The following is a 72,089-nucleotide window of genomic DNA, read 5'->3' on the forward strand; positions in this document are numbered from 1 at the left end:
AAGAACAAGGACGATGTGAGACGCTTCATGGGCATGATCACCTACCTTGCAAAGTTCATACCTCAACTGTCAGCACAGTCCGCTCCACTCAGATGTCTTCTGGAACAGAAAAATGAATGGGAATGGTCCCATGAACAGGAAAACCTAAAGAAGACAATCACAGAAGAGCCAGTGCTCAGGTTCTATGATCCAGAGAAAAGCACAAGGATTTCTGCAGACGCGTCACAGTTTGGCCTGGGAGCAGTTCTTCTGCAAAAGCATGACGACACATGGCAACCCGTCGCTTATGCGTCCAGAGCCTTGACATGCGCAGAGACAAGGTATGCACAAATAGAGAAAGAACTACTGGCGAGCACATATGCTTGCGAAAGGTTTCACCAATAAGTCTACGGACGAGGCCGACCACAAACCATTGGTGTCAATCATGTCTAAGCCACTGAATGATTGTCCAATGAGAATTCAGAGAATGTTGATCAGACTGCAAAAGTATGATGTGAAGATGATCTATACCCCGGGGAAGTTCATGTTCGCCGCCGACACTCTTTCTCGAGCAGTTGACAAGAAGGGGAGCTTCGACACACAGAAAAACACAGAGATTCAGGCCTACGTCGACATGATCGTAGCATCACTTCCTGTGTCTTCTGAGAGAATGGAGCAAATCAAAAGAGAGACCACAGCTGACCAAACAATGACAGAGTTGAAAGAAACAACACTGATAGGATGGCCTGCACAGAAAAACAACTGTCCAAGGAGAATACAGGATTACTGGATGTGCAGAGCAGAGCTCACCGTTGTGGATGACATAGTGTTCAAAGGCAACAAGATTGTCATTCCCATTACACTACGCAAAGAAATGCTACAGAAAATACACAAGGGCCACTTGGGTGAGGAAAAATGCAAACGACGAGCACGAGAAGTAATGTACTGGCCAAGAATGAACCAGGAAATCAGCCAGACCACTGCTTCATGTGAACTGTGTTTGACCTATAGGCCAAAGCAGCAAGCAGAGCCGCTAATGCCTTATTCAGTACCCAACAGACCCTACTACAAAGTTGGAGTTGACCTTTTTGACTGCAATGGCAAAAGTCACATTGTTGTTACCGACTACTACTCAAACTACCCTGAAATAGCAACACTGCCAACTACCTCCAGCAAATCTGTAATCACCTACCTGAAATCAGTCTGTGCAAGACATGGGGTTGTGTCTGAACTGTACTCGGACAATGGCCCGCAGTTTTCAAGTTCTGAATTCCGATCGTTCGCTGACAACTGGGGATTCCGACACAACACCTCCAGCCCAACTACCCAAGGTCCAACGGCTTAGCAGAGAGTTCAATCAAAATTGTCAAAGGTCTGATGAAAAAGGCACACGATGGAAAGGAGGATTTCCTAAAAAATCTGATGATCTACCACAGCTCACCGCTGCAGAACGAACTTTCACCTGCACAAATGTTGATGGGACGTCGCTTCAGAACCAACCTACACATCCATGAGGACTTGCTAACACCCAGAGGTCCTCACAAAGTCAAACTCGCAAAAGAAAAACAGAAAGACAAACAAAAACAGCGACACGACAAAAGTGCAAGACACTTACCTGAACTGAAACCTGGAGATCGTGTACGAATCCGAGACATCACTACAGGAACCTGTGTGCAGAGAGAAGTTGCACCGCGATCCTATGAGATCCAAACGGAGCATGGACTACAACTGAGATGAAATAGAGGGGATCTAAGGCTGCAGCCATTCACTCAAGGGACTGAGGCCTTTAGAAATTGACAATTCAGTCAGAACACCCTGACTGACAATGAACGCTGTCCAACTGTTTCAGGAAGCACTTCAGCAGAACGACCAAAAAGGACTGTCAAAGCCCCTGAAAGGCTTATTGAGAATTGCACAAAAAAAAAAAGAAAAAAAGAAAGAAATAGAGAGAAATAGAAATAGAGCCACAATAGAGTATTGTTGGACAGACTATATTTAGTTGAAAAACTATTTTATTTTTAAGGGGAAACAAATTGGGGGAAAGAAATGTGTGTTATTGAAAATTGCATGTTATGCAGGTTGAGTAAACAAATGTAAACAAATGTGATGTGACATGTGTAGTAACATAGAAAAGTAGTTTCCTTTTAAAGGAAAGAAGATGTGTTGTTATGTGTTAATAACATTTAGACTACGTTACCCAGCAGGCTATGTGGGCGGGAAGTTGGTTAAAGAATGCCTTGCATGGCTAAACATGGAGTTTTCTAGCTGAAGTATATGTTCATTAAAAGTAGTTAAACCTAAGCCCCGGTTTGTCATTATATAAGGAACAAACATAACAGTAACTAGCCAGATTCAGTGGATCAACCAGTTAATTATTAGAATCAGGTGCGCTAAATTAGGGTTGGAGTGAAAACCTACAGGATGGCTGCTCTCCAGGAACAGGGTTGAAGAACCCTGTTGTAGAGGTTTCCTGTAGAGTTTATTAACTGTATTCGGGTCACGTGTGCAGTCCGGCAGTGCCAATTATGTGTGTACTTTGAATTGATGGTGACTTTGTGTGAGGTAAATAAGCTAGGCTAAAGGCTTCCATGCGACAACCTGTTTTGATAATGTTGCATAACATCTTTTTGCTAAATCTGCTGCTGCGCATGTTGTGTATTTTGTTAAATTGTATTAGTGCGACATTGGGGAAATGTTTAATAATTTCCCGGTTCTTGTCATTGTCTTTTTCCGGGAAATGTGAAGTGTTCCCGGAGAGTGAATCCCGGTTATGTTAATTCCTAATATGTATTTAATGAATGTAAGCAATAACGAATATTCACCAATTATTTGGTGTTTTCACACTGTGAATGAAGATGCCCTTCTATTTAAAAAGCACATGCATACAACATAATTAAATACACAAGTGTGTAGTACACTACCCTGACAATATACACAAATGCCTGATCTCAAGCATTTACACACACACACACACACACACACACACACACACACACACACACACACACACACACACACACACACACACACACACACACACACACACACACACACACACACACACACACACACACACACACACACACGCACACCTATCGGTAGCCTCAAAACCTTGACGTTATGCAGCCATGCAAACTGAAATTGAATAATGTGAGCTGTCTGCTTTTTAGCCTCTGATGTTTGGTTGTTGATGTGCGCTTCACTAGTCTGTCAGTTCATGGATTTATACTCTAAATGGCAGCTTTCACTTGAATTGCTTCATCACAAAAGCCCCTCATTTTGCAGAGATTGTACACAGGGCTGCAAAAATACCTTTTACTGTGTCTGCTGAATTTCTCCCTTACATGTTAAGGATTTGATACGGTCTCTGTTTTCTCCATAGGGATCCTATTAAATTACTAGAGGGGCTTTGTCAAAGTACCAAAATGGGGTGAAAATGGCAGACATCTTGGTCAGGGAGAAATCCAAAACCAGTCTAATTGGAATGGATGGCATAGATTATGAATTTTCTGCTCTTTACTTATGCAGAAAAATAGAAGTAATGCATGTGATGTATCAGAAAATGTGTAATGGAATTATAGTCAACCTAAAATATTGTCATATAGTTATGCAGACACTTTAGGTTTTATACCAATTTCCTGTATAAATGGCCTCTAAAATTTTATGTAAACAGACCATAGATTTCTCAGATTTGATTCTTGGAAAGCTGTGCGTGCTAGTATATGATACAATATCAGTACTTATACAACAGGTGGTTCTAATCCTGAATGCTGATTGGTTAAAATGGCTATTTACTTTGTCCCATCTGACTGTGCAATCCACTGGCTCATCGGCCCAGACAGGCAATTTATACATTTGATCTGCACTATAAAAAGCATCTAGACATTATCTCACATTTAATTTCTTTTAGAATAACATTTAGTTTTCAACATTGGAGATTTGTATAAACCTTGCCTTCTGTTTCTCCTACATTTGCAACATGGTTTCAATATTCAAATTCAGCATAAATTCATGGATATAGACAAAGAAATGTCAATTGAAAAAGGCCAAACGAAAGTGCATGATTTCCAGCTTCAGTTTGAAGTGATTGTGTTAGCTGTGTTGTTGGCTAGCTTCTCTGAACAACAGTGTCCTGACGAGAGAGACCATTTTCTATGCGAGGCGATGTCAGGCCTCATTACATCATTGTTATGGATGTATCCAAATACATGTAAACAGAAAACTAGAAAACAGCTTAAACAAATGCAAATGCAGCTACGTTGTTGTTATTCTGGCTGCACTGTTTGACGTGAATGTGCAGTAAGTTAGCAATAGTTGGCTAGCTAGCAAGCAAGGGATAGGAACGTTGCCAGCCAGTATGGATATGGAACATTTAGAACAAAAGACTTTGTTGTGTCTGTAGATGCAGAACAAAAACACTGATCGACTGTGTCGCGTCTCTGGCAATCAAATCGATAGAATGAACGACAAGCCGTCTTGAGTAGCAACCCTAAATTTGTGTCGGGACTATATCATGTGGAAGGATCGAATAACGTTTTTTATGAAAATATGTAAACCATTATTGGAATATGTTGGTAACCCGTAGTATAAAAGTGATAATGCCCTCGAAGATGGTGTTTGTAGGATATATTGACAAGGTTTGCCGCCCCTCGACTTTGTCTCCGGCCTAATAACACCCATGTCAATATATCCTACAAACACAGGCTTCTCTGGCATTATCACTTAATTGTTGCATTTACAACTTGTCAAAGTCCTATTATCAACTGATTTGAGCCAGTGAATGACTAGGGACTAGGGATTGACTGCACTGTTTGAATGGAATGTTGGCACAATTTTTATAATTAATATAATACTTTCTCTAAAACTGTCTGGCCAGCTCGCTAACACACATACAGTTCAGATTTTTTTTCTTCACATTCATTGTTTTAAACATTATCTTATCACAGCACTGGGAAACCCTGGTTGACCAACTCCCTGACCAACATGGCTGACCTTTTGACTGTCATAAGAAGGTTCATGTCCATTCTAGTCTCCTCCACCACATCCTCTGAACATTCTCTCAAAATCTCTCATTAGACAACACAACAAAATCCATCCCTTATGAGTGAAGATTCCCTAAGCCGGAAATGGCTCTCTTAAAAATCACACACAAAGCGTTCTTTAAAAAGCAACTGAAAACAACATTTTCTATCAACTAGAACATCTCAGAAGTGTTCCATCCTACCTGTTTCACTTTCAGTTAAATCTCAGGGCTCCATCTCAAAGCCACGTGGATCAGGTACAGAAACCACATGCAGAGGGGAATGCAATGCATACGCTCAATTCCGGATGGCGTAAAGAATGAACAACTCCAGATCCAGTCACCCACGAGACCTAGGGAAGTGCATTGTCCTCATTTCAGCACCGTCGAGAACAGCTCCAAGGAAAAAAATGTCCATTACAAGAAAAAAAATAGAGTAAAATCTGGGGGAAAGGAGAAAATGCCAGCACAATACCCTGCCAGTCTGCTCTCTATCCTCTATCTCTTTCTCAGTCCCCTTCTCTCCACTCTCTCTATCGCTCTATTTCTCTCTCTCTCTCTCTCTCTCTCTCTCTCTCTCTCTCTCTCTCTCTCTCTCTCTCTCTCTCTCTCTCTCTCTCTCTCTCTCTCTCTCTCTCACACACACACACACACACACACACACACACACACACACACACACTCTTCTGTGCTCTTGCACTCACAGTTGTGTAATCAATTGGGTCTGATAGAAAATAATGGCACTCGATTTCACAGGACAATCAATACGATGTATTGTATCCCCCTTACTCTACCCCAGGCTGCTGCTACTGTACCGAATGGATTACAACACACCAATTAGACATTTGGCAGAGTGCAACAGACACACTATTTTCCAAAAGAAAAATAAATACATCTGCAGCATTGTAACATGGGAACACTCAAATTGATGCAAAGTATGAGCTAATAGAATAATACATTTAAATCCAAAGGGTGACTGGCACCTTCCTCAGGGAATACTGTAGTACTCCTTGGGGTTTTCACTGTTTGATAGAAAACGTAATGGAACTCCCCTGTGTGTGTCTTCTGGTCAAGTAGAAATGCAGCTAAGTATAATAATAAACACAGACTAACATTGATGCACAGTACCCCTAGACCTTTTCCACATTTTGTTATGTTGCAGCCTTTTTCTAAAAATTGATTAAATAGCTTTTTCCCTCATCAATCTACACACAATACCCCATAATGACAAAGCAAAAACTGTTTTGGGGATATTTTTTTGCAAATGTATCAACAAAAAAACAACAACTGTATTATCTCATTTACATGAGTATTCAGAACCTTTACTCCGTACTTTGTTGATTACAGTCTCAAGTCTCCTTGGGTATGAAGCTACAAGCTTGGCACAAATGTATTTGGGGAGTTTCTCTCACTCTTCTCTGCAGATCCTCTCAAGCTCTATCAGGTTGGATGGGGAGCGTCGCTGCACAGATTTTTTTTGGTCTCTTCAGAGATGTTCGATGTGGTTCAAGTCCGGGCTCTGGCTGGGCCACTCAAGGACATTCAGAGACTCCTACATTGTCTTGGCTGTGTGCTTAGGGACGTTGTTCTGTTGGAAGGGGAACTTTAGCCTGAGTCTGAGGTCATGAGCGCTCTAAAGCAGGTTTTCATCAAGGATCTCTCTGTACTTTGCTCGGTTCATATCTCCCTCAATCCTGACTAGTCTCCCAGTCCCTGCCTTTAAAAACATCCCTACAGCATGATGCTGCCACCATCATGCTTCACCGTAAGGGTTTCTCCAGACGTGACTCTTGGTTTCATCAGACCAGAGAATCTTGTTTCTCATGGTCTGAGAGTCCTTTAGGTGCCTTTCGGCAAAGTCCAAGTGGGCTGTCATGTGCCTTTAACTGAGAAGTGGCTGCCTTCTGGCCACTACCATAAAGGCCTGATTGGTGGAGTGCTGCAGAGATTGTTGTCCTTCAGGAAGGTTCTCCCATCTCCACAGAGGAACTCTTGAGCTCTGTCAGAGTGGTCATCTCCCTTTCCAACGCCCTTCTCCCCCGATTACTCAGTTTGGCTTAGTGGCCAGCTCTGTGAAGAGTCTCCAAACTTCTTCCATTTAAGAAGGATGGAGGCCATTGTGTTCTTGGCGACCTTCAATGCTGCAGAAATGTTTTGGTACCCTTCCCCAGATCTGTCCCTCGACACAATCCTGTCTCGGAGCTCTACGGACAATTCCTTCAACCTCATTGCTTAGTTTTTGCTCTGACATGCACTGTCAACTGTGGGACCTTATAGAAACAGGTGTTTGCCTTTTCAAATCATGTCCAATTAATTGAATTTACCACAGCTCGACTCCAATCAAGTTGTAGAAACATCTCAAGGATGATCAATGGAAACAGGATGCACCTGAGCTCAATTTCGAGTTTCATAGCAAAGGGTCTGAATTTCTTGTATAAATAAAGTATTTCTGTTTTTATTTGTAATACATTTGCAACAATTTCTAAAAAACTGTTTTTGCTTTGTCATTATGGTGTATTGTGTGTAGATTGATGAGGGAAAAAAGCATTTTAATCAACTTTAGAATAAGGCTGTAACTTAACAAAATGTGGAAAAAGTCAAGGGGTCTGAATCCATTCCGAATGCACTGTACAGTAGCATAATGTACTGTGTATGTGTACTGTAGCATATGCACATCCAAAAGCACTCAATAAATGTCTTGTCTAGGTTATTATTTTTGTTCATTCTGAGGACAGGATTTGACCTGAATGTAATCATACTTCAAATCTCTGAAAATAACATTCAGTTTATAAATCAAAATAATCAAATTTGAGTATCTTAAAGAAAACCTCAGATGTAAAGTTTTATAATTGGCTCTATCATATTCAAAATTGCCATATGTTAGAGACAGAGAAAACAAATAGGTTCTTCTAGGAATTATCATGGACTACTGAAGCGTTCTTCAGTTTATAATGGACCACCATTAACAATTAGAAATCCTTACAGCACTAAGATATTACGCAACTGTTAATATAAGGCCACATTATTTAAGATACTTTATCAGATGGTGAATCATCCATGTGAAGATTAAAGTCGCACTCCAGTCTCCTTTTCACCTCATTTATCAGCTGATTTACTTAACAAAAGGCACATCTCAATAAATGGTTGAGGTATCCTCATGACATGGTGGGACTTTCCTCTTCTTTTCTCTATTGCTCCTCTATGGTTCCTGCAAGCAAGGCGGGAGGCTGATGACATCAGAGGGCACCATAAGACCTGCTCCTTATTATTTTGGCCTACTCCTTGAAGTTTGCAAAAAAATCTACTTTGCTCAAACATATTTTTGTTCCCCTTAAGTGTGTGTACAGTACTGTATTCATGCGTGGGATATTGTTTCTCAACAGGAAAAGTAAAAAAAATAGCTGGAGTGCGTCTTTAAAGAGAAATCTAAAAACATGTTTTACTTCATATTCATCATCTCCAGTACCACTTCAACATCAACATACATTAACATTCAAACGTTTGATGTCACTTAGACATTTCCTTGCTTTGGTGGTGGTAAAGTGGGAGATTTGTACAGGGTAAAAGTTATTTTTTTGTCCATGAAAATAACATAAAACTGATCAGAAACACAGTGTAGACGTTGTAAATGTTGTAAATTACTATTTTAGATGGAAACGGCATATTTTTTATGGAATACCTACACAGGCGTACAGAGGCCCATTATCAGCAACCATCACTCCTTTGTTCCAATGGCACGTTGTGTTAAGTAATCCAAGTTTATCATTTTAAAAGGCTAATTAATCATTAGAAAACCCTTTTGTAATTATGTTAGCACAGATAAAAACGGCTGTACTGATTTAAGAAGCAATAAAATTGGCCTTCTTCAGACTAGTTGGAGCATCGGCATTTGCGGGTTCGATTACAGGCTCAAAATGGCCAGAAACAAAGACCTTTCTTCGGAAACTCGTCAGTATATTCTTTTGTTCTGAGAAATGAAGGCTATTCCATCTAAGCCATATCTCAGACTGGCCAATAAAAATAAAAAATTCAGATGGGAAAAAGATCGCAGACACTGGACAGAAGAAGTTTGGAAAAAAGTGATATGGACAGACAAATCTAAGTTTGAGGTGTTTGGATCACACAGAAGAACATTCGTGAGACAAAGAAAACATTTAAAGATGCTGAAGGAGTGCTTGATGCCATCTGTCAAACATGGTGGAGGCAATGTGATGGTCTGCGGGTGCTTTGGTGGTGGTAAAGTGGGAGATTTGTACAGGGTAAATGGGATCGTGAAGAAGGAAGGCCATCACTCCATTTTGCAACACCATGCCACACCCTGTGGAAGGCACTTAATTGGAGTAAATAAAATAATAATAAATAAACATGATTTATAACCTTGTCAAGACTTTCCATGTTTTCCACAAAAAAAGATGGAGGAAGATAAGTGTATCCAATAACATCATTAACCAATTAGTAGGCAATGCCGACTCATAATTGGTTAAAATCATACAATGAACATCGATAATGTCATATCTTCCTCTATCATGTTTTTACTGCAAAACATAGAAATGGGCAATGTTCACATATGTTGATGTTGGGGTGGTGCTGAAGATAATGAATATGAAGTTGAACAATTTAGAAATTTCCCTTTAAAGCTGCAATATTTAACTTTTTGGGTGACCTGACGAAATTCATATAGAAATGTGAGTTATATATCGGTCATTCTCATTGAAAGCAAATCTGTTCCATGTGCGCTGTATCTATGCTTCCTGTTCTGAAGTTTAGATTTTGCGTCTTTTACTTTCAGTTTTGTACACCAGCCTCAAACAGCTGAAAATATAATATTTATGGAAAATATTTCACAGCGGTTTAGATGGTACAACGATTCTCTACACTATAGTTGCTTGTTTTGTCACAAAACTATTATAATTTTAGCAGCTTGACACCTTGATAAGCTAATTTCCTGACAATGGCTCACCGCTCATTGTACTGGGTGATGTCAACCTCCCAATGTCTGCCTTCAATTAATTTATTCCCACCTCTTTCTGTCCCCTCCTTGCCTCCTTTGATCTCACCCTTTTATAATCCCCTCCCACTCACAAGGCAGGCAATACGCTTAACCTAATCTTTACTAGATGCTGTTTGCCTATTAATCTCACATATAATTACTATTTGTACTCTATTACTATTTTCTCTTGGCATTTTAGTATTATGTATGTGTATATTTTAAATCAGTGTAGATTGTTATTCTGGGGTATGAATGTTTGTATGTGTATGTGTGCATATGGATGTATATACATATTCTTTAAATATATATTTTTATATATGCTTTTTTGTGTGGGTATGTATACATACATGTATATGTATGTATATGTGTGTGTGTGTGTGTATGTATATATATGTATATATATGTATATATGGGTATGTGTATGTGTGTGTATGTATATATATATATATATGTATGTGTGTATGTGTATGTATGTATGTATGTGTATATATATATAAGGTATATATTTTTATTTATTTTTTATTAAACATATTTTTTTTATGGGGGGAACGTTTAATTTAACAAATCCTTGTTCCGATCTCCTGACCCACAGTATGTAAAGGTACGGCTGACTATGTCGGTTGCGGATGGTTTATTTTTTGACCGGCAGTGCTTAGCAATATAATCTTAAGGCTATATCTTGCTTATCTCTGGGATTGACCCAGGATGACGCTTAAATGCGCAATATGTTTAAGTTGCAACTTCTTCGGTTTAGGTTTATTAGATGCTAACTGAACACTTAACGGGAGCCTCCTCAGTTCATATGTTAGTAGAAGTTCTAGAATAGTGAGAGGTGAACGTATAGTTGGGATTTTATTTTTGTTTTACCTCTTGTTCGAGGTCGCGCCATGCTTTTTTGGCATCGTCCAGACAATGTGTTTATTATTTTTATTTTTCCTTTTTTTTTCTCTCCTGTTTGTACATGCCTGTTAAATGTGGGTTGATGGGGGGGTAAGTGTTGGGGAAATTAGGGAACAGGGTGGGAAGTAAATGTGCTTGCAGGGGGAGGGGTGGGTTGGATACTGCTCGGGTGTAGGTGCTACATATGCTGATCGTGATGGTTTGGTGCGCTTTCTTACCTTTTTATCAAGTTACATGGTATGCAGGCCACCATAAGAAATACAAACGAGAGGAGGGCGGGGCTTACATTCCCTTCCTGGAATGTCAAGGGTTTAAACAAACCAATTAAGAGGGGCAAGGTCCTAGCCCACTTGAAAGCACTGTTGTCTGATATTATATTTTTGCAAGAAACCCATCTAAAGAATAACTCTCATAGCAGACTTAAGTGTAGGTGGGTGGGGCAAGTGTATCACTCTAACTTCTCTGCCAAAACGAGAGGCACAGCGATTCTGGTACGGAAAGGAATTCCCTTTCTACATAAAACCACTATTGCGGATAAAGAGGGTCGGTATGTGATCGCAATAGGAGAAATCCACTCTACCTCAGTAACTCTACTAAATATCTATGGGCCAAACATTGACAACCCCTCTTTTTTCAAAAGAGTCCTTGCCCTGATTCCAGATATCTCCCATACTAACCTGGTCATTGGAGGGGACCTTAACTGTGTGCTAGACCAATATTTGGATAGATCCTCTACCCGGTGAGCCCCTACCTCCTATTCAAGCGAATTCTTGAATACCTACATAAAAAATTCAAACTTATTTGATATATGGAGGATCGCTAACCCTACGGGAAGGGAATACTCCTTTTACTCTCATGTTCACAAGGTTTACACTCAAATTGACAACTTTTTGTTGGATGCTAGACTACTCCCCTATACCTGTAATGTGAGGTATCATGATATTATAATCTCGGACCACAGTCCACTCACCTTCTCCCTGAGATTGGGTGACATTGTACCAAACGAGAGGGTCTGGAGGTTGAATCCTCAGCTCCTCACAGAACCAACATTCTGTGAATATCTTAAAGACCAAATTAAATTTTTCTTTGATACCAACGACAACACAGAGACCTCCCCAGCATTATTGTGGGAAACACTGAAGGCTTATCTGAGAGGCTGTATCATCTCCTTTCAGGTTGCCAGGAGTAGGCAAAACAGAGGAAAACTGGAAGAACTAGAGGTACAAATTCACTTACTGGATAGGGAGAATGCTAGCCACCCATCTATGGAGAAACATAAAAAATTACCTCTTTAAAATATAATCAGATTCTCTCACCTAAAATTGCTAAATATTTTCTCTATGCCAAGCAAAAATATTTTGAGTTTGGTGACAAACCACACAAATTACTCGCCAGACAACTTCGAAAAAATGTGAGTGACCGAATGATTCACAGGGTTAAATCTGCATCTGGGGAATTACTCTCTTCCCCCAAAGACATCAATGACAGATTCCGGCAGTTTTATGAGACTCTATATATATCTAAAGCAGATCCTAACCCCTTCCTGCCCTGAACCAGGAAGATTCTAACTTCCTGAATAAGGAAATATCTCTTGATGAAATTCGAGAAACAATTAAATCTCTAAAGAGTGGCAAGACCCCGGGCCCAGATGGACACCCTGGTGAATTCTATAAAACATTCAGCAACATGCTCTCCCCCTATCTGCACAAAATGTTGATTCAGGCCAATGAGGATGGAGCTCTCCCTTCTACTTTGGACGAAGCGTTCATTACAGTTATACATAAGAAGGGTAAAGATCCAGAAGAGGTAGGGTCATACAGACCAATATCTCTCCTTAATACAGACCAAAAGATTTTAGCAAAAACTCTGGCTAACAGGCTTAGCACTTTAATTTGCAAATTGGTCCATTCGGATCAGACCGGCTTTATCCCTAACAGAAACTCATTCTTCAATCTCAGGCGCCTCTTCAAGATTATGTATTCTCAGAGGTTACCCAACGTGGACCTTGCCGTCATATCTCTTGACGCCGAAAAGGCCTTTGACCAAGTTGAGTGGCCCAATCTATTCAAGGTCCTACAGAAATTTTATATTGGAGATAGGTTCATAAATTGGATCCAGCTTTTATATAGGAACCCCTGTGACAGAATACTCACTAACCAATCATTGTCGCCCCGATTTAACCTCAACAGGGGGACAAGGCAGGGTTGTGCGCTGTCGCCTATGCTCTTCGCCCTAATTATCGAACCGCTCGCTCAGACGATTAGATCTCATGCAGCAATATACGGCTATAATACTAAAGATACTCTAAATAAGATCTCCCTATACGCAGATGACATCCTACTCTATGTAACAGAACCCCAGGCTAGTATCCCAGCTATTCTTGATGTGATCAATTTGTTTGGTACCTTCTCGGGATACAGAATAAATTGGAACAAGAGTGAATTAATGCCCATACGGTCGCAAAATACCTCCTGGCAAGAACATCTCCCATTTAAGTTATCTTCAGAAAAATGTACCTACCTAGGAATTGTAGTTACCAAACAATACTCCTTACTATTTAAAGAGAATTTCCCCTCTCTGATACAAAAACTCAAAGCAAACATACTATTTTGGAGAACTCTCCCAATTTCTCTGCTCGGAAGAATTAATGCCATTAAAATGGTCTTCCTCCCACAACTGCTCTACCTATATCAGAACATCCCAGTATTCATACCTAAATCCTTTCATAAACAACTGGACTCAATAATCAATCCTTTCATCTGGGATTATAAAACACACAGGATAGGTAAAAAACACCTCTGTAAATCCAAGATGGAAGGAGGATTGTCTCTCCCAAATGTTATATTTTATTACTGGGCCGTTAACCTCCGCATTGTTACTTTCTGCTGGATGACGTACTCCCGGCATCCAGCTGGCTTAGTATGGAGCGTGAGTAGTGTCACCCCTTCTCTATTGGCACTGTGATTTTGTCGCCTGTCAATCTGGAGATGTCACTTTATTGTAACAATCCTATTATACATAGCACAGTCCGAATCTGGAAGCAAATTAAAGTCCACTTTGAGCTTAGAACAATGTCATTCATGCTCCCTGTCTCCATATTCTTTCTATTTTTTAATGATGTATTTAATGATGCTCCGTGGGATGTTCAAAGTTCCAGATATTTTTTGTAACCCAACCCTGTTTGGAGAGCTCCTTGGTCTTCATAGTGCCGCTTGCTTGGTGGAGCCCCTTGCTTAGTGGTGTTGCAGACTCTTTCAGGCCTTTGCAGGCCTTTCAGAACAGGTGTATATATACTGAGATCATGTGACAGATCATGTGACACTTAGATTGCACACAGATGGACTTTATTTAACTAATTATGTGACTTCTGATGGTAATTGGTTGCACCAGATCTTATTTAGGGGCTTCATAGCAAAGGGGGTGAATACATAAGCACACACCACTTTTCCGTTTTTTTATTTGTCCTAATATTTTTAAACAAGTTATATTTTTACTTTCACTTCACCAATTTGGACTATTTTGTGTATGTCCATTACTGAAATCCAAATAAAAATACATTTAAATTACAGGTTGTAATGAAACAAAATATGAAAAATGCCAAGGGGGGTGAATACTTTCGCAAGCCACTGTAAATGAATGCAGCTGTTTATCATAGCACACAACACTTATTACAGGCGATAGGTTCAGTACACATCACTGCATTCTGTATTAGAAAGTAGACTGACCCTCTCTGAGGTCTCATTGATCAAGGCATTGCATTCTTTTTGTTTATAAAGCCCTCCTGCGTAAACCTCCACCGTACCTTACTTCATTGTTATCTTACAGATGTACGAGACACCACACTCAGTCTCAGGGATGGCTAAATTTGGAGATCCCTTCGAACTCCACTGAGAGGTAAATCTGCTTTTAGTTTATTTACACCTTACTTATGGAATAATCTCCAAGGCTCTCTAAAATTTGATGAATTGCTGCCTCTAGGGCAATTCAACAAGACTTATTGACCATTTACTGAAAAATGTGTTTGTTTTCTATGATTGTGTTTTGCTTTGATGTGTATTGACGTGTATAATGATGTGTATAATGGTGTGCATAATGTTTATTGATATGTATTGATGTGTATAATGATGTGTATAATGTATTTTGATATGTATTGATGTGATGCAGGGCTCATCTGTGACAGAAACCTTGGTCTCAGCATAATGGTTAAATAAGAGAGAAGGGAATTGCTCAGAATATGCCATTTCAAATGCATAAATAAAACAGGGTAATTCTAGAGCTCTGCTTGTAGTATAGTATTGGGGGAAAGGGAATTAATTAATATGTCTTTGCACTGAATTAGATTGGCCAATTTAGGCCCCAGCATGTGAGCAAGGAACATGATACTATGCAGTGGGATACCAGTAGCTTAGCAGCCTGATGAGGATGATGTCTTCATCCATGTTCTCACTTCCAGAGGTGCTTCTGGCCTGGGGGCTGTGGGTTACTGCTGTAGATGTGAATAACATAATATTGATTTAGTATGATGACATGTTTATTAGGGTCAACATGCAACGTTGTTCTCTGGGAGTAGAATAACACTATGTGTTGATATTGGATGTTTGATGAGCCTCACACTTAAAAATGATTTATGTTGCTTTTACATGCACAATAAAAATGGAATTATATATTCCCTCATCACCTTCAAGGTGCGACTTTTAGGTTCATAATCTATTTGCTTCCTTCGACAAATGACACACATGCTAATGCACGTGAGAAGAATAAATAACTGTTTATCACTTGCCTACTCAAGGAGTGTGTGTTAATGTATTATCGCAACATACAGTATATGAAGCAAAACTCAAAAGGATACAATGTTCTATGTTAATGTATGCTTTCAAGTAGATCAACATATATTGAAAAGGTTATGTGGATCAACATAGATGAACAAATCAAATAATCCTCTGAAACGGTCTGATCCTACCCTGTTTACTTTTCTGTAAAGTCAAAGTACGAAATGTAAACATCTAAGTGTTTAAACCATTTGGAGTATGGTGAACTAGAAAGCTTATAATTTTCAAGATAGTCGTCTAATCCTTACAGTCTTCAGCATAATTAATGCGAGAATCGCATTACAATAAAATATGCCACTGCAGTTGACATTTAAAAATCACTTGATATTTAATTTCACAAGAATGAAAGGGGATGAAAGCTTGTAGCTCCTTGTAGATGAACAAGACAAACAAGAGCATTGGTTGGATCTTGATTTCGACAGAAACAATTGGCCTATTGTGATTAGCACCACCTTCAATTCTGGCTAGCTCATCAGAATCCATGGACAAGGGTTTAAGTAAAGATTATTGTACAATACTGTAGTTCACAGCTGCATGCTTTTGAAAGGCTGTGATGATTATGGTCTAAAGCCCCGGTTTAGCTCAAGTGGGTGAGTGTATCTGGCCTATGTGAGCATGGATGAGGTGTCTCTTTTCAATAGATTATTACATTCTTACAATAAAGACATCTTGTAGATTCTGTAGTTAGATAAACATCAGAGCACTTCCCGAGGCACTTTGATAGCTTGTCAAGTTTATTTTAAAACCAAAAAACAAACAACAATAACAACCACCACAAAACTATGATAAAAACTTAAGTGAACGGCTTGTGTTTTATTCCCATTGTCTATAAAAGTACTATAAAAGTAAAACAACTTTTGCAAATCAAATAGTCTTTTCAAGTACTCTCAACTCTCCTCCACTTCCGCAGTGGGAGGATCTGCTTTGTCTTTCTCTAATATCCCCACCAGAGTTTTGAAGGACGGCCCCCACTCGCTGAGGTCCTCACGGCCGTCCACCGTCCACGACTCGATGGAGCTCAGCGACTCTGCCACTGACCCATCCCCCTCGTAGGCGTATGTAGCTAGCGAGTCATACGGGGGAGCAGAGAAACTCAGGTGGTTCTCCTGGAGACGCTGGTGAATATAGTCCCTGATGATGTTAGTGCTGCCTTCTGTGGTAGGGGTTGACCCATTGATCTCAGTTTGAGTGGTGACATCTGACCATGACCCTGTGCCCCGGCGGAGCATGTTCTCCTTTATGGCCTTGGTGTTCCTCAGCGTGCCCATGTCGAAGGCGTGGGTGTCCTCCTCGCCTCCCCCCTCGACGTCATAGTGGACCACGTTGTCCCGGATGTCTTCCTTGGACGACATCAATGTCTCCCTCTTCTTCTGCCGTCTCAGGCCTACGTAGAGCACCACGATCACTACAATACAAAAGAAACAAGCGCACCATGATCAATACAATACAAAAGAAACAAGCGCACCACGATCAATACAATACAAAAGAAACAGGCGCACCACACCCACCATTTTATCGTCTCCATACATAGATGTACTGCAGTGAAAATATACAGTGACGTGCATTTCAAGAGCTTTTCAAGGTACTGTAGGAGGCAATGGGAAGAAAGACAGTGGGATGTCATGTGTGAGGAGCCATTAGTTAATTTCCTCTTTTCTTCAGCCATTCTTTTTTTCAGCAGGAGAACTTAAAGGAATCACAGCCTGAGGCCAGCCGTGATCCATTTCTGATATGCCATCTGTCACTATTGTACTGAGGCAGCAGTCAGACAGGATGAAAGGCTGTTTTACAATGCTTTCATCTCTCCTTCTCCCTCCCTCTCTCTTCCACCCTCCCAGTGGCAGACAGTAGAGAGTACAACACAGCAGTTTACTCCACACTACTTTAGTGCTCACTATGTTATGTTATTCAATAGTAAGAGATTATACTTTAGTAGGAGAAAGTAGGAAGTAATTGATGGACCAAGATAAGTGAGCTAAATCGACCAAATCGACAAGTATGATTATGGGATTGTTTCAAGGGCCATTTTAAAATTTGTAATGGTCAATTTAATAACATTACTGTATGTTAGGACTTCAGCTCCCCCTAGTGTAGAATTGTACACATTAACATTATGATAATGTACATTTACAGTCTATAGCAGGTAATTAACACTTGGAGGAAGCCGTTATTGACATTATTGCTATTTATCATCGTCAAGGTGGGTGTCAAATGGAAATAATATTCTGTATACTGTATGTTCAGAAATACTGTGTTTCTACACTACAATCTCTGACTGACAGACATGACTTACCCAGGAGTATGACCATGCACAGTAAAATGGCCATCACTGCCCCGGTGCTGAGACCCACTGGTAGAAAGACTGCTTCTGCCGTGCAGGACAGGAGGGAACCGTCAGTCTCACAGGCACACACGCGGACAGTGAGGGTGCCGGTGCTGCTCTGGGCTGGGTAGCCACTGTCCTCCACCACCACAGGCACCACGTAGTACTCCTGGACCCGCCTCTGGAACCCCACACGCTTGGTCACTATCCCCGCTGTGTTGTCTGGGAACAAAATGACACAACCATTAACCCTACATGTCTTAAATCAATAAATCAATCAATCAATTTAGTCTGGAACCCTATACGTGTGGTCACTGTCCCCGCAGTGTTGTCTAAAAACCAAATGAGGGATCATCAAAGAGTGTTCACCCGTGATGCAACAGAGAGTACTTACTTGTATTTACATAGTCACATTTACATTTAAGTAATTTAGCAGATGCTCTTATCCAAAGCAATTTACACTTAGTGCATTAATCTTAAGATAGCTTTTTTATTTTTTATTTATCCTTTATTTAACTAGGCAAGTCAGTTAAGAACAAATTCTTCTTTACAATGACGGCCTACCAAACCCTAACCTGGACAATGCTGGGCCAATTGTGCGCCGCCCTATGGCACTCCCAATCACGGACGGTTGTGATACAGCCTGGAAACAAACCAGGGTCTGTAGTGACGTCTCCAACACTGAGTTTCAGTGCCTTAGACTGGGCCCCCCGAGCTAGGTATCACAGTTGTACATTTTTCAGAAAAGTCTGTGCTAGTAGGAAAAGACAAGTGCACGTGTTTTGTTTTCAGGAGATGGGCAGGGACTCTGCTGTCGTAGCATCAGAGGGAAGCTAGTTCCACCATTGGGGTGCCAGGACAGAGTAGAGCTTTGATTGGGATGAGCGCCATAACTACGGTTTGCCACTGCATATGGGGACAAGGATCGTACTTTTTGGAGAAATGTCCTCTGGTCTGATGAAACAAAAATAGAACTGTTTGGCCATAATGACATTATGTTTGGAGAAAAAGGGGCATGCTTGCAAGCCGAAGAACACCATCCCAACCGTGAAGCACGAGGGTGGCAGCATCATGTTGTGGGGGTGCTTTGCTACAGGAGGGACTGGTGCACTTCACAAAATAGATGACATCATGAGGAAGGAAAATTATGTGGATATATTCAAGCAACATCTCAAGACATCAGTCAGGAAGTTAAAGATGGTTCACAAATGGGTCTTCCAAATGGACAATGACCCCAAGCATACTTCCAAATTTGTGACAAAATGGCTTAAGGACAACAAATTCAAGGTATTGGAGTGGCCACAAAGCCCTGACCTCAATCCTATAAAAAGTGTGTGGTCAGAACTGAAAAAGCGTGTGCGATCAAGGAGGCCTACAAACCTGACTCAGTTACATTAGCTCTGTCAGGAGGAATAGGCCAAAATTCACCCAGCTTATTGTGGGAAGCTTGTCGAAGGCTACTCGAGATGTTTGACCCAAGTTAAACAATTTAAAGGCAATGCTACCAAATACTAATTGAGTGTATGTAAACTTCTGACCCACTGGGAATGTGATGAAAGAAATAAAAGCTTAAATAAATCATTCTCTATACTATTATTCTGACATTTCACATTCTTAAAATAAAGTGATAAAGTGAATAAGGTGATCCTAACTGACCTAAGACAGGGAATTGTTACTAGGGTTAAATGTTAGGAGTTGTGAAAAGCTGAGTTTAAATGTATTTGGCTAAGGTGTATGTACACTTCAGACTTCAACTGTATCTAGAATGTCAGTTTTCCAGTGCCTTATTTGAAATAAGGTGATGGTGAGTACTTAGCATGTACAAAAAAAATAAAACACAGGCCTTGTGTTTTTACAGAGACGACGTGTCGATGTGCCTTGCCTCGTCTCCAGCACCAGGATAGTGGTGGTGAACTGACTCTGTCACACAGCATTCCCTCTGCCTGGCTGGATGAATATCTCATTTGACAAGGTAGGAGCCATTATAGCACACCTTGTGCCTGTTTGCTGCGATGGCCATGAGCGCCTCTGTCTCTCTGAATCAGCTCTGGTATTTATGTGTTACTGTGTTAGAAAAATACTAACGGAGGATGGTGAGGTGGGAAGGCTGTAGGGGTTAGCAAAAAGTAGAAAATTCCACCCTGGCATCCCCTGGGTTGTGACAAAAAACCCTGAACATCTATTAATTCAATACCAATTGTTTGTGGATATTGTAGGGAGCTAGTATCAAGAAAGCAGATTTGAAGCGAGTCACTGGCATGGCATCGTAATAGAGACTTTCAGAGACTCTCTCTTCAACTCTCTCTTTCCCTCTTTCTCTCCGTTCTCTCACTCCATCTCTTTCTCTGTCCCCTCCTTCACATTCTCTCCATCTCTTGCTCTCTTTTATCTGTTCCATTATTTCTCTGAAGAAAAAAAAAATATGGCTTACTTCCAAAGTCTCGCACAGTGAAATTCCTGTTTCTGATTTCCCTGGGGGACTTGAAGAAGAACTTCTGTCCAACAGTGGGAAGATCCTTGTCCGTAGCATTGATGGTCTGAATTACCTGGTAAAGCACAAAGAGCTTTAAACTACAGTATATGCCCAGAAACAAGTGGAGAGACAATTATCACAATTATTATATTTCACACACACACACACACACACACACACACACACACACACACACACACACACACACACACACACACACACACACACACACACACACACACACACACACACACACACACACACACACACACACACACACACACACACACACACACACACACAACCTTTATCACAAAGGAGCTGTTCTTGCCTGGCCTACTTTTGCATTTTCACAGACAAACGTGTCAAAGAGAATGGTGAGCTCTGGAGGGAACTCGTTGACATCCAGCACATTGACTGTGACTGTGACCTTGTTGGATAGGAGAGGGTTGTCTGCAGAATCAAAGAAAGCAGTAATCATACAACACATAATAAATACACCATGCACACAGTGGACCTCAGTGAGCATCGCAAAAGCCCTTTCTCTCATGTCTGAACTGCTTTGTAAAAGAAACAGTGTTATGTTTACAGTAGCTTGATGAAAGATGTAACAGTGACACTGTCTGTTTACGCTTTAAACTGCAGGCCTCATACAAGTAATATGAAATTGACAATGAAATAACATGAGAATACTTGAAAATAGAGTCATTGACAAATAATAACATGTTTTCATAGAAAAACAAATGGCTGCACAGTCAAATTATAAGAAATCAATAATATGTGTTGATTGTATATTGTGTGATTTTCTAATAATGCTAATGAATTTGTAAAAATCCATTGAAAAGATTCCCATTCAATAAACTGCTCTTTCAGAGGAAAAATAGCATTTAGTTCATTGAATCGGTTGAGCTGCTTTACTGTAAGCATCAGTCAATTTCACTAGATGGTGCCACAAGTATGGAACCCTGTGTGTGTCTGTAGACTACGGTATGGCCTGCTTTGTGCAATCTCTTACTTGCACCAGGACCCTTATTCACAAGCGTCTCAGAGAAGTACTGATTGATCTAGGATCAGGGCCCCCGTCTTGTTCATTATGATTTTAAAGGCACAACTGATTCTAGACAATTTAGACAGTTTAGACAATTTGGACATGGATTGTGTATATGTGCTATTCAGAGGGTGAATGGGAAATACAAAAGATGTAAGTGCCTTTTAACGGGGTATGGTTGTAGGTGCCAGGCGCACCAGTTTGAGTGTGTCAAGAACTGCAACGCTGCTGGGTTTTTCCCGTGTATATCAAGAATGGTTAACCATAGAAACCATTAATGCATAGAAACTGTAAATGACTTGGTAACAGGAAATCTCTTGGACATTAGAGCAACCTTGAGGGAATATTATGTGAGTTAGGAAATGTTTATTTGATAAGGAAGAATATACAAAACCTTGCAGAGAGCATATCCAACTGACAATCTCTAAGAAAAAAACATGAACTATTTGAACCAAAACTTAAAAATAACTGGTTTTGGCATAAGATGTAGGGGAAGTTGGAGCATAACTAACAAAATTAAGTTTAACTAAAAGTTCAACTAACGCTTGATCCAGTAGAAGCTAATATAGAATTTACAAGAGACAAAATTCAGAGATTCCACAACACAACTGCAGGGTCATGTCTTAAGTGTAAATCTAATAAGTATTCCATATTCCATGCTTTCTGGGAATACTATAAAGTCTGGAAGTTGTGGACAGAGCTAGAAAGTTGGCTGTCAGAAGAATTACAATGTAAACGTACTTTCAATCTGTCTGTCTGCATATTTCAAGACATGGTATGTGGGGGTATATTGAGATACACGGTGGTTTGGATGATTCTCCTCATCACTCATATTAAAAAACTTCTTATGGCTGGGGGCAGTATTGAGTAGCTTGGATGAATAAGGTGCCCAGAGTAAACTGTATGCTACTCAGGCCCAGTTGCTAATATATGCATATCATTAGTAGATTTTGATAGAAAACACTCTGAAGTTTCTAAAACTGTTTGAATGATGTCTGTGAGTATAACAGAACTCATATGGCAGGCAAAAACCTGAGAAGAAAATCTAACCAGGAAGTGGGAAATCTGAGGTTTGTCGTTTTTCAACTCTTTGCCTATCGAATAGACAGTGTCTATGGGGTCAAATTGCACTTTCTAAGGCTTCCACTAGATGTCAACAGTATTTAGAACCCTTTTTGATGCTTCTACTGTGAAGTGGGGGGAATGAGAGGGGAATGGGTCAGAGGTCTGGCAGAGATGCATGAGCTGACCGCGCGTTCACGTGAGAGTTAGCTTGAGCTCCATTGCAATTCTACAGACAAAGGAATTCTCCGGTTGGAACATTATTGAAGATTTATGTTTATAAAATATAGACTAAAAACTTGGAAATCAATCAATCCACCATTATTAACAGAATGGAAAAATCTAATAATTTATTATTTAAATATAGAAAGTGTGTGGGTTACTAAGAGAATCAAAATGGTGCAGTTTCAGGTGTTAGCAGTTAATGTTACTGTTCAAAACCACAGACCCCAAAGCAAATCAGGAAGAGTAAAATAGGTTTATTCAAAGAGGACGAATCATAGATGTTATGCTGAGAGGTAGATGTTCATTCTCCCCTGTCCTCAGTGATTCTCTTCAGTGATTCTCTCCACAGAACAAAGAGACAGGATGTACTTTATAACCCAGCCCTAGCCTGTGGTTGACCAATTATAATTCCTTGTAATAAAACTAGGCCATTGGCCAAATAACAAGTATCCTATTTCAGGTTCAATGTATAAACAATTTGGACCAATGATAACTTGCCATGTAGATATGAGTCCCTGACTGAAATTCCTCCCATGTCTCTGACCCATTAATCCTTAATCCCCTGTTACAGGAAAACCCTATTTCCATTGATTGTTAGTACTCCATTGACTTTTAGTCCTCTATTGACCTCTCGTCCTCTGCGTTGTGTATTTATCTTCAAAATATTCTTACACAGGCCATGGGCGCTAGAGATGGGGATGTGTGCTAGTTGGTCTGGGCAGGTGATGTAGTTGATGTTTGTAAATATTGTTTGTGTGTGTACATTTTGTATTGTTTATAAAATAATAAACACATCTTAAAAAAAGAATGGTCCACCACCCAAAGACCATCCAGCCAACATGACAAAACTGTTGAATGCATTGGAGTCAACATGGACCAGCGTCCCTGTGGAACACTTTCAACATCTTGTAGAGTCCATGCCTCGATGAATTGAGTCTGTTCTGAGGGCTAAAGGGGGTGCAATTCAATATCCTAATGTTTTGTACACTCAGTGTATATTAACACATATTATACACTGTACATATTTACCCTTTGTCCTATACTTACTAACTTTAGTGGCCACAACAAAGATATTGTGCTGCCTATTACTCTCTCTGTCCAACATCTCGGTGGTGGAGATGGTCCCTTCCACAGTATCAATGTCAAAGCAGCCGTCCACAGGCCTCTTCCACTCAATAGAGTATCTACAAAACATTCACAAAAAACATGAATACATTTTTTTTTAAACTACTGAACATGATTTCTTCAACCTCACACAGCATATTTCAATCAATATTTACATCTAAACTATTCTTTCCACACCTTCATTCTGTATTTGCATGTACAGTCCCTTCAGAAAGTAATCATACCCCTTGAATTATTCCCCATTTTGTTGTGTTGCAGCCTGAATTCAAAATGGAATCAATTTTCAATTCCGGCGGTAACACAACAAAATGTGGAATAAGTCAAGGGGTATGAATACTTTCTGAAGGCATAATGACAACGTGAAGATGACAATGTGAAAACAATACTTGTAGAAGCACCGTTAGCAACAATTAAAGCTGTGAGTCTTTCTGGTAAGTCTCTAAGACTTACAACACCTGGATTGTGCAACATTTGCCCATTGTTCTTTTCAAAATTCTTCAAGATTTGTCAAATTGGTTGTTGATCATTGCTAGACAACCATTTTCAGGCCTTGCCATGGATTTTCAGCAGATTTAAGTCAAAACGGTAACTCTGTGACTCAGGAACATTAACAGTCTTCTTGGTAAGTGTTGTGTTTTAGGTTATTGTCCTACTGAATGTTGAATTCATCTCTGGTGGAAAACAGACTAAAGCATGTTCTCCTCTAGGATTTGGTCTGTGATTGTCTCCATTCCATTTCTTTTTTATCTTGAAAAACTCCCCAGTCGTTAACGATTGCAAGCATACCCATAACATGATGCAGCCACCACTATGCTTGAAAATATGGAGAGTGGTACTCAGTAATGTGTGGCATTGGATTTGCCCCAAACATAACACTTTCTATTCAGGACAAAAAGGTAATTGCTTTGCCACTTTTTGGCAGTATTACTTTAGTGACTTGTTGCAAGCAGGACGCATGTTTTGGAATATTTAAAAAAGATCTGTACAGGCTTCCTTCTTTTCACTCTGTCAATTAGGTTAGTATTGTGGAGTAACTACAATGTTGTGGTGTATCGACTTTTCTCCTATCACAGCCATTAAAGTCTTTAACTGTTTGAAAGTCACCATTGGCCTCATGGTTAAATCAATGAACTGTTTCCTTCCTCTCAACTGAGTTAGGAAGGACGCCTTTATCTTTGTAGTGACTGGGTATATTGATACACCATCCGAAGTATAATGAATAACTTCACCATTCTCAAAGAGATATTCAAGGTGCCCTATCATGCGAGGCATTGGAAAACCTCATTGTGGTTAAATATGTGTTTGAAATTCACTGCTTGACTGAGGGACCTTGAAGATAATTGTATGTGTGGGGTACAGAGATGAGGTAGTCATTCAAAAAACATCCAGTCCATGCAAATTATTAAGAACATTTTTACTCCTAAGTGTATTTAGTCTTGCCATAACAAAGGGGTTTAATAATTATTGACCGAAGACATTTCAGCTTTTCATTTTTTATTAATTTGTAAACCATTTGAAAAACAAAACGTTGACATTATGGGGTATTGTGTGTAGGGCAGTGACCAACAAAATCTCAATTTAAACTATTTTAAATTCAGGCTGTAACACAACAAAATGTGGAAAAAGTCAAGGGGTGTGACTACTTTCTGAAGGCACTGTAATAGAACATCTGAATGTAATAGGTCTACAGAGATAGATAGGCCTAAATAATGTATTGGTCCCGAAGGAGAAATGTCCTAACGATTAGTCAAATAAAGATCCAGGCAATGACCGCAAACATTACACAGAAGAATAATCACTCTCTTTTCATGTAGAAACTAGGGATGCGTCCCAAACAGCACCTTATTCCCTATATAGTGCACTTCTTATGACCAGACCCTGATCAAAAAGAAGTGCACTATATAGGGAACATAATGCCATGTAGTTGTGTTCTGATCAGCATTCTAGTATGTTTATGTTTTTCATGTCCCATGAAAACAATGACAAATGTAATGCTTTAAAATATTAAGCAGACATCACAAAGATGGCCTTTTTGAGCAAGGTGAATTACTGCCTCCTCCATTTCTAGCAAGACATTAAATATTCATCGATAACAAAAAACACTGCCGGGCCACAACGTATTTGTATGTTCTTGTGCAAGAGATGTCCCGCATCTCACGCTCTGTCTCTCAACACCAACAGAGTGGAAGTCAACTGTACTTGAAAAACATTTGGAAGAAGAAAAACAACAAGTCAAATGTATATTAGTTGTCAGTGTTCATAAACTCTGAGGAGCAAAGTGTGTCTCTGTTGGTTAAATCAAACATCCAACACTCCAGTCACCAGACCAAAATGCTCCCATCTCGCTAAATAGATACAGTAAAGTTGATCTATGTTGACAGCTTTTTCTTTTTGCCATTTAAGGTGCCGGATGCAGGTGCCCAATTGGAAAATACCTCAATCCATCATGGTCCCATTGCTCAACACCAGCCTTGATGAATCACCTTTTGATGAACCATACAGTAGGTAAATAGGACTTACTATACATGTATGTATAAATGTATTCAAGAGTCCTTACCTAACTGCGCTGGTACTTGCATCTAGGTCCTGCGCTGTAACAGATCCAATGATGGTGCTCACAGGAGTGTCCTCATACACATCTATGGTGTAAGAGGTCTTAGTGAACACAGGGGGTTCATCCACATCCAGCACGTTGACCTTCACGGTGGCAGTGTCTTTGAAGGGGCCCCGGTGCAGGAACCGGGAATCCAGGTGAGCGTTGGAGGCCTCCACTTTAAAGGTGTATGATCTTTTGGTTTCGTAGTCGAGATGCTGAAAGAGAATGAATGAAAGGTGAAATGCATTTATTATTCATAGTAATCAAATCAACATAGAATCAGTATTTATAAAATCATTCACATCGTCAAAATCAGAATGCATTTCATGTCAATGTTCTGTGATATGAATATACTGTGTGCAATGGTCAAATATAGTGCTTGGTTCAGTTTGTTACCACCTCTGTTAGGTTTAGTATGCTCAACAGACACGGAAGTCAAGCACTTTGATATGGAAATATATACGTTAACTGCGCCAACCAAGATTGATTTATGTTAAATGGGTAAAAAATAGTTGGATTCAATGTTCTTTTTATCAACACAGACACATGTTCTTCAGTGTCTGAGTTTTTAAGCAATTTGAGACTTGAAAAGCCCCAATGTTTGGGTTTTTAACACATTTTCATGGAGACACTTTGAGAACCGCTTTCTGACCCTATTTTACAGTCTCACATTAACTCAGCTGGGTCCCTAGTTAGCGTTGACAGCAGAGCAGTTTTCACTGTCAACACACACACAGCAGTCCCTGTCTGAGACACACACATGCAAAAGCCTGGTTGTCTGCGGAATGGGCAGCCACCCTGCTGACTGCATAACAACCAGACAGACAACAGGACTGTGCAGGAGATGCAGGAGGATAGACACCACAGCATGTGTGCCATCCCATCCAAAAAGCACCGCTCAGCGTTACCTGCAGGGAACACAATTCTTGCAACATTGCAAATTAGCAGGGACAATATTCCTTATCTGGAAAGTGAAGCCATCCGTTTTTGGTTTGGGCCTATATCCTCTTACTCTACCTCCCACCTCCCACCCACAACCTAGTGACAATTCCTTCTTATTAACGGCACAGAGGTGTCAATTAAAGTATTTGTGCCAGGAAGCTCCTGCTGTTTTTATTGTGCCCTCCTAGGTGCCTGACTCATCATCAAGGAGATCCATGGGTAAGCATAGAACCTCAACATCCCACTTCACTTGTGATGGAACACTTTTTAAAATTCACTGATAACCTACATGGTAAAAACTGTTTTTGGAATATACCAGAGTTTGGCTGGGAAAGAGATAATATTATCTAAAATCAATAAAATAGATGACTGTGGTTGATATTCTAACGTATAAAGGTTTGGCATTTCCATATCAAAGTGCTTGACTTCCTGCATACTACAGTTTTTTTTATATCATCGCTTTGGTGCTACTTTGGTTGTAATAGATAACTCTTGGAGTCTTGAAGCATATCATAAATTGGGCGTGCATTCAGGCCTAAACTAAATCCAGCACTGTCCAATGTAGAAACAAAGTATAGGCCTAATAGACCTAATATCTTGACACATAAATACATGTAGAGGCCATTTGAATCCCACAGACGGTTTATCTACCGTTTCACTATAATCTTTTCTTTTTGACGGGTTCGATTATCCCTTGAAACGGTTACTCTTCCAAAACCTCTTGTCACAGACTGTGGCAAACTTTGGCTGAGCCCTCTCCAAATCAGCCATTTTGCATACTTTGCTCCATCACCTGGGCTTTCACAGTTTTACAGGTGCTGTTTTAGCAGGACCAGATAGAGAGCAGGAAGAAACAGATCACTAACAAGGATGGCTATGATACAAACAGCTACAAATAGATGGCTCTAAAATTTCAGAAGCCAAAAGTGCCTTTGCATATTCCCACTATGTATTTGCAAGAAAGTGCCTAATGTTTTGAATGTTCATTGTCAACATCCAGACAAGTGCAAGTAGCGCTTTGATGTACTTGCAGTATATCGAGGTAACTCACAGAGCTGCAAGATACACACCCCATCTGTGAATAATAATATAATCCCAGCCCAGACGAGACATGCACTCAAACCCAGTTCAAAATGCTTTGGTGCAACTATCCACTTATGTGAAGATAGGATACCAGTATTTGGGAGTCTGTGGGCCACAGAGAGAGAGAAGAAGCTGTTGTAAAGGGGATTTCTAAAGGGATTCCTGCTTGTCACATCCCATCAGGAGTTGTGTTGTCTGATCATAGCCTCAAATGTATTCATTTTAGGCTAAACCAAAACACATCCAAGCACTTTCCTGAAGAAAATATCAAAATACATTTTTAGACTGCCAGAAAATAGGGATCATCAATTTCTCCATATTTCCTCATGGTTAGGTTCTGAGGATGGTTTGTAGTTGTATCAAGGCACAAGGCGAGACCCAAATGCAGACACAGGAGGCAGGTTGGAGTCTTACAATGTTTATTAATCCAAAGGGGTAGGCAAGAGAATGGTCGTGGACAGGCAAAAAGGTCAAAACCAGATGAGTCCAGATCAGAGTCCAGGAGGTACAGAGTGACAGGCTCGTGGTCAAGGCAGGCAGAATGGTCAGGCAGGTGGGTACAAAGTCCAGAAACAGGCATGGATCAAAACCGGGAGGACTGGAAGAAGGCGAATGCAAAAAAGCAGGAGAAAGGGAAAACCACTGGTTGACTTGGAAACATACAAGACGAGCTGGCACAGAGAGACAGGAAACACAGGGATATATACACTGGGGAAAACAAACGACACCTGGAGGGGGTGGAGACAATAACGAGGACAGGTGAAACGGATCAGGGTGTGACAAAAAGGATATATGCAGCAATGATCTATTAATATTCCAAGGCCTAAGTAGTATGTTAGTTTAATTATCTAAATGAGCACAGCTTTGCTCATGATCTATCATAACAGACCTGCAATTCTTACCGGCACAAAACAAAAGCGCGATGGAGATCATTTGTGGACCTTTCCTCAACATAGAGTAAAAGGGATCAAGTAAAATAAAGTGATTGGTGAAGGGTTGTTAATTCCTACCTCACTGAGGACTATGATTCCCTCTTGACTGTGCCCGTTGGAGGTGATGTTAAACATGTGTCCTTCATCTCCAGGAACGATAGAATATTCCACCTCTGCATTCTTCTCAGAGTCCAGGTCATGAGCTCTGATCTTCCCCACTGCTGAGCCCACTAACGAAGACTCTGGGACCCTGAGGTGGAATATACCTGCCGTACAGTAAGAATAGTTTCAAATGTAGACATATAAAATATTATTATTGGCTGCTTCTTGTATGAGTCAAGTCTCAAGTCTCTAGTTTTATGTAAGGGCCAGAGACTCACTTTACCCTCTTTTAATAATGTGAAGCCTATTTATACAAGTATCACTTCACTGGTGTTGCTAAACCATTGATTATATATAAACAGCTCATACAAATATGAGTTACCTAATTATAATTGATAACACTTACACTAGCTAATTATTAAAGTGACATCTAGTTGCCTAGAGATATGATGAGATCCCATTTGTGCAGAAAGATTCCCTTTCAGTGCCCACAATATTGTTCAATTTATTGGGTAATAGCAAACAAAACCATAGTCATTAAAATGCAAATTGGCACACTTTTTGAAAACCTGGGTGGGTTGTCGTTGACGTCGCTGAGGGTAATGTTGATGGTGGTGGTTCCGGCTAGTCCTCCCAGCTGACCGCCCATATCCTTTGCCTGAATAAGGACCTGGTAAAGCTCCTTCACTTCACGGTCCATGTTAGGCAACGCAGTTCTAATAACCCCTGTTCAAGGTCACAAAAACCAACAGAGAAGATGTGAGAGAGTGTGTGTGTGTGTGTGTGGTGTGTGTGTGTGTGTGTGTGTGTGTGTGTGTGTGTGTGTGTGTGTGTGTGTGTGTGTGTGTGTGTGTGTGTGTGTGTGTGTGTGTGTGTGTGTGTGTGTGTGTGTGTGTGTGTGTGTGTGTGTGTGTGTGTGTGTGTGAGAGAGGCATGCAAGAGTAAAGAGTAGTGAGGTGGAGAAAGAGAGATGAGTTGTGATTATAAGAGACTGTATCCCCTTTGATGTTCGTCGAAGGAAGAGAGAAGAGGTGGATTTTGACTCATGCATTCATTTGGGAGAATTATGACATCCTACACAGATGTGTAACAAAGGGAGACCTTTGACACTGTGCAAATACTAATCTGACCTAATAGTGCTTCTACCAGGGTGAATAGCGTTTGATCAGGAGTGAGTCTCATGGTTCGGGTACTAAAGGGTCACATGGTTCGGGTACTAAAGGGTCGTTGCCACCGACAACGAGTAATCCTGATTCAATGTGTTCCCCTATACTCTCAGTCCAACTTCAGCTGCAATATAATCTCAAAGTATTTACAATAATCACATATTGCAGCGGTACAGCTTTACATTTTGCCATTGTAAAGGCCGGTTACACATTTAACGCTTTGGTTTTCAAATCTCTCCATTTGACATTGTGGATGTGCCTTGATTTCAACTATGTTGTGATCTCACCAGTTTTGGAGTCGACTGAAAAGTAAGGCTGTCCATGTAGGATACTGTAGACGATCCGTGCACTATTCCCATAGGAGGGGTCGTCAGCATCTGTGGCAGTCACCTGCATTACAAAAGTACCTGTCCATACAGAGACAAAAGGAAGGAAATTGTTAATAAATAGTGTTATTTTCGTCACTTCGAGCATTACGTCTTAAAAATAGTACATGATTATTTTGAATGAACCATTAAAAATGTAATGATATAATTGACAAATTCTGGCATGCAATGTAACCTACATAGGCCATAGGACCTCCATACTTAACTGGTGGACCGCGGACCAGATCATGAACGGGGTCAAATACGGACCGCAGCCCCCCCCCCCTTCTAAAAAAACTGCTATCATGTAAAAACACATAAGACATGTAGGAATGCATAGAATTTCAGGAAATTAGCTTTTAAACAGCGGTGGGGAAAAATGCTCTGCCACATGCAAAATGTTTAGAATTGCAGGAAATTAGCTTTAAAATGGCAACATTTTCTCTCCAACAACAAGAGAGGTGTGAACAGTTTACGGTCGCATGGGTTGCGAGGTGGGGGTTTGTTACTGCGCCAATAAATTACCTTATGCATCCAGACCTTTGCCACCTGCAGTAGGTATCACACCCTGATCTGTTTCACCTCTCTTTGTGATTGTCTCCACCCCTCTCCAGGTGTCGCCCAGATTCTCCATTATCCCCTGTGTATTTATACCTTTGTTCTCTGTTTGTCTGTTGCCAGTTCGTCTTGTTTGTCAAATCAACCAGCGTTTTTGTGTCTCAGCTCCTGCTTTTCCCAGTCTCTCTTTTTTTCACCTTCCTGGTTTTGACCCTTGCTTGTCCTGACTCTGAGCCCGCCTGCCTGACCACACTGTCTACCCCTGACCCTGACCCTGAGCCTGCCTGCCAAACCTGTACCGTTGCCCCATTATTGACCTCTGCCTGCCCTGACCCTGAGCCTGCCTGCTGTCTGGTACTGTTGCCCAACCTCTGGTTTACTGACCCCTGCCTGCCCTGACCCTGAGCCTGCCTGCTGTCTGGTACTGTTGCCCAACCTCTGGTTTACTGACCCTTGCCTGCCCTGACCCTGAGCCTGCCTGCTGTCTGGTACTGTTGCCCAACCTCTGGTTTACTGACCCCTGCCTGCCCTGACCCTGAGCCTGCCTGCTGTCTGGTACTGTTGCCCAACCTCTGGTTTACTGACCCCTGCCTGCCCTGACCCTGAGCCTGCCTGCTGTCTGGTACTGTTGCCCAACCTCTGGTTTACTGACCCCTGCCTGCCCTGACCCTGAGCCTGCCTGCTGTCTGGTACTGTTGCCCAACCTCTGGTTTACTGACCCCTGCCTGCCCTGACCCTGAGCCTGCCTGCTGTCTGGTACTGTTGCCCAACTTCTGGTTTACTGACCCCTGCCTGCCCTGACCCTGAGCCTGCCTGCTGTCTGGTACTGTTGCCCAACTTCTGGTTTACTGACCCCTGCCTGCCCTTACCCTGACCCTGCCTGCTGTCTGGTACTGTTGCCCAACCTCTGGTTTACTGACTCCTGCCTGCCTTGACCCTGAGCCTGCCTGCTGTCTGGTACTGTTGCCCAACCTCTGGTTTACTGACTCCTGCCTGCCTTGACCCTGAGCCTGCCTGCTGTCTGGTACTGTTGCCCAACCTCTGGTTTACTGACTCCTGCCTGCCCTGACCCTGAGCCTGCCTGCTGTCTGGTACTGTTGCCCAACCTCTGGTTTTACTGACCCCTGCCTGCCCTGACCCTGAGCCTGCCTGCTGTCTGGTACTGTTGCCCAACCTCTGGTTTACTGACTCCTGCCTGCCCTGACCCTGAGCCTGCCTGCTGTCTGGTACTGTTGCCCAACCTCTGGTTTACTGACTCCTGCCTGCCCTGACCCTGAGCCTGCCTGCTGTCTGGTACTGTTGCCCAACCTCTGGTTTACTGACCCCTGCCTGCCTTGACCCTGAGCCTGCCTGCTGTCTGGTACTGTTACGGTCCTTGTGTAGCTCAGTTGGTAGAGCATGGCGCTTGTAACGCCAGGGTAGTGGGTTCGATTCCCAGGACCACCCATACGTAGAATGTATGCACACATGACTGTAAGTCGCTTTGGATAAAAGCGTCCGCTAAATGGCATATATTATTATTATTATTATTATTACTGTTGCCCAACCTCTGGTTTACTGACCCCTGCCTGCCTTGACCTGTCTATTTCCTGCCCCTGTTGGATTATTAAACCATTATTAAATTGACGTTGTCTGCATCTGGGTCTTACCTTCATACCTGATACTAGGAAGTGTATGTGACCGGACCTTCTCAAATACTACCCCTGCTATAGGATATCTAATGTAATTCAAAGCAAGATATTGACAACTTGGCTGAACTTTTTTGATAAAGGCTGAATCTGAAGCTTCCTCTACATGGAGTTTAGACTTCATGAGAATTAAGAGATGATGGTTTTAAAACCTCATTGTTAAGATAACTTTACAAAATTGTATTTATCAGACAAATAGATGGGAGAAGTTATGTCACCAACAAAATGATTGAATAAAGTACAGGATGCATATTAAGCAGGCATAACTGATATAAAGACTAGGTCTTTAGTGTGAAGCACGAGGTAGAGGTTTTCTTATTTAATATTCATATCCTTGTTTCTTTTGTTTGTGTTTCTGCGCTTTCACCACAGGAGGTTGGTGGCACTTTAATTGGGGAGAACAGGCTTGTGGTAATAACTGGAGTGGAATTAGTGGCATGGTATCAAATACATCAAATACATGGTTTCCATTTGCGCCGTTCCGGACATTATTAAGAGGCGTGCTCCCCTCAGCAACCTCCTGTTCCTTCACTGACCACTCATGTGTGCTCTACTGTGTGTGCATCCCAGAGCGTGGGTGAATATTTGTGGCCACAGTTGCGCGATTGTCAGTAATTTCAGCATAGATATAGGACATGGCATCATAGACATTGCATCATTGTATCTGTATCATTATGGCGTCTGTGAGAGCACGGACAGCGCCATTGAGGCCATCTTCATTTTGAAGTGGTCCATTTTCTTCTTCTATTACTTCTGAGTAGGTAAACAAACTGTAACAGTGCATACTTCCCCCTGGAGTGTGTTGTTTGAACAGGTATAAAGCCAAGGTTTGCGATTTACTGCCACCTGCAGTTATGGAATGTTTGCTCACAAATATAATTAATTGGCTGATCCCTCCTGATGACCTGGATGGAATCATGGGATCCTTCCTTAACCCATAGGAAGTCCCATCCAGTTGATTATTTAAAAATTGTTTCAGTCCTTAATGGCGCTGCCAATGCTAAATAAAGCCTCTTTCAGTAGCCAATCATTGCTGAACATTGTGGATATGCCACGAGTAGAGACAAAGTGATTCCTTTTTCTTCATGTCAGAGAGGGGTGTTTGTTCTACATAGCATATTTCTATCTGAACGCACCAAAACATTGCATCCTGCTGAATGCACCCCTGATCTGTTTATCAGGTGGGCGGTCACGTTTGTTTGCAACCAGAGGACCACTTATTTGAGCCCAGTAAGGGGACAGGGACAGTGGCAAAAGAGAAGCCGGTTGCAGCACAGTGACACACGTTACATGTACGTACATTTCTTTAGAGCATAAGGAGAGTAATAAATATATGATGAACCCACCTTGCCTGTGGTTACTGATAATGTGTCAGTATGACTGTCCTGTCACCAAAAAACTGTCCTCTCATTAAAGCCAATACTATTAACATCTACTGGCGCTGGTGAATCCTTACCACATACATGTGCACTCTCTTTGCATAATCCTTTCCTCCTGCTTTATTAACAAAATGTCCTTTCCTCCTATCCTAGCTTCCTTTCTGCCTTTTCCTATCTTTCTTTCCTCATTTCCTAGTTTAATTTCCTTGAAACCTTGCCTTACTTTGCTCTCCTCTGGTTTCCCTGCTCCTTTTCTTTTCCTCCTGTTCTAGCTTCCTTTCCTCCCATCCTTTGATTTTATAGCTCCGCTTCCTCCTATCCTTTCATAGCTTCCTTTCCTCCTTTACTAGCTCCTTTTTCTAGGAAGGAGGAAAAATGTATAGGAAAGGAAAATAGGAAAGGAAAATAGGAAAGGAAATAAGGATACAGGCAAGGAAATGAATTAAGGAAACATTTTTAGGAAATTATACTAGGAATGGATGCTAGGAAAGGAATCTAGGAAAGGAGGAAAAGAGGCGTAGAACCTATAGGAGGAAAGGAGTTAGGAAAGGAAAATACGTAAGGAAGCTAGAAAAGGGGGAAACAAATCTTGGAAAGGAAAGGAGAAAAGAGAGCTAGTAAATTAAAGAAGGAATGGGTTTAGGAAAGGAGGAAAGGCATCTAGGAAAGGAAATAAGGAAAGAGATTTAGGAAATGAAGATAGGCAAGTAGGAAAGACTCAAGTCCTTACTGAGACTGACTCAACTTCTACTGAGACTGACTCAACTCTTATTGGGACTTAATATGGATACCATGCTCAAAAGAGGTAGGAGAACTAACTGCTTTAACTTTGATTTTATATATCAATTCAGTGTTTTGTACCACTTAATAATTTTGTACCACTTAAACATGGACATGGAATGTATCATATAAAGACTGAAAATGTTTGGCTTTATGCCAAATTGTTAGCAATCTTTAGGTTTCTACCACTGCTCATGGTGATCAGTGCGCGTTGCAAACGTTTACAAAAATGGCACGGTTTGTTTGAGACTAGCAACATTTGTTGAGTCCAGTCCACCACAATAAACTGTGAATGAATGTCACCTGCTTTCAATGTGTGTTTTTTGTAGAAAATAATGGACTTTATTCCTTTCCACTGCAGAAACATTCCAGCACAAAAACACCAATGCCACCTGATTGCCATGACTTGAAATGAAACCAAGCAACAACAACCTTTGCCTATCATCTCAATCATATGATTCTATGAAGATAAAATTCATAGACAGTAGAACTAGGCCTGTATTCCTACAGGATTCCCTTCAAATACTCTAGTGTAGCTTAATGTCCAATTGTCATCATAGCTTTACTCCATATGGATTTGTATAAGCCAAAACGTAGATTACAGGTGCCTTTCTTACCCCCTGGTGACATCTCTGGGACACTGGCTGTGTATGGGCCGTCCAAGAACTTGGGTTCATTGTCATTGACGTCTTGAATTTTTATGATGAATTCAGACTCAGGCTCAAGAGGCCTGCCAGTGTTCATGTCCACAGCCTGGGCTCGTAACGTGTAGTAAGATTTCACCTCTCGGTCCAAACCCATCAAGGCATGTATGTCACCTGTCGTCTGGTCTATGGTAAAGATGGTTCCGACTCCTTCTCCTGATAGAGTGTACTTCACGTCGCTGTCGCCCCTATCCAGGTCAGTGTGAAGCTGCATAGAGAAAACATGTTGTATTTGTCAGTGAATCAAAGTAGGAATACACATGTACTTGGCCTAGATCTTTATGTGACTTGAGCATAAGTGCACACTGTGGCTTGTTTGATGGATGACAAGGGGACAGAGTTTTGTTGCTGAGCTGTGTCTATTTCCTCCTCCTCATTCCTTCCTTCCAACCGTCACTGACCATATGGAAATGCTGAGGACATGTTGTGCCCTTGATAGATACATATAATGGCAGAGCACAGTCCCTGAGTCAATGAAGACATCCTTTAGTTGACCTGTGGCTTGGTTATCCCATAAAGGGATGTATTACTTAGGGTGGATGGCAAGGCTTAAGTTTTACATAGTAGATAATCCATGAGCCACAACAATAACGATTAAATGGGATGAGTCCCAATCTATTCCCTATGTCAGGGGTTGGCAACTAAATTCAGCCACGGGACGATTTTTGGTCATGGGGCTGGACCACAATTGCAAATTGACCACAACTAAGCACAAAAAAAGATTGTATTTGAAAATAAGAATAATTTCATACCTTGATTACATTGAGACATGATCACATATGTCTATTTCTTTATTATTGGGAATACTTTCCTAAATACATTTCTTTTCTCAATTCCTTGTGATTTTTTTACTAAAAACTTTGGGGGGCCACGCCTGTTTCTGCCTGTTGCCGACCCCTACCCTATGTAGTGGACTACTTTTGACCAGGGCCTATAGGGTTCTGGTCAAAAGTAGTGCACTATATAGTGAATAGGATGCCATTTGGGACACAGGTTGTCCATTCAGTTTCAGTATGCTGGGAACAATAAAACCCGGTCTATCCATGAGATTAATGGTTTATTTAGAAAGATAGTGAATTGAATGTAATTAAATCAGAGGGCTGAATCTCAAGACACATTCACTCATTACATTGTTTTATGTCCATTCCCTCACCGTCTGATGTACCTCATTCAGCAGGCAGAACACGATTTTACTCTTGACAGTGGGTTCGGAATATAATGAGTTTTAAGGTGAATCAGATATGAATGGAATTTGTGGTACACGAATAAAATCGAATGAAACCTCCACAGGAGCAATGTCTGGATTCAAATAAATCGGGAGGAAATAAACATTAATAGAATATTTAACAGTATCCACCCAGTGCTATAATGTAGAGGAATCGCTTGTTTCCTGAGTATAAAGCAGTGTTGGGATGGGGGTATCTGTCGGCATCAGGCAGATATAGAAAAGAATGAGGTGTTGATATTTAGCTGAATCCATATATTATGATACAACCTGTGGTCTGTCTGATAATTTATCTTACTGGTTCCCCTGTATGTGAATAACGTCTCATTGTATAAGGTTATTCACCAATAAGGAATATTTGGCAAGGGGTCGATATATCCTTGACCAAGGTTTGAGAGGTGAGCCTTTTTCATGATTGAAGAAAATTATAATCTGTTTATTATCTGATGCAGCATTTCTCTGCAATACATAGTCATGGGCTAGTGGCTATACATATACTGGTTTCCTACTTTGTAACTGCAAACATGCAATGCAAAATAATATGATAACCTAAGTGACATGTTGTAGTTTAAACTGAGGAGTGTCTATCCTTGAGAGACCCAACAAGAATGCTTAAATGATCATCCGTACCGCAAACAATTTAACACAGTGATTTAGACTAGAGAGAAGCTTAGTGTGTTTTAGCTCAGACCAGACAAGCCCACTAGCTCAGTCTTCCTTGCAGATGGCATTTGCTTAGTACGGGGCCCAGTAGCAGACTTTTTAATTGTAAAGAGTACAGTTGCATATAGCTGTTTTCCCCATAAGGCCTGCTGAATGTCAGATCCAGGGGCACAAGGCAAGCTGGTGTTTAAATGTAGGTCTTTCACTCTTAGCTGGTCAGCTTTGCCTCTACAGTTGCATAATACATGGGAACAAACCCAGCAGAGGAGCTTTCGGCAACGTGGATCAGTGGTGCAGTCATTTTCTGTCTTCAAAATGCTCACACAAAGGTGTGCGATTCATGGTAGAAAATGCTTTATCTCCTGTTTTAGCCAGGCTGTGGCCATTACCTGTTGGTAAATTCAAAGTTGTGAAGGCTCATTTGTGTCTGTTTATAAATCATAGCGTTGTCTTGCTAAATCTCTTTACAAAGGCGATATAGAAACAATAACCAATTCAATGGCTGAGGAAGGTCTCCAGGTGCAAGTTACCGTGTTATACTGTAATATGCCTCTGTGGGTTTTCTAAATAGAGTAACAGAAATCATTAGACAGCTCTCTCGAGCTGGAGGGGGATTCATGAACTGGCAGTCAGATGGTTTTCAAGCCAGATTTGGTTTTTGTTCCCTTTTCCAAACATGCAGCTCACAGTGATAATCAAGGTCCTGATCCTTCACACTATCCCCTATTAACCAGCAACAGATGAATCAGTGGTCTCAGGGCTGGTCGGTTACGACTTCTGCCATCCTCATTCTCAACACAGACACTGGTTACATTCAGACACTGGTTACATTCAGACACTGGTTACATTCAGACACTGGTTACATTCAGACACTGGTTACATTCCATTTGGGGGGTGCACCCACTGTGAGGAGTGAATCACTCAGTAATTGTAGCATCTGTTTGACAATGTGTGGATGCGACTTTCCCATCCTTCCTTTCTCAGCCAACAGAAGCACATCCAGCGGGACTGTGCGTGCTGAGAAAGGCGGTGGTAGATGTCTTTGGCATCAGCAGCTGACAAGTCAATCTAAGCCATTATTTCATTTGAGCTGGAAGTGCCAGATTCCAGAATGGTTCTTAATGCCTCTTAACATTTGATTTGGAACTGCCCAGAAATCCCTTTCACTTCCTCTGTGTGTTGATAATTAGATTCCGATGCTGAGAAAATTGCAAAATCGCAGTCAGAAGCGATCAAGCAGCTCAAGCAATTAGATGTGATTCGTGTCGTGCTGCTTGCATTCCTATATTCTTTAAGTCTTAACGGACAGAGGCACAAAGCCTTCAAACTCCTCAGTTTGATTTCTGACCTCAAACTGTCATCACAAGAATAAAGACAGAGGTTTACATGGATTAGTCTTAGAGAACCATAACCTTGAACTTATGTTGCCTTTTTTTCCCAACCTACTGTGGGAAAGTTCATATATATAAGTCTGAATGAATGCTTTAAAATGATGGTGGCCTTACCTTTCCAACATATTGTGGTTCCGATCCCATATATTCCTCCAGTACAAAGAACTGGTTCCACACCCATCCTCTCTTCACCCTCTGAACCCCTGACGCCACATGTCTCCTCAATCCCAGTCCTTCCACACCCCTCAGGTGTTGCTCTCTTCCCATCCTGCTTTGGGACGGAGCGTGGAGGGGAGCCAGGAAACCTTTGTCCAAGAGAAACCAAAAGACCAACAGCAGACCATTCCTTGTAATCATTGGCAATCTGGGCAGTGGAGTATCTCTGTTGAATTCCACTGAGAGACTGTCAGTGAGACAATAGCAGCTGGGTTGCAGATCCAATGAAGAAAGGGACAGGAGGATGTTGTGGTGACATGGGTAGATTGGTCTCCAGGATGTTTGGCTTCTCACTTAACTAGTCCTCATTACCTGGTGGAAAGAGGGAAGACATGGGCTTACTTTACAATGCAGTTAAAGTAGTTACAAGACAACATGAAAAATAATCTTATCCACCAGCCAATTGAACCTGTCTCTCTTTCTATATGTGGTAGCAATATAGCCTGGGGACGAGGTTACATACAAAGTACTGCATTGAAATCAACAGCAGTACTTCATACAGTCCCAATCTTATAACTGGCACATCAGTAACTCATCATCATTATTAACAAACTCTGCTCCGATTATATCTACTCATTTTGAGGTCAAAATGCACTTTCTATGTTCGTCTAGTCAACCTTGACAGTATCTTACCGGAGGGATTTTACGGATAATGATTCCAGAAAAATGAAACATGAGCAAATTGGTCCTCTGGCGTGCATTTAATTCTGCGAGTCAGGCAATGTGAAGTTAGTGGAGCAGGAGCAGACATCAAACAATGTCACACACACAGAGGAAAGGGAGATGAGCAAAAATGACAAGACTCCACGTCCAGAAAAATCACTGTAAGGGAGCATGAAAGATACAATATATTGTGCCAGTGTCCAGGATATTGGTCCAAACATTGATTTTACTTGAAGTGACTGGGGGAAACTGGAGGAGGCAGTGCCAGAGCTAGATGTCAAGGATCCAGGTTCTCTGTCAGGGTTTTGACTTTCTAATTAACTTTGCAGAAAGTATGTGACATTCCTGCATTTCTAACAACAACTGCATACTGGAGATTAGAGAATAGTTTACATATTGCATAATTAACTAGAATTCCTGTCACCTTTTGACTTGAAGGGGATACTTTGTAGTCCCCTTCAAAGACATTACACACTAGTTGTTGTGAAGGCTTATGTCCTCACCCTTAACCTCTGGCCATGCCCCTCCCTTGCCTCTCACCCCAACCCTCTTCACTCTGTTCATTTAGCACCCTCCAGTCTTCCTTATTCCTGTTGGTAAATGCATGGGGCGGCCAACTTATGTGTTCCTTTCCATTTTGTGAGTGACTGACAAGTGAGTACCTTTCATCATTGAATAATATGTATACATGTTCATATCAATATCCTTGTTAAAGTTAGTGTATATTCTGCATGCAAATTAGTACCATTTCCTGTCAATCCAGCTTTTGAGATGCATTTCAGTTATCCATTTTGCACTTGTCAGTCATGCTTGTATGTTAAAATGTGTTTGTATCCCCCTCTTGTATTTCCCTAGTAAACCTCAACGTTATCCTGCAACTGTTCCCCAAGTGCTCCTGTGTCTGTGTGTGCAATAAACCCCACTATTTGGGTCCTTGCTTCACCTCTTCGATTCATCTGCCTTATCGACGTGCCATGGTGGCATTCTGAACCAGTCAAAACTTCCTTAAACAGTCCACCTCTTCTATACTAATGTTAGTTGTTAACAGTGCAGCGTCTGTATGCATAGCACTGAATGACAGCTGTAGGCCAACTTCCACTGATCCCACCCCTCATCCCTCTTTACTTCTATCCCTCCCCCCTTCAAATCTGCTTCAACAGACCTGTTTATTTTTAGCTTCGGGTTTATACAAATTTACAGTAGTTTCTCTCTTTCATTGTACGATGGTAGGCTATATTCCTTGGTTAACAGGTTATTGTGCATCCATGTATTCTCTGGAGGCTAAACCCCCGCTGTTCTTATCTGTCTGGAAGGCAAGTCCCAAGATTGTACAAAATGTCCTTGTATCGTGCCACACTTGGCTATTCCATATCCCACTTTCTGAGATTGAGTGGTCACTGAATGATGACAACATCTGACTGATGACGTGTTGGAGGATCTTGTTGATTATAGTACCTGCATCCATATGACCTTTTGACACAAATTATATTGTTGTGTCCTATAAAGTACTGTTTGACTTAATGAGTAGGCCATCATAAGTCATCACTGTTATTTTACAGTTGATTTGAGATGTCTTCTGTAGTTTCTGCCTCCAGAGCAGAAGGCCTAATGAGAACAGACATGTGTGTGTGTGTGTGTGTGTGTGTGTGTGTGTGTGTGTGTGTGTGTGTGTGTGTGTGTGTGTGTGTGTGTGTGTGTGTGTGTGTGTGTGTGTGTGTGTGTGTGTGTGTGTGTGTGTGTGTGTGTGTGTGTGTAGTGGGAGCCTGCATTGCACTAATACTGCAAAGGAGTGCTCAACCAACCCCCTTACTGCACAAACATGTGACTTAACAGACAGCCACCCCTGATCTGATAGTGGGGTGGTAGCGGCCCACTATTCTCCCTTAGCTGAGCTCAGGTGACTACATACACCATAGACATTAGGTCACACACACACATTTAGCTCAGGCCGAATCATCTCATAGCCGCAGTTCATGAGCTCCATCAGCAGCAGATTTGGATTCACATGGGAAATAAATCTTAATCAACAAATGTTATTGAATCACATCAATGCGTTCCTCTAATGAAACTGAATAGCACCAAATAATTTCAAATTGAAACTTATCGTTATTGTTCCTGTATGTACAGTACATTCGAAAAGTATTCAATCCACATTTCGTTACGTTACAGCCTTATTCTAAAATGGATTACATCGTTTTTGTCCCCCTCATCAATCTACATACAATACCCCATAATGACAAAGCAAGAACAGGTTTTTAGAAAGTTTTGCAGATGTATTAAAAATGTAAAACTGAAATATCAAATGTACATAAATAGTCAGACCCTTTACTCAGTACTTTGTTGGAGCGTCTTTGGTTGCAATTACAGCCTAGAGTCCTCTTGGGTATGACGCTACAAGCTTGGCACACCTATATTTGGGGAGTTTCTCCCATTCTTCTCTGCAGATCCTCTCAAGCTCTGTCAGGTTCGATGGAGATTGTCGCTGTACAGCTATTTTCAGGTTTCTCCAGAGATGTTCGATCGGGTTCAAGTCCAGGCTCTGGCTGGGCCACTCAAGGACATTCAGAGACTTGTCCCGAAGCCACACCTGCACTGTCTTGGTTGTGTGCTTAGGGTCGTTGTCCTGTTGGAAAGTGAACCTTCAACCCAGTCTGAGGTCCTGAGTGCTCTGGAGCAGGTTTTCGTGAAGGATCTCTGTGTACTTTGCTCCGTTCATCTTTCCCTCGATCTTGACTAGTCTCCCAGTCCATGCCGCTGAAAAACATCCCCACAGCATGATGCTGCTACCAGAATGCTTCACTATAGGGATGATGCCAGGTTTCCTCCAGACGTGACGTTTGGCATTCAACCAAAGAGTTCTATCTTGGTTTTATCGGACCAAAGAATCTTGTTTCACATGGTCTGAGAGTTCTTTAGGTGCCTTTTGGCAAACTTCAAACTGGCTGTCATGTACCTTTTACTCAGGAGTGGCTTTCGTCTGGCCACTTTACCATACAGGCCTGATTGGTGGAGTGCCACAGAGATGGTTGTCCTTCTGAAAGTTTCTCCCATCTCCACAGAGGAACTCTGGAGCTCTGTCAGAGTGAACATCGGATTCTTGATCACCTCCCTGGCCAAGGCCCTTCTCTCCGATTGCTCAGTTTGGCCGGGTGGCCAGCTCTAGGAAGAGTCTTGGTGGTTCCAAACGTCTTACATTTAAAAATGACGGAGGCCACTGTGTTCTTGGGGACTTTCAATGCTGTTTTGATACCCTTTCTCAGATCTGTGCCTCACACAATCCTGTCTCAGAGCTCTACGGATAATTCCTTCGACCTCATAGCTTGGTTTTTGCTCTGACATACTCTGTCATCTGTGAGACCTTATATAGTCAGGTGTGTGCCTTACATATCATGTCCAATCAGTTGAATTTACCACAGGTGGACTCCAATCAAGTTGAAGAAACATCTCAAGGATGATTAATGGAAACAGCATGCACCTGAGCTCAATTTCGAGTCTCATAGCAAAGGGTCTGAATATTTACGTAAATAAGGTATTTCCATTTTTTATTATTTTTATAAATTTGCAAACATTTCTAAAAACCTGTTTTTGCTTTGCCATTATGGGATATTGTGTGTATAGTGATAAAAATACAAATAAATTATACATTTTAGAATAACAAAATGTGGAAAAATGGAAGCGGCCTGAATACTTCCCGAATGCACTCTATCTATCCTGAATAAAAATATAAAAATGTTGGTCTCGTGAGCTGAAATAAAAGATCCCAGAAATGTTCCATAAGCACAAAAATATTATTTCTCCCAAATGTTGTGCTCAAATGTGTTTACATCCCTGTTAGTGAGCATTTCTCCTTTGCCAAGATAATCCATCCACCTGACAGGAGTACCATATCCAGAAGCTGAATAAACAGCATGATCATTACACCTTGTGGTAGGGACAATAAAATGCCACTCTAAAATGTGCAGTTTTGTCACACAACTCAATGCCACAGATGTCTCAAGTTGAGGGAATGTGCAATTGACATACTGACTGCAGGAATATCCACAAGAGCTGTTGCCAGAGAATTGAATGTTAATTTCTCTATCATAAGCTTCCATCATAATTTTTGAGAATTTGGCAGTACGTCCAACCGGCCTCACAACTGTAGACCACACGCAACCAGGACCTCCAAATATGACTTCTTCACCTTCGGGATCGTCTTAGACCAGCCACCCAGACAATTGATGAAACTGTGGGGTTGCACAACCGAAGAATGTCTGCACAAACTGTCAGAAACAGACTCAGGGAAGCTCATCAGGATGGTCTTTGTCCTTGCTGATGTCACAGTTGTGAACAGAGAAGCCTATGCTGGCAGTGGGGTTATGGTATGGACAGGCATAGTTTAAGGACAACAAACACATTTGCATTTATTGATGGTAGTTTGAATTCACAGAGACACCATGATGAGATCCTGAGGCCCATTGTCGTGCCATTCATCCCCTGCCATCTCCTCATGTTTCAGCATGATAATGCATGGCCCCATGTCGCAAGAATCTGAACACAATTCCTGGAAGCTGAAAATGTCCCAGTTCTTTCATGACCTGCATACTCACTGGGACATGTCACCCATTGAGTATGTTTGGGATGCTCTGGATCAACGTGTACGACAGCGTGTTCCAGTGTCGCGCTGCATGAGGCAAATGGTCGTCACACCAGATACTGACTGGTTTTCCGATCCACACCCCTACCTTTTTTTAAGGTATCTGTGAGTAACAGATTCATATATGCATTCCCAGTCATGTGAAATCCATAGATTTGGGCCTAATGAATTCATTTCAATTGATTGATTTCCTTATATGAACTGTAACTCAGTAAAATCTTTGACATTTTTGCATGTTGTGTTTCTATTTTTGTTTTGTGTATATAAGTATTGAATCGTCTTGAAAGTGTTAGATACACATCCCTAAAAGACAGCCATCCCTAATCCACCAGTAGTATCCTTTGGGTTGAGAGATGTGTTGTGAGATGTTCAACAGCATCCCTTGAGAAAGGTAGTAGCAGAAACTTCTGTGATGGCTGTACTATATTGAATTCAAATGTAAAAGACCACAGCAAGCAAGAACAAACTTGTCTTTTTTGCATGTGCACCCCATCTCTATATTGAGAGATGTGTCACGACTTTTAGATAGAAACGAAGAACAAGGCATACAAGGACGTAGACCATTGCAAAGCATAAAATACTTTTGTTGCTGGATCAATATTCAGAGACAAAGGAAATGGTATTGTGTTCGACTGAAATTGTGTTACATAAGAGTCCGTTTTTAAATAGAACCCAATATGAACCAGCAAAGCCTAGAAACAGTGTTGGCATTAACGCATCAACACATACATATGACCCTCTGGCCTGTATACTGTACGGTAATGATGTATCCTCAGAGAATTATTATAGAATTATTATAGAATTTTTATTTGATTTTTTATTTGATTTAACCTTTATTGAACTAGGCAGGTCAGTTAAGAAAAAATTCCTAACCCTAACCCGGACAACACTGGGCCCTATGGGACTCCAAATCACGGCTGGTTTTGATACAGCTTGGAATTGAACCAAGGTCTGTAGTAATGCCTCTAGCACTGAGATGCATTGCCTTAGATCGCAGAGTAACTCGGGAGCCCCAAGAAAGGATGGTCTGAGATGCCCTTATGGACCATTAAACCATCTGTACTGTATGTTACTACATAATTATCACTCTCTCACACACACCACCAACATTTGCAAATCCTCCCAAACACAAATGTCATCAATCATCCCATGACGTCAAACCAGCTCTGCTGCCCCAGTTGTAGAAGAATTTAGGAATTCTGGTTTGGAATATATCAACACAATTTATCACGGGGCTCTCCACTGCTGACAGTTTTAATGCTAAATCACAGTTTATAATTTGAATTTGGAATTTGAAGTTTTCAACGAAAATGGCCAATTATCTTTATGGGTTGACCAAATTATTTAATGTTGTTAGTCAACTTACTGCATTACATACTGTATGCAGGGCCGGCCCTGCCAATAAGCAAAGTAAGTGGCCCCCCACCAAGGGAACTCAGTCAGGGTCTCAATTTACCAGTTATAATATTACAATACATAAGGTGGAATTTTGAAATTTGGTAGTGCATCAGCAGTTTTCTTCTTGTTATTTTATTTATTTTTATTTTACTAGGCAAGTCAGTTAAGAACAAATTCTTATTTTCAATGACAGCCTAGGAACAGTGGGTTAACTGCCTGTTCAGGGGCAGAACGACAGATTTTGTACCTTGTCAGCTTGGGGATTTGAACTTGCAACCTTTCAGTTACTAGTCCAATGCTCTAACCACTAGGCTAGTCACTCAATTAGACAATTTTTTGGATTGATAGGTAAATTAGTCTTGCCAGCTATCTAAACTTTGCAGTAATCCTGGCCAATTTACCGACAGGGCACACAGGACACATGCACAGGGGCCCTGACCTCCAGGGGGCCCCCATTGATTTTGAGTCGTATCTCGGCAAAATGTGTAGAATTGCAGGAAATGTTGTTTTTTTTACCGCAAAAATGTATCTCCACCCCATGGCAAAATGAGTATAATTGCATGAAATTAGTTTTAAAACTGCAAAGAAAAATCTGCCCCATCACAAAATGTGACTAGGCATATGCCATGCATCACTACTTCACATGAAAGGCATATTTTATATCAAAATGCATTTTGGGGCATAAATGCCTTCTGGAACATGTGAACTTTCATGTGCCTTAAAAACAAACTTGTATGCCATCTGTAAATATGAATAAAATTGTTAAATTACGAGCCTAGTTGGTTAAGCCACGGAAAAAGCCAGGAACCTTCCTGCTAGCCATGATTGGCTTAGATAATGGAAGAGCTGGACATGCCGAGAGATGAGTTCGGATTGGTCTGCCATGTAGCTCGCTTCTGTCGATAACATGAGCTGTTTACTATGTGTAGGTAATCCTTTCTAAAGCGGATTTTTTGAAAGATATCACGAAGAACTGCACAAGTGGCTCTCCACTTTCTGGAGGACCGAGTTTTGAAATCAGTGGAATGCCTGGTGTGAGCAGAGTATGATACCTAAAGGAGATGGAGAAAATGTGGGTGTTTGATTGCAAATGTGGAGGGAGTTGAAAAGAGAACACAGAACGCTGTTGTATAAAACTGGATTACAACTTCAAACTAAGGGCAACCATGGCATCCGTGACAGAGAGGGATATGCGGTCGTCCATGTATAAGGGTAAGAGAGTCTAGCTAGCTACATTTTCAGGTATTATATCTTTCTAATTATGTCAGAAAGTCATTTTCATTGCAAGTTAAAGCACACTGTTAGCTAGCTAGCTAATGTTAGCTGGCTGGCTGGCTCACTAGCTAACGTTATGTGTATGATCTCTGTAGTAATGTTAGTCGTATCTCAGATCCATTTGAATTGCTATTAACATGCCTAATGTTAGCTAGCTATGAAAGGTAGTAACGTTATGAGTTGGGATTAAAAATGTAAAATAAATTATTTCAACTTTATTTAACCAGGTAGGCCAGTTGAGAACAAGTTCTCATTTCAACTGTGACCTGGCCAAGATAAAGCAAAGCAGTGAGACAAAAGAACAACAACACAGAGTTACACATGGGATAAACAAAAGTACAGTGAATAACAAGAGAAAAATCTATACACAGTGTGTGCAAATGGAGTAAGATTAGGAAGGTAAGGCAATAAATAGGCCATAGTAGCGAAGTAATTACAATTTAGCAGTTTAACACTGGAGTGATAGATGTACAGATGATGATGTGCAAATACTGGTGTGAAAAATAACAAAAAAAGTAAATAAAAATAATATGGGGATGAGGTAGGTAGTTGTATGGGCTATTTACAGATGGGCTGTGTACAGCTGCAGCGATTGGTGAGCTGCTCAGATAGCTGATGCTTAAAGTTAGTGAGGGAGATATAAGTCTCCAACTTCAGTGATTTTTGCCATTCGTTCCAGTCATTGGCAGCAGAGAACTGGAAGGAAAGGCGGCTAAAGGAGGTGTTGGCTTTGGGGATGACCAGTGAGATATACCTCCCGGAGTGTGTGCTACGGTTGGGTGTTGTTATGGTGACCAGTGAGCTGAGATAAGGTGGAGCTTTACATAGCAAAGACTTGTAGATGACCTGGAAACAGTAGGTCTGACGATGAATATAAAGCGAGGGCCAGCCAACGAGAGCATACAGGTCGCAGTGGTGGGTAGTATATGAGACTTTGGTGACAAAACAGATGGCACTGTGATAGACTGCATCCAGTTTGCTGAATAGAGTGTTGGAGGCTATTTTGTGAATGACATCGCCAAAGACAAGGATCGGTAGGATAGTCAGTTTTACGAGGGTATGTTTGGCAGCATGAGTGAAGGATGCTTTGTTGCGAAATAGGAAGCCGATTCTAAATTTAATTTTGGATTGGAGATGCTTAATATGAGTCTGGAAGGAGAGTTTATAGTCTAGCCAGACACCTAGGTATTTATAGTTGTCCACATATTCTAAGTCAGAACCATCCAGAGTAGTGATGCATGTCGGGCAGGCGGGTGCGGGCAGCGATCGGTTGAGGAGCATGCATTTAGTTTTACTAGTGTTTAAGAGCAGTTGGAGGCCACGGAAGGAGTGTTGTAATGGCATTGAAGCTTGTTTGGAGGTTTGTTAACACAGTGTCCAAAGGGTCAGGTTATGGTTAATTGTCCAAACAAAAGACCCCATTATGCAAGTAACCATTTCATTGAACCAATTCCACCTTCCAACAAGCTAGAAGTGAACCAAAAACATTATCTAGAAAGTTGCATTTAGTTGCCGGGTTTGCTAGACTGACATATATTAAATTCCTTTCGAAACAGATGGATTTATTGGTGTTAAAATTCACCAGTTAGGCTATTTTGGACCCCCAGTCTGCTGATGTCATGCAGCCTGTCGTTTTTGTAGTTATACTGCGGCTGCAGGGTTAGAGTGTTGAACTAGTAACTGAAAGGTTGCAAGATCAAATCCCAAGCTGACATAGTAAGACTCTGATGTTCTACCCCTGAGCAACCCACTGTTCCTAGGCTGTCATTGAAAATAAGAATTTGTTCTTAATTATGAAAATGACAAGTTTGATTTTCAGACAACAATAGCATTTCCATGTTTTCACTGCAACCACTCTATACAGACATGTGGAAGTCATATAAACCTGCCTTTAGTCATGATCTTTGGTTGTACACTTCCATACTCACTGTTTAGCACATGGCCTCACATGTGAATCCTTAAAGAGATGGGTGGGGCTAAGGGTGAACTATGTTGAATGGCGACGAAGACAATGAAGAACTCTCCAGTAAGTGTCCCAAAACAATCAAGGGCCTTTTTTTCAAAAGTGGGGTTACAAGTCTCAAAGCAGAATTACTTTCCCGGTGTTCCTCAACTGCAGTGTATAATATACCATACTAGCTCCGAGTCTCTACATTTATCCAATGTAAAAAAATACAGTTATGTTTCTACATAAGATCGGATCAAGGAGGCCGATCACAAATGTGTAGAATTGCAGAAAATCTGCTTTAAAACTAAATGTTCTGTATCACCATGGCATGATGTGTAGAATCCGCCGCAAAGATGGGGTCAACTAAAAAGTGGGGGGATCCCCCAGCCAAATTCGCATCCCAAAAGGCTGGGGCCGACCCTGACTGTATGTGTAGAGCTGAGACAAGTAAAATATAAATGCACAAACTACGTGTCAAACGGCCTTTGCAATAAAATCATGTTTTGTTTTTAAGTGATTTTAAAGAAAGTGGAGAGTCACACATTCTATTGTAGCCTACTCTCATATTTTATTAATGCAGAAGGCAAAAAGCAGCAGTGAAGGCAAAAAGCAGCACTTGGGCACACGGTGCCTTCACCAGGATTTAGAAAGGAAAGATAAAAACAGCAGTGAAGGCAAAAAGCAGCACTTGGGCACACGGTGCCTTCACCAGGATTTAGAAAGGAAAGATAAAAACAGCAAGTCAAAGGAAAGAAAACTGAGGCCGTTGTCTTCCTTGCATGTATTTGTGTTTACCTAGACACAGAAACAATACCATGGAGCTTTATATGGAATTCTGTACAATTCTTTATATGGAATTTGAATACCTGCACCACTTGCATCAATATCATCCAGAGCAGATCACTGAGCAAAAGACGACTGACTGGGCTACTTGCTGCATGTTATCACTTCGAATGCAATAAAAACAATCTTTTAATCCATGTCGGCATACTCCATGGGGGCTTAATCGAGTTTGGAGTCATGTTAGTAGGATGTTTTCGGGTGGTGATATAGACCGATTTGGTTTGCTAATGTACCAGTCATTTCTTATTTCATTAATGTCACACTTTACTGTCTTTTCATTATCTATCTTATCTTTGTAAAGATAAAATATTCAGTTCAATTATTATTTTAATGAAACAGTGAAATTAACCCAGTGGGTATAACTACTCCACATCTCTGTTATGTAATTGTAGCATTTCATCCTCACAAAACAAACAAAACAACTAAGGACTTTAACAGTGAAACAAACCTTAACTGTCTCTCGTCAGGCTCCCAGGCTGGTGGGGTTTGACCAAATTAATCCCAACATCTGATGGTAAAAGCGATGAAACTCCCTTGCGAGCAAAGAACATACTCAGACATACAGCCCTTCAAACACATTCTCTCTCTGTCTCTATCTCTCCCGCTCTCTCTGTCCTGCTCTCTCTTTCCCTCAACCTCTCTTTTCTCCCTCTCTTTTTCAGTCTCTCTCTTTTTCACTCTACCCCTCTCTCATTCCCTCTCTCTTTCATTCTCCCTCTCTTTCCAAGGTTCTCCAATACACTTTGTTCTCACTCTTCTCTCAGCAGGCGAGTGCGGAGGAGAGATGAAAAAGGAGAGATAGAGTATAAGCTGTATGTAGTAGTATTGTATGCAGGAGTGCTCAGCAGTGCACATAGCGTAAAGCCAAGTTGCAAGCCCAGCACTCTGATGGGCTCCTGTGCCGTGTTGTGAATATATTTGAGGTGAGTGTCAAGATAGTCTCGATCCCTTAAGGTCCCCATGCTGGTCTGGAATCCTCCTCCCACCTCTAAATTCCTGGATAAGTAGAGGGGAGGAACCAGTGATGTGCTCTGATGTGGTCATCTGAGGAGTTTACTTGTGCCCTGAGACTTTGATTGTAAAGAGCCTCACCATGATTTATTGCTAATGCAATTACTGATACAATTGTTGTTTCATAGGTTTTTATTTTATTTTTATTTAACCTTTATTTAACTAAGCAAGTCAGTTAAGAACAAATTCTTATGTACAATGATGGCCTATCCCGGCCAAACACGAGCCTGAACAACTCTGGGCCAATTGTGCCGCCCTATGAAACTCCCAACCACGGCCGGTTGTGATACAGCCCAGGATCGAACCAGGGTCTGTAGTGATTCCTCTAGCACTGACATGCAGTGCCTTAGACCACTGTGCCACTCAGGAGGAACCCAGAAGGACTCAAGATGCCTTTCCCAGTGGCATGGTATCTGTATACTTTATGTCATCGCAGATGTACTAAGGTATTATTTTTTTCTTTGCTCTCTCAGAAGCATTAGTGGAATACATGATCTTGTCCATTGTCAAAGCCAAATTAAAAACTACCCAAAGGCTAAGCCACAACACCTGGTAGTAGTGGTGTGTAGCATGCTATCATGTTGACATTGCATGATAGCATTTGTGTCTGTGAGTCTGAACCTCTGCCTTTTCTCCTAACGTGATCTTAATTTGATTGTAGTTCATGGAGTAATGTGAATCCCCTGCCTGCTCTGATCAACCCCTGTCCAGATGGCATAGCATGTCCCGTGAAAAACACTATTTAATCCTCTGAACACATGGTGTGCTGAGTCAAGCTCAGTGTGTGTTTGTGTGTAAGCGTGTGTGTGTGTGTGTGTGTGTGTGTGTGTGTGTGTGTGTGTGTGTGTGTGTGTGTGTGTGTGTGTGTGTGTGTGTGTGTGTGTGTGTGTGTGTGTGTGTGTGTGTATGCATACAGTGCATTCTGAAAGTATTCAGACATGTAAAATGAATTGAATGAATGTTTTAATGATCAATTTACACACAATACACCCATAATGACAACACAAAAACAGGTTTTTAGAAATACAAAATAAATAATAAAAAATGGAAATACCTTATTTACGTAAGTATTCAGACAATTTGCTATGAGACTCGAAATTAAGCTCAGGTGCATGTTGTTTCCATAGATCATCCTTGAGATATTTCTACAACTTGATTGGAGTTCTCCTGTGGCAAATTCAACTGATTGGACATGATTTGGAAAGGCACACACCTGTCTATATAAGGTCCCGCAGTTGACAGTGCATGTCAGAGCAAAGACCAAGCCATGAGGTTGAAGGAATTATCCGTAGAGCTCCGAGACAGGGTTGTGTCGAGGCACAGATCTGGAGAAGGGTACAAAAACATGTCTGCAGCACTTAAGGTTCCCAAGAACACAGTAGCCTCCTTAGTCTTAAATGGAAGTAGTTTGGAACCACCAAGACTTCCTAGAACTGGCCGTCCGGCAAACTGAGCAATCGAGGGAGAAGGGCCTTGGTCAGGGAGGTGACCGAGAACCCGATGGTCACTCTGTCAGAGCTCCAGAGTTCCTCTGTGGAGATGGGAGAACCTTCCAGAAGGACAAACATCTCTGCAGCACTCCCCTAATCAGGCCTTTATAGTAGAGTGGCCAGATGAAAATCACTCCTCACTAAAAGGCACATGACAGCCCGCTTGGAGTTTTCTAAAAGGCATCTAAAGGACTCTCAAACCACTAGAAAAAAGATTCTCTGGTCTGATGAAACCAAGATTGAACTCTTTGGCCTGGATGCCAAGCGTCACGTCTGGAGGAAACCAGGCACCTCTCATCACCTGGCCAAAACCATCCCTATGGTGAAGCATGGTGGTGGCAGCATCACGCTGTGGGGATGTTTTTCAGAGGCACGTACTGGGAGACTAGTCAGGATCAAGGGAAAGATGAACGGAGCAAAGTACACAGAGATCATTGATGAAAACCTGCTCCAGAGCGCTCAGGACCTCAGACTGGGGTGAAGGTTCACCTTCCAACAGGACAACGACCCTAAGCACACAGTCAAGACAGTGTAGGAGTGGCTTCGGGACAAGTCTCTGAATGTCCTTAAGTGGCCCAGCCAGAACCTGGACTCGGTTGAAGATCTCTTGAGAGAGCTGAAAATAGCTCCACATCCAACCTGATGTCACAGAGCTTGAGAGGATCTGCAGAGAAGAATGGGAGAAACTCCCAATCCAAGCTTGTAGCGTCATACCCCAGAATATTTGAGGCTGTAATCGCTGCCAAAGGTGCTTCAACAAAGTAATGAGTAAAGTATCTGAATACTTATGCAAATGTGATATTTGCGTTTATTTTATTTTATACATTTGCAAAAGTTTGCTTTGACATCTTTGGGAATTGTGTGTAGATTGACAAGTGGAAAAAATATTGAATCCGTTTTCGAATAAGGCTGTAATTTAACACTGACCATATGATGCAGCTCATCTATTCCCTTTTGTCATGGTAAACTTTGGAGTCAGAACAAAGAATACTGGCATAACATTACAGATTAAAGTAGCTCTAGAGGCTTGCTTTGCCTTATGGAAATTATGAAGCTTAGAGGCAAAAAAGGATAGAAATGGATTTGTATGCGATCTGATGGGGGTTGGCTGTCACAAAGTGAAGATAATCCAATGCAATACAAAATAATTGTCCAGAGATGCTATGAGATTCTATGAAATCACAAAGGAATTGACACTTTGCTAAGCCCTGTCCCCCTTGGTTACTGTTGCATCCTCAGACAACATTTTCCCTGGAAGCCCAATTCACTACTCATACCACTGGTAAAATGTTTTTAATACGCAATTCAATTAAACACAGACTACTCCTTGCTAATCAGGAGGCTCTGGTATGTTGTGGTTGACTGTCATTACAATTGGTTCACAGGAACCTGGTCAAATTATGTTTGTCATGTGGCCAGGCACTGATTGGCTCTGAATGCACTGTCAGCAAGCAGTCAAAGCTACTTTTGAAGCTAACAAGTACTCGTAAATCATATCCTGATGTCAAAAGCATATGATAGTTGTATTCATAACTTGGCTAATTTAGCTAGCTCACAAATATTTAGAGACAACAAGTTATATTAAAGAGATTGTCCGGTACTTTTGTATATTTTTTAGCCAGTAGTTCTGAAAGTAGTGCTCACCAAAAATGGCATACTACGTCACATATGTGACTCGCTCTATAATAATCAGTCGCAATGGCTAATTTGTAGAAAAATTGTGTTTTTGGCCAAATTTAGATTTTCGCTGTTTTGGGGTTTCATCCAGTTTCAACAAAACAAAACTCTTTGCTTTTATAAGCTGTATGTTTTATGGCCAAATTCAGAGTATAAATAACGTTTTTAAGTTCATGAGGTATTTAAGAAAGAATGAGTTATAAGGCTGTGTCATCATTTGGAAAAAAGAGCTGCGTATACATTGTGCTTTTCAGCTCATATTAAAAAGGCATGTTTTAAATCGTTTATTTTCTGGTTCCATAATTTCTACAGATAAACTGACTGCAGTGATAGAGTTCTACAAGGAACATGGTGTGGCTCCAAGGCTGTCTCGCCTGCAAACGGGTGCTGTTCTACAAGGACACTATGTCAACAACTTCACCGATGTCCACGCAATGCCGCTCCCAGAACGGTCATATTTTCTTTAACATTTCTAATTCGGGTTGCTGCTTAGAGAGACCAGAGCTTTACTCTGACCCTTTTAGCTCTCACCCCCTCCACCCCCTTCCCTGTTTTAGCTCTTTTCAGATGCCCTTTACTCTGTGTGACTGTCATAAAAATGCAGGTCCTGGGTTTGTGAGAGGGTTTCTTGGTCACATCTGCATATGTTGTGTGCTGTACCCAGGGACATGTCAGATGTGTTTGACTATAGCCTATACACATTCTCTGTGACATGTATTTCTAAGAGATGCTATTTAGCGTGGACATTTATTCATTATTTATCCTTATCTCTGAATGTAATCTGACATAGAGAAACTAAGGGCCACAACCATGATATGTGCGAGGACTATATGGGTTCTGGACATGTTTGTGTGCATGTGTATGTGTATGTGCACATGTATGCATGTGCACGTGCGAATACACCTGCACACTGCATGTACAGTAGTCCTCGCACATACAGTATCATGGCATGAACATGTGCAGTGTGAGAGTGTTTGTCTTTCATACATACAGTATGAATGTACATGTATGTGTGTACTGTACATGTGAATGGGCACGCTTTTATGTGTACAAACATGTGTACAAATGTGTGCACGCATACATGTGCATGTGTATGTATACGTGTACGTGTGTGCGACAAAGATGCAGACAGACACTGTGAGTGTGAGTGTGAGTGAAAGAAGATTTCATGTATTGTGTTGTGTATGAAATAAATTGTTGTTATTCATTATTAAATACATGTCTTAAAAGTTTTTTGCGAAAACATGGTTTGGTGACACTCACTTGATATTTGGAGTAGAGAGATGATTTTGGTCTCATTAGAAAGCTAACATTATCCTCTTTCCAGCACTGTATAACACTCCACGTGTTTTGGGGTCAATGGGGCTGATTATAATAGAGTAAGTCACTTTTTAGTTCTACTTAAGTCATTTTTGGGGGTATGTGTACATTACTATTAACTTTTACTTTTACGTCGCTACATTCCTAAAGAAAATTATGTCGTTTTTACTCCATACATTTTCCCTGACACCCAAATGTACTCGATACATTTTGAATGCTTAGCAGGACATTAAAATGGTCAATTTCATTCACTTATCAAGGGAACATCCCTGGTCATCCCTACTGCCTCTGATCTGGTGTACTCACTAAACACAAATGCTTCTCTTGTAAATGATGTCTGAGTGTTGGAGTTTGCCCCTGGCTATCTGTAAATTCAAAAACAAGAAAAATGGTGACATCTGCTTAATTGTTGCTTAATATAAGGAATTTGGAATGATTTATACTTTTACTTTTGATACTTAAGTATATTTTAGCAATGACCTTTACGTTTGATATTTAAGTATATTTAAAACCAAATACTTGTAGACTTTGTTAAAGTAGTACTGGGTGGCACTCACTTTTACTTGAGTCATTTTTTATAAAGATTTCTTAACTTTTACTTAAATATAACAATTGGCTAGTTTTTCCACCACTGTGTGTGCCATGTCATTGCTCTCTTTCTCGCTCTGCTGTGTGTGCATCTTGCTAGCTTTCACTCAAATGGAAAGGGGCAGAAGGTCATTGGCTAGAACATGAATTGCTAGGAGGCTGGCCCACGTGGGGGAAAATGTAAGGGAAAAAGCGCTGCACAGCTTCCAGTAGTGTGTCCAAACAAAAATAGCATATTTTGACCAATGACTAAAATAATATGTTAATTGTGTGGATAATCCTCTAACAAACCAATGGTCCAAACCGCATGTCTCTATCATAATCTGTTATAACATTATTGGAGTGTTTACCCTTGTAAGATGGCCAGAGTTAAGGTGAATAAATCAATAGAGGCCAGAGAAAAAAAGTGGTCAAAAATCAGGAACATTGCATCAGGTCAACTAGTCTGGATTCTGTGCAAGAATTAAGGCTACTGGCTACCTGACAGGCTCACTTTCCCGTTGAGCTTGTCATCTTCTCGAATCCACAGGACATAAACCAATATACAGTGAGTATAACAAACATTAGCAACACCTTCCCACTGTTGAGCTTTAAAAACCTAGCAGCGTTGCAGTTCTTGACACAAACCGGTGCGCTTGGCATCTACTACAAAGGCACTTCCATTTTTTGTCTTGCACATTGAATCTCTGAATGGCACACATACACAATCTATGTCTCAATTGTCTCAAGGATTAAAAATCCTTCTTTAAACTGTCTACTCCCCTACATCTACATTGATTAAGGTCGATTTAACAAGTGGCGATAAGGGATCATAGCTGTCACCTGGATTCACCTGGTCAGTTTGTCATGGAAAGAGCAGGTGTTCTTAATGTTTTGTATACTCAGTGTAGAGGTTAGATAGATATCCATTTTGAGACATGACATGTACAGTAGTAAATTCATATTTTAGTATACAATGTAACAAAAGTATAATTTTTGGATTCTAAAAATACAGGCTATGCATTTCAGGAATCCCAGTAGCAAGTACCCTTGGTGCACTGTTAAGTTAATTAGCTTTATTTTTAAAAAAAGAAAAAAAGAACTCTTAATTTTTGCCATTACCCTGGCTTTCATGTGTTTGAAATGTGAGCTTGTCCAAGGTGTTGGACTCGACAGTTGCTATCAATTGGAGCACTGCGATTGGTTGCCCCAAATCCTGGGGCGGGGCTTAGTGAAAGGTCAAATTGAATTGTACAGTTACCATGCCTCTAGCAAACAGTGAGGTCTGAGAGCACTGGCCCATTAGTCTGTTGTTTCCAAACTCATTAACTGTTAGCTTCCAAAAACGCTTTATGCAGCCCTACCTGGTCAAGAGTAATTCTGTTTTTGTATGCCTTTATGCTTTTCCTGGGAGAGTAACTGTTCCCATTGCTACCATTTTCTCCTCGTGTTCATATTCTCCTTGACCTAAGATGGCAACACTGTCCTTCTGGTCAATATAACGGATCAATACAAGCTATAATGTAGATCAATACAAGCTTTCACTCATCACTATTGTTTACCAGGCAGCAGAAGGCTGTACCGTAGTGCATCCCTGAATGGAAATACACTTGTAAAATGCTGATTCTGCTTGTATATGTCCACAATAATTGTTGATATGTTTTCTTGGTTTTACCAACCTTTATTTACACACATTACTTGGGCACAGATGACACGTAGTCTAGTCACTACCTCCCTCTGAGGTCAAATGAGTTAGAGATGGTCCTTGAGGGGGAAGAGGATGGTCCTTGAGGGGGAAGATGATTTTTCCTGACCTCATTTCTCTCCAACCCCTTAGAATATAAGATTTGAATGTTGGTCCCCTTGGACCCTTCCATCAGTGTTTCATTGTAAACCAAAGGGTCTCCAGTGCTCTGTGGAGCTACTGAGGTTCTGTACAGTGATTGAACATGTCCCCCTAGAATCCAACTGAAAATATGAGAGGAGAATAAGGGCGCAAGAATCTGTTTTTAGAGTGTGCATGATATTATACAGCAGAGGCTTAGATTCATACAGGTCTGTCCGTGTTCTAACCAACAGATTCTATTCATAGTCCCTGTGCCTCTGGCTGACCACAAATGAGGGCGACATATCAGATACCGAGAGGCATTCTGCAATGGCTATCAAATTAAATCATGGTCAGCCACACACATTTAATTTGTCCCGTCTCGCACTTCCATAGGAGAAAAAAGACAGTGTAATGATGTAATGAGGTCTCAGAGAATAGGCTACAAACTGATTTGGTTATCCTTCCCATTGCAACATTTTCATGGAATGATTAATCATTGTGGCAATAATATCCTTTTTTTTCTCTTTTTTTTTTTAACGGACTACAGCACCTATAACCAGGTCAGAAAATGACTGAAATATATGTTATGAACAGGCATAATGAACTAGCTAATTAACTGGCCTCCAAGCACACGGTTGCTTTATTTGACAATTACATTTGACAAGATTATTTTTGCTATATTTCTAATTTTAGAATTGTATTTTACTCATACAGAAAACAATATGATTTCTAATCTTTAATGCAAAGTATTTTAGTCAAGTTTACCAGCCCAAAAAACGATTTATATAATTTATAGTTCACTGTATAAAGTGGTTAGTGACAGTATAATCCTTATTCATCCTTATCACAGTCTGGATAGTGGATTGTTTAGGGCTGCACACTAACGAAGCCTGTTCTCAGCTAACACAGGATAGGGAGACCTAGCAGGGTCTAGCCCCTGGCAAGGTCAGTCACAACAGGTTCATGACTAAGTAGAGTAGCACCCTCTCTAACAAGGTGGCTAATCCTACCGTGATAGGGTGGAAACAAATCAAGCCCTGATGTGCTCAATGAAGCATTACAATGAAATGTGTGTAAACTTGTAATTTTCTCTTATGTCCAAAATATGTCCAAAAAAATGTTGAGGACTTACGCATATTCTTACGGGCTTAGAAGCATTTCCTATACATGCAATGTATTATTTTCTCATCCAGTCTGACATCAAAATGGAAATGAAATGAATGTACTTTGTGGGCATAAACAATACAGTGATATCAGGATTGTGTTGTAATCAACCTCCTGCAAAATTGTCCTCCAGTCAGCTTGTAGCATCATGGTAAGACTTATGATGGTCTTCCAACATGCAGGATAATTAGGCAAAATAAAATGCATTTGCACATAATTTCCCTCTCTGGAGATTGGTATGGGCTCCTCAAATTTCATTTCCCCCAGCGGGAATGTGGTGTGTTCAGAATGTAACATTTGATTCATGAATTCATGAATTCCCATGAGTATAAAAAGGTCTATGCATGTAATTGAATAATGATGGGCACTACACCCACCAAGGTCAGGTTTAGTTTCACATCTCAGTGGGTTTGTTTCTTAGTTGAGATCATAATGTACTTGTGTATTACTTGTTGAGTACTCCATGTAGTCTCTTACTGTGCATCTGTGCAAGTAGGCATCATAGGTATTTAGACATGAAAGAGGTCATAAGTTCCAACATCCTTCTCACTGCAGTCCTAATATTGGCCTGTAATTTGTTAGCTCCTCAGGGCTGTGTAATCCACTGCATTTTAGCTCCATTATGTATGTATGAGGGGTTTCTCGGCTCTCTTCTATCCTAAGCCTGTATAGGTCTTTGATGCTGCAGGACTTTGTTGTAACATTACAAATATATTTATATAAAATGGAACGTAAAGATGCTTTGGAAGAGGCCTCCTCCCTCAACATATTTATTTATTTGCACCAAAGAAAACAAGTGATAAAACCAAATGAAAACAGCAACACAAGAAGGGTGTCCAGGTGTGGTTGGTATTCATGACAAATGACCTGTAATGTATGTGTACCAGTTAGGCTATATGGAGGAGATTACTGAGTAGTTAGGTTCATTAGGCTGACCCTCAGTCTTTGCTTGAAGTTATTGGGGATGACGATGTTTTGTCAAATCTAAAAAGATAGAAAGAGCATATTCATTGTTTGTTAGGACTGTAAAGGTTTTATCCACAAGTTATAAAAGAGGCATGTAGTTTTTAGCATAATAGTTTTCACCATATTGGTGCTCGTAGAATACAGTGTTGATCATTTTCTAAAACAACAATTTTACTAGGATTTTTGAAATACATGCCAGTACAGATATTGGCAGATAATTTGTAAAAGATCTGGGACCCCCAGAATTATAGAGAGGGGAACATTGGCAATTTTCATATCTTTAGGAACAGTACCAGTTTGCATTGATTTGGTGAAGATATACTTTTGAGGCTCAGTAATCGAGGACGATCTCAGTAATTGAGAGGCACCAATCTCATCATGACCTGGTGCTGATATCTTTAAGATACCAATTACCTCCATCACTTCCATTACACCAGGAGGATCAAACTGATGCAGAGAAGGGAAATATGCCTTAATGTAATCAAAAGGATTTCCATCAGTTTTCTCTATTTTCTTTGACAGAGAGGAACCCACATTCACAAAAAAGGTTATAAAAAAGTTATTCACAATTAAAAACTTGAAATGAATGTATCGTGGCGCCGAAGAAGATGGCTGACGTTTTACATGCTCCTAACCAACTGTGAATTTTTGTTAGTTTTTTTGTGTTTTACATTTACATTTACATTTAAGTCATTTAGCAGACGCTCTTATCCAGAGCGACTTACAAATTGGTGCATACACCTTATGACAACCAGTGGAACAGCCACTTGCAGTGTTGTTGGTAACTTATTTTTTAAACTTATTCTGTAAATAATGTCGCTGCTACCGTCTCCTATGACAGAAAATAACTTCTGGACATCAGAACAGCGATTACTCACCACGAACTGCAGAAGCTTTTTTCCCATTTAACAAGTCCAACGAGCCTGAGGTGAAGGACGTACTGCTTTCCCGGGAACAGCCCCAAATCCCCATCATTTGCGTGAAGAGATGCCTTCTGGAAATCCGTAGGCGATCGAATAAACCCCCATTGCCTTCCGTTCTACTAGCTAACATGTAATCATTGGAAAATTAAATCGACGATCTACGAGGCCGATTAAACTACCAACGGGACAATAAAAACTGTAATATCTTATGCTTCACGGAGTTGTGGCTGAGCGATGACATTATCATCATACAGCTGGCTGGTTATACGCTGTATCGGCAGGATAGAACAGCGGCATCTGGTAAGACAAAGGGGGGCGGACTATGTATATTTGTAAACAACAGCTGGTGGAGTCTCGAGGTTTTGCTCGCCTGAGGTAGAGTATCTCATGATAAGCTGTAGACCACACTATCTATCTAGAGAGTTTTCATCTGTATTTTCTCATAGCTGTCTACATACCACCACAGACCGATGCTGGCACTAAGACCGAACTCAATAAGCTGTATTCCGCCATAAGCAAACAGGAAAACGCTCATCCAGAGGCGGCATTCCTAGTGGCTGGGGACTTTAATGCAAGGAAACTTAAATCCGTTTTACCAAATTTCTGTCAACATGTTAAATGTGCAACCAGAGGGGAAAAAACTCTAGACCAGCTTTACTCTACACACAGAGACGAGTACAAAGCTTTCCCTCGTCCTCAGTTTGGAAAATCTATCCTATATCCTATATAAGAAATCCCGATATGACCTCCGAAGAACCATCAAATAGGCAAAGCGTAAATACAGGTCTAATATCGAATCGTACTACACCGGCTTCGACGCTCGTCGGATGTGGCAGAGCTTGCAACCCATTACAGACTACAAAGGGAAGCACAGCAGAGAGCTTCCCAGTGACACAATTCTACCAGACGACCTAAACTACTTTTATGCTCACTTTGAGGCAAATAACACTGAAACATGCATGAGAGCACCAGCTGTTCTCGACAACTTTGTGATCACACTCTCCGCAGCCGATGTGAGTAAGACCTTTAAACACACGGATTACCAGGACGTGAACTGCGAGCATGCGCTGACCAACTGGCAAGTGTCTTCACTGACATTTTCAACCTCTCTCTGTCTGAGTCTGTGCCCAAGAACACAAAGGTAACCTGCCTAAATGACTACTGACCCGTAGCACTTTGAAAGGCTGGTCATGACTCACATCAACATCATTATCCCAGAAACCCTAGACCCACTCCAATTTGCATACCGCCCTAACACTTCCACAGATGATGCAATCTCATTGCAGTCCACACTGCCCTTTCCCAACTGGACAAAAGGAACACCTATGTGAGAATGCTGTTCATTGACTACAGCTCAGTGTTCAACACCATAGTGCCCTCAAAGCTCATCACTAAGCTATGGACCCTGGGATTAAACACCTCCCTCTGGAACTGGATCCTGGACTTCCTGACGGGCTGCCCCCAGGTGGTGAGGGTAGGTAACAACACATCTGTCAGAGACCTGGTGGTGTGGTGCCAGAACAACTACCTCTCCCTCAACGTGATCAAGACAAAGGAGATGATTGTGGACTACAGGAAAAGGAGGACCTAGCATGTCCCCATTCTCATAGACGTGGCTGTAGGTTGAGAGCTTCAAGTTCCTTGGTGTCCACATCACCAACAAACGAACATGGTCCAAGCAAACCAAGAAAGTCGTGACTAGGGCGACAAAACCAAGAAAAGATATGGCCTGGGTCCTCTAATCCTCAAAATGTTCTACAGTTGCACCATCGAGAGCATCCTTACTGGTTGCATCACTGCCTGGTATGGCAACTTTTCGGCCTTTTACCGCAAGGCACTACAGAGGGTGATGCGTATGGCCCAGTACATCACTGGGGCCAAGCTTCCTGCCATCCAGGACCTTTATACAAGGCGGTGTCAGAGGAAGATCCTAAAAATGTTCGAAGACTCCAGCCACCCTAGTAATAGACTGTTCTCTCTACTATCGCATGGCAAGCGGTACCGGAGCATCAAGTCTAGGACCAAGAGACTTCTAAACAGCTTCTACCCCCAAGCCATAAGACTCCTGAACATCTAATCAAATGGCTACCCAGACTATTTACATTGTCCGCCGCTGCTACTCTGTGTTATTATCTATGCATAGTTACTCTACCTATATGTACATTTTACCTCAATTACCACGACTATCCGGTGCCCCCGCACATAGACTCTGTACCGGTACCCCCTGTATATACTGTAGTCTCGCTGTTGTTATTTTACTGATGCTCTATAATTACTTGTTCTTTTTATTTCTTATTATTATTCGTATTTTTTAAACTGCATTGTTGGTTAATGGCTTTTAAGTAAGCATTTCACTGTAAGGTCTACACCTGTTGTTTTTGGCTAATGTGACTAATACAATTTGATTTGATTTGAATTCACATGAAAGAACATCAGGATCACTATAGGTCTTATTTTCAACAATAATTTGAGATGGGATAGTTATAGATGCCTCATATTCAACAGTTGATTGATGATTTTACAATTTGACTTTATATTATTTCAGGATTCTAGGAATTTGTTTGTAAAATATAGATTTTTGGGATATCCAAAGTAGGTCAGTAAATTTGTTTGTATACTTTTTGTAATTTGCAGAATTCAGGGAAGGGATTTGTGAGAAACTTTTTATACAACTTGTTTTTTTTTAACTGCAGATTTTTTGAGACCCGTTGTAAAACCAAGGTTTCCAGAACCCATCTGCTGCTCTCTAATGTGATTTAACTAAGGGAAAGCAGTGGTGAAATACAGAATTGAAAGAGCTGTCAATCAACATCTTAAAGCGCTCACAATTACTTTTGTTAAATATTCTACACAATGCTACTAATAATTCCCATCTGTTAATATCCAGCTGCCAAAGAGAAGTGGGAAATTGGAAAGTGGTCAGGAATGTCAGTATAAAGTAAACCTGTTTAAGCCACAACAGTCAAATCATTTGTCAAAATATTATCAATAAGGATGACAGATGAACTGGTCACTCTGTGGGCTTTTGATGAGGGGATACAGATAGCTGGAGTATAAAGTATTCAGAAAGTCTGATGTCAGTGAATGGTTCTCACTTTTAGATACGTTTATGTTAATGTTTATGTCACGTTTAATCATCCAATAGAAAACACATTTTATCGCCATTATTATTCAAATCCAAGGGTGACGCAAGGATATCAATAAAAATACCAATGTCCGAATCGTGTGGCCGATAGATGCTTCCAATTACCACTTTTTACCACCAAAAAAAAAACAATCAGGAGGGAATTTCTATGAAAAAACAACATCAATGTTATCAGATATAAGTATGAGGTCCTCTCTTACAAAGAACTGAAAACATTTATGAACAAATATGGACACTCCTCCTCCCACTCTTTCGGTTCCACAGTGGTGAACGGCATTATAAGGAGACATGTCGTAAAGCTTGGTTGTCTCTTCATAAAGCTTGGTTGTCTCTTCATAAAGCTTGGTTGTCTCTTCATAAAGCATGGTTGTCTCTTCATAAAGCATGGTTGTCTCTTCATAAAACTTGGTTGTCTCTTCATAAAGCTTGGTTATCTCTTCATAAAGCATGGTTGTCTCTTCATAAAACTTGGTTGTCTCTTCATAAAGCTTGGTTATCTCTTCATAAAGCTTGGTTGTCTCTTCATAAAGCTTGGTTATCTCTTCATAAAGCATGGTTGTCTCTTCATAAAGCATGGTTGTCTCTTCATAAAGCTTGGTTGTCTCTTCATAAAGCATGGTTGTCTCTTCATAAAGCATGGTTGTCTCTTCATAAAGCATGGTTGTCTCTTCATAAAGCTTGGTTGTCTCTTCATAAAGCTTGGTTGTCTCTTCATAAAGCATGGTTGTCTCTTCATAAAGCATGGTTGTCTCTTCATAAAGTTTGGTTGTCTCTTCATAAAGCTTGGTTGTCTCTTCATAAAGCATGGTTGTCTCTTCATAAAACTTGGTTGTCTCTTCATAAAGCATGGTTGTCTCTTCATAAAGCTTGGTTGTTTCTTCATAAAGCGTGGTTGTCTCTTCATAAAGCTTGGTTGTCTCTTCGTAAAGCTTGGTTGTTTCTTCATAAAGCGTGGTTGTCTCTTCATAAAGCATGTTTTTCTCTTCATAAACCTTGGTTGTTTCTTCATAAAGCTTGGTTGTCTCTTCATAAAGCATGTTTGTCTCTTCATAAACCTTGGTTGTCTCTTCATAAAGCATGGTGTCTCTTCGTAAAGCTTGGTTGTCTCTTCGTAAAGCTTGGTTGTCTCTTCGTAAAGCTTGGTTGTCTCTTCGTAAAGCTTGGTTGTCTCTTCGTAAAGCTTGGTTGTCTCTTCGTAAAGCTTGGTTGTCTCTTCGTAAAGCTTGGTTGTCTCTTCGTAAAGCTTGGTTGTCTCTTCATAAAGCTTGGTTGTCTCTTCGTAAAGCTTGGTTGTCTCTTCATAAAGCTTGGTTGTCTCTGATCATACCATTACAATATCTCACAATACATACAGTAATATCTTAACCAGTTCAATTTATTGTGCTTGTCAAATCATAAGCTTTTTTGCCTGTTCACATAAGCATACCCTAGAGCAATTCGTTTTGTAGTATGTCGTAATTCAGCAAGAAAATTGACTTCTATACATTCTATCCTATAGAATAATTGTATTTTTTCTCCATGAAGCCCACACAGGTTCTTCTTATTTGAATGAACAAAAAATATTTATCCTGACAAATACCAAATGACCTTTACTTTACACATTAATTATATTCTCTAACAAGGTCCGTAGGGCTTTTTCCAAGAGATGGTATCTGCTGTGCTGGAGCAGCCACATCCTGCTTCTGTCATTTGTCACACAGTAGGGGTGGTTTGCTAGGATAATCTATGGCCCTATTCCTACTTTATAGTGCACTTATTCTCAGTTTTTCCAGATGAACAAAGACACAGTTTAGGCTATAAAAATATATATTTTGTTTTATCTGTTTTTCAGCTGTTCAAATGGATTACCTGGTAAACCATATCGCCTGATTTCTAGAATAATCTCAAAAAGCTGTATTGCTTTAGTAAAGCCTGCTGTAACTCTGGGGATGCATCTATCAACATGAATTAACCCTGTTGATCTATGTAGATCTATGTAGTGCTTTCAGGGAATATGCTGTACTGTATTCCTACCAGCCACATGTCAACATGTTACTGTCATTAATTTACTACTAAGAGTTGGGCTACTGCAGCTGTGCATGGATTACTACAGTACATGAGTTACCTTACACTGCAGTAAAACATCAGTGTACCTGTTGTATTCATAATTATGATGGATATGCATTTCAAATGGTCACACAGGCTAGTGTTGACAATCTCAAATTGAAACAGCATTGCATTCTTTTAAATTACAGTATTTGATTGAATGTGAGAACATTATACTAAAACGTAAATTTCATATGAACGTCCTCTCATCTGAGGTTTTAGATGCAGAAGAGTTCTAACACGGTGACTATGAGAACACAGTTTTACTGTTGGTCTAGTTACTTCACTCCAGAGTAACCCAGGTCAAGCTCTCTCACTATCTCTCTCACTCTCTCTCCGTCTGTCTGTGCCCCCTCATGCTGATGCAACATTTAACAGAGGTGGAGTAGGAAAGAGTTGTGGACAGAAACTTCAAGTTTAAAATAGGAGGGCTGTATTTTTTTCTCTGGGTTCTAGACTTAGAAAACGCGATGCGACTCATCTTCCATTGACCGGCCTAGGAAGATTATGACTTCTGACAGCTATGCAGTATATATGCTGCATAGACAACCATTATGTATTATTACACAGATCACAAACCACAAGCCCTTATGAAATTCACATATGATGTATGACCAAATAAGCATGAATATCTGCATTGGAATCCTGTGTTGTAGCCACTTTATGACATAGGCCAAAGTTATGATCAGAAAATGTTAAATGCTTTTTCATCAAGCCTTTTTTTGTGACATTACTAAAAAAACTGTCTTAAAATATTCTGACTTGTCATTAATTATTTATTCCTAGACATAGTGGAATTACCTCATATTCAGAGTCAGATTGTGACCATGATGACAGCTGTGTGGCTCTGCCAGTGTTCAAAGCTCTGAAGTGGAACACAGTCTATTTTTCTCTCGTTTTGTCGTCCTGCTGAATCCATCCTAATGGTTCTTCCATGACCTTCGCTGCCATCTGTTGTTATACAGCTACTTTGGCTAAATCAGTACATTAATCACACTGGATAATGTGCAATTGGCCCTCATTTGGAGTTAATGGGTGTCTATTCACACCACACAGTGCAAAGGCAAATTACAGTAATGAGCTACTGAGCACTGGTTTACATATGCTCAGTAGAATGAGCGACTAATTGGTTCAAGGTTGTATTGACTGAGGAAAACAGCAAATTTCCCCAACATGTCACTATATACAGTGCCTTCGGAAAATATCCAGACCCCTTGACTTTTTCCACATTTTGCTAGTTACAGACTTATTTTAAAATGTATTAAATAGTTATTTTCCCTCATCAATCTACACACAATACCCCATAATGACAAAGCAAAAACAGGTTTTTATACATTTTTGGTCATTTATTACAAAATAAAAAACAGAAATATGACATTTACATAATTATTCAGACCCTTTACGCTGTAGTTTGTTGAAGCCCCTTTGGCAGCGATCTTCTTGGGTATGACGCAACAAGAATAGCACACCTGTATTTGGGGAGTTTTTCCCATTTTTCTCTGTAGATACTCTCAAGCTCTGTCAGATTGGATGGGGAGCGTTGCTGAACAGCTATTTTCAGATCTCTTCATAAATGTTCGATCAGGTTCAAGTCTGGGCTCTGGCTGGGCCGCTCAAGGACATTCAGAGACTTGTCCCGAAGCCACTCCTGCATTGTCTTGGCTGGGTACTTAGGGTCATTGTCCAGTTGGAAGGTTGAAACTTTGCCCTAGTCTGAGGTCCTGACTCTCTAAAGCAGGTTTTCATCAAGGATCTCTCTGTGCTTTGCTCTGTTCATCTTTCCATCGATCCTGACTAGTCTCCAAGTCCCTGCCGCTGAAAAACATCCCGACAGCATGATGCTGGCACCACCATGCTTCACCATAGGAATGGTGACAAATTGCCTACAGACGTAATGCTTGGCATTCAGGCCAAAGAGTTTCATCATACCAGAATCTTGTTTATCATGGACTGAGATTCTTTAGGTGCCTTTTGGCAAATTCTAAGAGGACGGTCAGGTGCCTTTCACTGAGGAGTGGCCTCCGTCTGGCCACTCTACCATAAAGGCCTGAATGGTGGAGTGCTGCAGCAATAGTTGTCCTTCTGGAAGGTTCTCCCATCTCCACAGATCACCTCCCTGACCAGGCCCGTCTCCCCTGATTGCTCAGTTTGGCCAGGGGGCCAGCTCTAGGAAGAGCCTTGGTTCCAAACATCTTTAATTTAAAAATGATGGAGGGACTGTGTTCTTGCAAACCTTCAATGCTGCAGACACTTACCATTCCCTAGATCTGTGCCTCAACACAATCTTGTCTCTGAGTTCTACGGACAATTCCTTCACCCTCATGACTTGGTTTTTGATCTGTTAGGCAATGTCAACTGTGGGACCTTATATAAACAGGTGTGTGACTTTCCAAATCATGTCAAATCAAATGAATTTGCCACAGGTGGACTCCAATCAAGTTGTAGAAACATATCAGGAATGATCAATGGAAACAGGATCAACCTTAGCTAAATTTTGAGTCTGAGGGTCTGAATACTTATGGAAATAAGGAATTTGAAAATGTTCTAAAAACCTGTTTTAACTTTGTCATTATGGAGTATTGTGTGCAGATTGCTGGGGGATTGATTTTATTTAATCCATTTTCTAATAAGGCTGTAACATAACAAAATATGGATAAAGTCAAGGGGTCTGAATACTTTCCGAAGGTCACTGTAGAATAACATGTACAATAGGAGTCCATGGGAGTTCAGTATCAGTTATCCCCATTGTCTTTGTAAGCCATGATAGGTACAACATATTATGATTTATCTATGTATTTTCTATCACGTTAATCCTTCATTTGTTCATAATTTGTTACAGGTTTAAGTACCAGCCAATGAAACAGGTTGCAGTTTCCAACAGCACAGTGAATTGCGAATGAGCATTGACCTTAAGATAGATATTCCACATGCACAAAGTGACACTGAACAATATCACCACATCCTTGGGGATGGAGGAATAACAAATTGCCATGCAGCAACTGCTGCTGGCTCCCCCTGACAACGGTGATAACGGTGAGTCAAGGACATTTCTGGTTGCGACAACCAATCATATCGCCCTCTGCAACCAAGAAGTAACCAAGAATTGAAGAACTAGAAGAGCAAAATCCTTGGTGCAATGTGTGACTTGTGGGTCTTGGGTTGACTGAATGATACTGACCCACCTGAATATTAGAGTATTCAGTTAAGCATGACAGCAACCTTTAACATGATCACTGGAAGCATATTACTCTTTGAGACAGATTGTCCATTCAGTGCAGCACTGTCATTAGTCTTGACAGTACTGTCCTGGTGTTAGTTTTCATGACATACAGTAGAGTTGACATTGAAAGCTGGCAGAACTGAATACTTCCAGCTGACCTCAGTTGTATCTATTTTACAAGATTAAAAGTAGGTTACTTATCCTGTAGGGTCTCATTCCCATCACTGTCAATCAGCTACCTATTTAATTCAGTATCAATATATCATAATGATACAGAAATATCTAATTGGGAAATACTTACTGAATACTTAATGCAAAGTATCTAATTGGGAAAAACTGACAGAATGTACTTGTTCTCCTACTGTATGTATATTTTGCTTACAGAATGAACTCCGTATATATATATATACAGTGAATAACATTACACAGAACAACCAATTTCAGAAGTTCATACTGTATTCGTGACGCCCCTGTTTCTATGTTCGCCTGCCCCCTAGTGTCCATCAATGAATAGCTCATATTGCCTCGTACACTTAAATGATGAAGAGGACATTCATTTCTAAACCTCTGCGTGGCGCCTTCTGGCTGTATTGAAAGTAGCAATGTAGCAAATGCTTCTGAATGTGTAGCATTAAGCTTCGAGTTTTATTTGTCACAAGCACAGTGAAATACTTGACTTTGTGAAATACTTTACTACTTCACAACGATGCAGTGTTTGACAAATATCAAATAAAAAACACAAGAAATTAGAAAGGAAGAAATAAAAGTAGAGTGTAAGCTCTGTACAGGGTCAGTGCCTGTACCAAATGTTCAATGCGCAGGGATACTGAAGTACTTGAGGTAGGTATGTACATGTAGGCAGGGATACTGGAGTACTTGAGGTAGGTATGTACATGTAGGCAGGGATTAGGAGAAAGGTAGCAGGGTAAACAATAACATTAAAAGCAACCAATATAGCAGTGTAAACAGTGCTGAAAAGTGACTGGAAGCAGGAATATAGCAATACTATGATAATATACTCATGGTCATATCAACATGTAAACAGGAGTAATTAGTGACCAGTAGCAGGATAAATAGATGGACACTAATGGTAATGGCACTCAATAATCAATAAGAGCAGCATAATGGTAGTAATACATCTGATCAATAATCATTTAGCAGCAGCGTAGGTGTGAGGGTGTAAGCGTGTGGTGTCAGTAACGAGTGTGTGAGTGAGGGTATATGTGAGTGTGTGTATGTAATTATGTGTGTGTGTGTGAGTAAGAGTGACAGTGAAGGTGTGAGTGTGTAAAGACCTGTGGGTGGGTATAGAGTCCGTGTGGATAGTCTGTTGTAGAGGGAGATAGGTTTTTTTTTAGCAGGGGCACAACTTTGGTTTTAGAAGTAGGGGAGAAATAATTAATATATTTTTATAATATATAAACACTCCAAACAGCCTACCTGACCGTTCTGAGGCATCTGCATGGTCCTAAAGCACACCTTGCCTCATTTTGTATCACATTCCAATGATAAAACTGCAGGGTGGAATAAAAATGCAATTTCAGAATGTGGATGTCCCCCAGTGATAGTTGTGCCCCTGTTTTTTGGCTGTTTGCGGTCTTATGGCCAATGCATAGAATCTGTTGAGGAGTCTGTTGGTCTGAGCCTTGATGCACTGGTACCGTCTGCCAGGCAGGAGTATGGAGAACAGTCCATGTCTCCGGTGGGTGGAAACTCACCCCCAGTGATGCCCTCGGCTGTCCGCACCACCCTCTGTAGGGATTTCCAATCGAGGGTGCTGGAGTTGCCATAACAGACAGTGATACAACAAGTTAGGATGCTCTCGATGGTGCAGCTGTAAAAGTTCCTGGGGATCTGAGGGGCCATGCCAAATCATTTCAGCCTCCTGAGAGAGAAAAGGCAACACCGAGCGTTCTTCACGACTGTTCTGGTGTGAAAGGACCATGTTAAGTACTCAGTGATGAGTCCTCATTAGAGCCATGTTTATTGAATTACTGTCATTTGAAAATAAGAAAAGCTGTAGAATTTTCTGTGAACTATTCGGTTTTCAGGCAACCTTTCCTTCATGGTTCGAAACAGTGAGACATTCCTTACAAATAGTGTTGTAAATAGTGCAGAGAGAGAGAGAGAGAGAGAAAGAGAGAGATTCCTTACTAGCTGTAAATA

At 40.8% G+C, this 72,089-nt stretch overlaps 1 protein-coding gene across 1 annotated transcript; it reads right to left on the minus strand.

Moving 5' to 3' along the window:
* Nucleotides 1-16,435: 16,435 nt before the first annotated feature.
* cdh12a (cadherin 12, type 2a (N-cadherin 2)) lies at nucleotides 16,436-51,434 on the minus strand. The gene is made up of 12 exons (XM_035799265.2): nucleotides 50,976-51,434; nucleotides 39,663-40,076; nucleotides 36,183-36,477; nucleotides 31,083-31,202; nucleotides 30,188-30,355; nucleotides 29,606-29,793; nucleotides 26,532-26,785; nucleotides 23,897-24,033; nucleotides 20,846-20,967; nucleotides 20,473-20,587; nucleotides 18,012-18,263; nucleotides 16,436-17,123 (listed from the first exon to the last, which is right to left on the minus strand). Exons 2-12 carry the CDS (start codon nucleotides 39,903-39,905, stop codon nucleotides 16,606-16,608), a joined length of 2,412 nt encoding a protein of 803 aa, XP_035655158.1. The 5' UTR covers nucleotides 39,906-40,076; nucleotides 50,976-51,434; the 3' UTR covers nucleotides 16,436-16,605.
* Between the last annotated feature and the right edge of the window lie 20,655 nt (nucleotides 51,435-72,089).

Source organism: Oncorhynchus keta, chromosome 23, assembly GCF_023373465.1.
Source record: "Oncorhynchus keta strain PuntledgeMale-10-30-2019 chromosome 23, Oket_V2, whole genome shotgun sequence".
Lineage (NCBI taxonomy): Eukaryota > Metazoa > Chordata > Actinopteri > Salmoniformes > Salmonidae > Oncorhynchus > Oncorhynchus keta.

Bases quoted from the DNA above. Each gene is read 5' to 3' on its own strand.
- cdh12a (XM_035799265.2), bottom strand. From the start codon at position 39,905: ATGATTACAAGGAATGGTCTGCTGTTGGTCTTTTGGTTTCTCTTGGAC. The intron at 29,794-30,187 runs GTGTGCCAATTT...ACTGTACGGCAG, and splicing joins CCCACCCAGGTTTTCAAAAA to GTATATTCCACCTCAGGGTC. The intron at 20,968-23,896 runs GTAAGTATAGGA...TTGATTCTGCAG, and splicing joins TGTTGTGGCCACTAAAGTTA to ACAACCCTCTCCTATCCAAC.